We start from the raw sequence: 71,881 nt of genomic DNA, 5'->3' as shown, positions 1-71,881 counted from the left end.
TTGATGTACGCCGGTGGTACCTACGCACAGTTTCAGCGTACGTGAGGCGACATCGCACAGCCGGAAACCGGCCCACTCGTCGCAGCCAACTCGTCCTAGGAAAACTGGTCATAGGGAAACTGGTCAAAGAGGGCATCTCGTTCTAGGTGATCCCGTACTAGGAAGGGGGGTAGCAATGACCTTCTCGTGCTAGGAAAAGTCGTCTCGCGGTTCCATTTTTGGCCGATGTCGAAGGAATGGGGAGAGGAAGTTGGTGGCTTCTAATATTATAATTACCGTAAAAACCCGCGTATAATACGAAGTTTTTTTCCAAATTTTACTATGTAAAATTTGTGCCTCGTATTATATGTGGATCCCAAAGTTTTCAGCCGAAAATTTGCACTTTCGGTTTCAGTGGAGGGTGCGCCATCTTGCGGTGGCGTTCGCTGGCTGCTGCTTCTCTCAGCCGGCGCCATTTTGATTGTTTTGACCACGCGAAGGATCTCGGCACGTTCACCGCAAGTCTATCACGATGTCGGGTGCACCAAAACAGTATTCGGCTGCAATTAAAAGAAAAGTTATTTTATGTGCCGAGACCATCTGGAATTGCGCCGCAAGACGGCAGTTCGGCGTCACCGAAGGCAGCATTCGTGGGTGGAGAAAGCAACTGGGGCTTGACTGGATAAAGTCTGTGTGTTGTCGGCGGCCTGGAGCACTGTTGTGGATTCCCTTCAGTGCTCGTGTTGGACGCCTTTCGCTGCCACCTGGCCGATTCCGTGAAGAAGTTGTTGCGCGAACCTTGCACCCAACTCATTGTCATTCCAGGAGGAATGACATCCCAGCTGCAACCGCTAGACGTTTGTATCAACAAGCCTTTCAAAGACCGCATCAGGTCCTGCTACCAAGAGTGGATAAGGTCAGGAGACCCGTAAGTGACAGCTACCGAATGGCTGACGCGGGTTTCTACAGCGGTGCTTTGTGGCTGGATCGCGGATGCGTGGGCCAGCATACAAGAGGAGTTCGTCAGTTGCTCTTTTAAGAAACACGGCATCTCGAACGCCCTTGACGGCACTGAGGACCACTTTCTGTGGGAAGACATTTCCTACAAGGCGACTTCAGGAGACAGCGGCAGCGAACCTGACGATGACTGAACGGACGTCCGGAGACAGTGCCACCGAAAACTGACAATGACTGAACGGTAACTGCAGTGCAAATAAATGTTTTCTGTGCTCTTTACCTCGCACTATATGCGGATGAAAACTTTTTTTTCTGAATTTGCTGTCCCAGAATTACACCTCGTATTATACGCGGGTCCGTATTATACGCGGGTTTTTACGGTACTCCCAGTTGACCTACCTTTTCAGAGTTCGGGGGGTCCTCTGCTTTTGTTAGTTTGCATGTGGTGGTTTAAATGGTTTTTCTATTTTAATACATGTTCCTCTGTCCCCTTCTTATTTCCCTTCTTGTTGCAAAAAAAATCACATTTTTTTTACTGGGTAACGGGTTTCTTTTCAGGTTTATTTTTTTCTTCTCCTTGCAAAAAATATTCGTCAAACTTTTTCCGTGGAGGGGGTTCAACTTTCTCTTTCTTTTGCGTTTTCTTTTCGTTGTTTTCTTTTTTTCTTTTTGCGTTATCTTTTTAAGCTTTTTGCCTGCTTGTGTATATATCTATAAATAGGGCAAAATGTTGGCTTGTTTGTTTGCAGGTGGTGGTTGAAATTGGCTTTTCGGTTCGATCCACCTGGGGATCTTTAAAGTGCGTGAGCCGAAATATCGAACACACGGACGTTCTCGCTTTTCGCCTCCACCAGAAAAGCTGCCGCCGCAGCCGGTAATCGAACGTGCTTCCTTGGGCTCAACAGCACAACGTCATATGTTCCGTTGTCGCTTTTCACGGTGGTAGTAGTAGTCATCGACGAGTTGGCTGCGACGAGTTCACTTTTGACGAGTTCTCCTAGACCACACGGGAACAGGCCCACTCGTCGCAGCCAACTCGTCCTAGGAAAACTGGTCGTAGGGAAACTGGTCAAAGAGGGCATCTCGTTCTAGGTGATCTCGCACTAGGACTAGTGGTAGCACTGACCTTCTCGTTCTTGGAAATTTCGTCTCGCAGTTCCATTTTTTGCAGACGTCAAGGAGAAGCGGGGAGGAAGTTAGTGACGTCTACCCTAATAATTACTCCCAGTTTGACCTCGTCAGTGTTCATGGGGTCCTCTGCTTTTGTTAGTTTGCAGGCCGTGGTTGAAATGGTCTTTACATTTTAACACAAGTTCCTCTGTCCCTTTCTCTTTTCCCTTCTTGTCCCACACACACACACAAAAAATGCCCACAGTTTTTTACAGGGTAGGGGGCCACCCTTTTTGTCCTGTCTTCAGTTTCGCTGCTTTTGTTATTTTAGTTTTTTGACCCAGAGATCATATTTTTTTACTTTAATTTATCTTCTACGGTTCCTTTTTGATGGATATCGCGGAGGGGGCAGGTAGGGGTACTGACTGACTTCATCCTGACAGTTTGACCCACGTTGAGCTCTCGTAGTTCCCGTGTTGGCCTCTTGATTGTTCCGGTTTCCGGAATTTGTTCCATAAATTCCGGTTTCTTTTTCTCGCTTTCCTTCTCCTTTCAAAAAATATTCTTCACACTTTTGTGTCTGTGTGTGTGTGGGGGGGGGGGGGGGCTGTCAACTTCTAAGTTCAGTAACAAAAAAATAAGTGGGACGAAAGTTGGCCAGCTTGACAGTCATCGTTGGTCAGAAGACATGAAAACAAAAGATCAAAAATAACAAAAACCGAAAATGGTATGCCCAACACAGCGCGGTCACCCAATTACCTAAAAAAAAGGATTAAAATGACAGAACGGGAAAACGGGCGCTGTCGAATTTGTCGTGTTCCTCGACGGCCACAAAGGAAACTTTAAGGTTGGTGAATCGAAGGAGGGGTGTGGAAGAATGTTTACGCATAAGTAGAGAGTTATACGAGTTTCTGTACTCTTTCATTCGAACATGAGAGACGAAAAACGAAAATTGTGACGAGTTGGTCAAGTGTCCAGTCGCCCTAGGTTACAAGTTTCCCTAGTGCGAGATGGCCTATGACGATTTGCCCAATGTGGCGAGTTCACCTATGACGAGTGGGCTGTGACGAGTTCACTTTTGACGAGTTCGACTGGACCTTCCCCAAACATCTACCGCGGACGTACCACTACAGTAGATCTCCTCTAAAAAAATATTACCAAGGAAAACTACCGAAAATCGGGAAGTTCTTATTTACGAGTAGACAAAATTGTAGCTTAAAATTTGTTTTACACCCAGGATATGTTTTGTGAGCAGAAACGTCTTGTGAGCATACGCCACAAGCATGATAATTGCACGACATTCAGCGCTTAAAAAGATTTCCTAGTAGAAACCAAAGATTTCCTAGTAGAATAGATGATTCTACTGGGTCCTTCAAAAGGACCTGGGTCCTTCAAAAGGTATACTAGCTAGGCGCTTCATCTCATAGCTACTGCACTGGTATGACTTTCACGTCTCACTGTATATCCTGTGGTATACACTATGTTGGCCAGACTTTACTGAGTCCCTTCATGCAAAGGAAGTTAATTCAGGACACCCACACGATAGGGTCAGAGAAGAGGCTGTACAGACGGTAATAGGAAGGGTGTACGCTTGGCCGACCACCATGTCGAATACACATACATGCACTCCAGCATATGAAAACCCATGGGTTCTGCGCAGGCTTAATAATCAACGTCAAAGAGAATCTTAAGATGTGCCTGGAACATGAAAGCATCTACGGATTGTTTGTATACACAGGTATAAGCAGCGAGCACGCTGCAAATGTAATTGATAGGCAAACGTCAAGGCTGTCATGAAGCGAGTTTAATGAAAAGAAATGGTGAAAAACATCCCAATTTCAAACTACATTGATGCAATATGGGCAGGAGGGATGTCATATAGACATGCACTATAAACACAGTCATCAGTATGTTTACTGTACGTAAACACTCAAGTGATATGATCAAATGGAACTAGACGCCCCACTGCAATCGCCCAGTTATGTTTCTATGCAAGCGAATAGGTCGGTGGCTGTTAGTCGCACAAACAAGATTCTGTGATGGCATAGAGAAATAGCTGGAAAGTGGCTATGGAGCTCCGATTGCTTTACACATTTTCTGTAATACCAATTATTTGTTTGAAGTTTGCAATAAAATTGGTGTCATTTGTTAGTCTTTTTAATGAACGAAACTTTTCGTGGCCACAAAACAGTGGTCGATAAACAAATGCTCACTTGCTTTGATGGCTTGTAACGATTAACTAGAATTTCCTATGGCCAACCCAATAATCTATGGCTCGTACACTGCAGGGTAGTGCTAGTCTCAAAAAACATTTGACAGGAGGACTGGAGACTAACGCAGCCCACATGCTTCATAGGTGGAAACCAGTAGCCCACCCACACAGTGCCATAAAACAGCCAATGGAGTGAGTCTCTGGTAAGTATTAAGCAGGTTTCAAAGGGTAGGTTTGCATTGAAAGCTTTTTATGCAATACATTCACTGTGCGTGGATTAACTATTTAGGGTGCACAATAGCAATTTTTGTTATTTCGGACAGTTCTCGAAGGGTTGTCTAGATGTTCCTTTACAAAAAAAAGTGAAAGCTGTCAGTTAGGGATCTCAAAAACATTGTTTAGCTTCTCCAGCAATTGTCCAAGCCTGAGGGAACTCGGCTGATAGTTGGTGCCGACTGCCGTCCTCGCTTGCTGGCTCCCTGAGCAAGCACATGAATGCAGTGACTAAAAAAGATGGTGACCAAAGTGAGAAGAGAAGGTGGATCCTGTACAACAGCCCTTGATCATCTAAACAGTAGAAAAGAGCGCTGATAACTCACAGTCCACAGCTGGGGCGTTAAAATACCTTTTGACATACATGTACAGGGCATTTACAAAAGTTTTCTCCAAAAAATCTTATGATTAGACACAGTCCCTCCATGGAAGGGGTTTGTTTCTGACAAGGTGGTTGAAATTTGTTATTAGTAACAACATAAACTCATCATTCGTCCCTTTCATTCAGCCCGCTTACGAGCTTCGTTTTAAAAACCCTGCTGTTTCTATTTCACGTATAAATGAACTGCTTATGCAATATTCTTTTATTTACCTATGTTCGAAGTAAACTGTGTTATACCGTAAAATCTGCTGTGCTGAGTGCATGCAGGTGTAACTTTCTTCAACGGGACATGCAGAACATGAAGCTCAGTGCTGATAAACTTAAAGCAGAGAAAATAAAGCTTCCCATATTGCTTCTTTATTTTTGTAACTATTCTCTCTACCAAATACATTGGTGGTAACTGAACTAAGCTCACCTTTTCCATAGGCCTTTATTATTGTTGTGCTCTGCAATTATACATTCTGAGCTGGAGCATGCCTGCTGAATTCAGGCCCCAACCATGCTTTGCTATTTCACAATTGCAGCTGTCGGAAATGTTGCTGTTTAGGTTATGCTAATGATTTCCAACAGGCCACTTAACTAGTGCCAAAACCATTTTATACCTTTAATTGCTATTTATAGCGAACAGTATTTATAATTTTTCATAGCACATTTTGTTGTAACCTCACTCAATGATTTTGTTACCTCACCAGCCTGGTTGATAAATCTTGGTGTGAACATAAATGCCTTATTGCAATACATTCACATGCCCGTCTTGCAGCAAATCTGCAGTGACAGACACCACACGTTTTGGCTTTCCAGCGTAGCTTTGGTGTCAGCAAAAAGGAATCATTTTCTTGGCTCCTCTGCAGCGCTTTGTAGTCAAGAAAAAAGATCACTTGCTGGTTTGGCTTTCCCGCACGACTTTAGGGTAGTGCAAGAAAGTATCACTCGTTTATACATTTTTTGTTGTTGTTTTAATGCTGTGCATCTTCCAGAAAAACCCTGGCATTTTGTTTTGAAATGGAGCTTCACACCAGAGACTGTGCAGAGAAAGAGAGCCACTCACTCACTTTTTGCATAGCCACGGAAGTTTGGCAGATCACTTGTCATTGACAAGCAAGTATTTGATTTCTGTCTTAAGGCGCGACGCAGGGATAGTTGGTTACTAGTTGGGTGGAAAACACAGCGCTGATAAACGGTACTGCAGTACTAGGAAAGGTGCCGTGATCAACATGGTTTCCATGTGTTGGCAGCTTTTTTTGTCTAGTTTCTTTCCAGTTTTTTTCATGAATATTTGCCAGGTTGCCTTAACAAGGCCTGTTTTTGTGTAGCAAAAATGTCAACAGCGAAGCACTTATCAATGCTCACATGCTGCTCATTGATACCAGAGCAAAAGTACGTTCAGCAGTCATTTTATTGTTAAAGTCACCCATGATTCATACACCTTCCAGCTACTGCAACTTTCTCAAACACCGACAGACATTCGCATTCACGCAGGTGGCCTTGGCTCCAGTTCTTGCACAAGGTATCAAGAAGTACTCTCGGGAGCGGGCACTGTCAAGCTAGACACCAACCATTTCCCCGTAGTTCTACTTGATAAACTATTTTTAAGCCTGTTGGCTTAAATGATTGTTTAAATGCCCGTTTTGTGGAAGAAAAAAAAGCTAATGGGCACACAACACACAACCCGTGAATGTGCTTTCTAGCAGCTGGCTTCTGACAAGACTTGCACCATTGTGAACGAAATGTGGGACATTTTGTTATGCCCTTTAACACTAAGTAAATTCACTTGAGCAATTTTTTAAAACAGTTTACACAGTGCGGAGTTAAAAAGCAATAGAATGTGAAACATCCCCTTACATTTGGAAACTCTTCCTGTTCACTACCACAAAGGCTTGGACAGCAGACGCTTAAGCACGCTTCACCAGTTGCGAATACAAGCATTAGTGTCAAGTTGAATGCCGTAGAGTGCTCGGGATGGGCATATAGTAGTCACAGCCACAGCCACTTGGAATTTGTGGATAGACTGCAAGCCCCTGAGATAAGCCCTTATCATCATTAGCCCATCCTGCTGAGAGTGAATGAAAGTATTGTGGCTGGTTATGTTCAATTCCAACCAAGCCAAAAAACAAGAGTAAAAAAAGAACGAGCCTATCAAAATACATACTCAAAGCAGATGCAGGAGCAAGTTTTGTTGCCTAACCAGGTTAGGGGAGGTAAAATGCACTGGAGCAAAGGAAAGGGAAATAAAAGCCAAGCAGTAATTGTGAACGAAATCCTGTGGTGCTAGCAGACAATCAACTGGCGAGGGTGAAGGGCTATCCTATCCATCCTTTGCCACTTCTTTACATGAGCAGATAAGAACTTTTCATCAAACTTGCTAGCTGGCAGTTCCGCGTACCCTCTGTGGATAATTTCAAGGTAGACAAAACGTTACAAATCTTTCGTGTGCTTTTAATAATGGCTGCTTACAGGTTGTTTAAAATTCGCAGCTCAATTTAAGTCTTGCCTATCATTTCATTTAGACTTTCCAAGTTGAAAGCACAATGGTACTCGAAGCAACAAATTTGAACATCGATTAACAATAACTGAACTGTCACTTGTTTACCTTATACACACCAGACTTCAAAGGATTATTTAGCAAGTGCCAAAGCAAGTGCAAGTGACTATTTAGCAAGTGCAAGTGACTATTTAGTGACTATTTAGCAAGTGCCAAACTTGGCCAACACGGCGATCTTATCGGCTGCACTTCTCCCATGCTTGCACAGTTGGAGCTTGAGCCTCCTTGCACAAGAAGCCAGCCAGTAAGCGAATAATTTCAACGGTATCTTGAGTAGATGTCCTTGGACGGGCAGTTGGGCTCCACCCACGGAAGTGAAGCTGCGCTTCCTGCACGGATTCTGCAGCGCCGCGTGCACAGATCATTTCCGCGGAGTAGTCAGGATACACTTCTCGGCGATAGTAGTACTGGCCCGCGGAAAAAATTGCAGAAGCTACATGCGAGGTCGGATTGCGTTCGATGATGCCATGCGCTACCTGACGTCACTCGATTCATGCACACGCTGACACTGCGTCGCTCGCGTTGTCACGTCATCAAAGACAGCTACCTCGTTAGCCACGGCGTGACGCGATGGCAAATACTGATCCCCACGTTTTATAATTGAGCCACCACTCCAGAATCAGAACACAAGGCTTGGCATGGAAGAAGCGAGGCACAAGTAGACAACAAATGCAGACGCGTAAAACCGGGGGCACACGAACTACAAGACAACGTGGAGCGCACAAAATATTAAACGACAACACGACAGTTCTAGGAGCATGTAAAAAGCGGGGCGAAGCAGCGCGCAGAAAAGGATGCGTTAGGCTTGCCAAGGCGTGCAACAGCAAGTTCACGAAAAATGCCCAATCTAAATATTTACAACACACCTCCCAAAAAGAAAAATGCGCCGCGAGGCAGCCGCTGTACACGGAGATAAGGACGTAACGATGCGTCAGGCCTGCCATTCGATCCACGGGCGGAGAACATCGGGACACGAGACGTGAACACCATGCTGCCGTCGTCAGTAGCACAAAAAAGCGACATGATCAAATGACGTAAATATGACGTATATTTTGTGACGTCACAGGAAGTCACGTGATTAGTTTAGCTTGACGCCACTTCTGCGTGGCAGCAGCCACCGCGAGGGCGGCGCGTCTCGTACCCCGCGCGTGGCACGAGACATAGCCATTCCCGTATGCTTCCGTCATTAGACGCGTGACTAATGACTAACCACCCCGCACAAATAAAAACCCAATAAAATTTTCAAGTTTTCTAAAGGGAGCCGTTTTTTTTATTTTCGAAACAATTCCTTATGGGGCGCTATTTTTGCCCTAAAGGCACTTATTATTATTTTATTTGAGGGGGGAGGGGTGCTTCTGTTCTGTTACCACGGTCTAAAAAATTGTGAGTCTGCTTCACCAGACCCCACATTAATGACCAATTACTGTGTATCATGTGGAATAAATGAAGAAAAATACACGTTGCAGACATACTATTTCCCTCCCAAATTTTAACTGTGCGCCATGACATCTCACTGGACAAAACTCCATGCTTTCATTTTCGTAATGCCACAGCGCACACTGCACGTCTTTGGAAAGAAATTGTGTGTTGCCCCGCGTGATTGGCGTACTTCTCTCGCTTGATCGCAATGATTGATGGTTCGAATGCACTGTAATGAAGCTGACCCACGGATGTTTCTACACTCTATGACCATACCGTGGTTCAGCTTTACCGCAATGTGCTCGACTGTCATATCGATACCGCCAACAACACAAAGTGGGCGAATGACAGCCGCGTGCATTAGATTTGACTCAAAAATGTCATCTCAGCTGTAGCACTGAGCAATGCACTACGCCCCTCTTGCATTGTGTGACGCTACAGTCCAGACCGAACTTTATTGCTAAATCGTATGCTGAACTTCGTCATTCGCCGAAGTTTCTTAGTTTGCCGCATGGATTGGTCAACTGTGCACATTGTAGTGAAGCTGAATTATGATATTTACTTAGAGTGTAAGAGCGCTGTCAAACCTGCAGGCTCCGCCTTCTGCGCTCAGCGGAAGTGGAGTACTCAGAAGAAAAGAAAGCCTGATGACAGGGATAGAGGAGTCGCCCTGCCGACGGAACTTACCAGGACGTTACTCATTGGTAGCGAAAGTGCACATTATATGGTAGCTCGAAGGGAAGTACCGGTGCATTTCAAGTGGAATGCCTCACGCTGAGCGCTTTTCTTTCAAAGGGAAAGTCGCCATGTACGAATAAACGTAGCCTTACAACTACAAAGGGAAGCTGCACACTCTACGGTGTTTAATTCCCTTGCGTTCAAAACTTTCTTGATTAGACGGGCGACGGCACTGGCTACGGGAAACAACCGCTTGCGCAGACGATACTTGTGGCCCCTAAGTCATTTCCCTTGAAATCTGCCACCCGTCTGAACCTTATTTTCCCCTAAACGTCCTGCTGAGTAAACCTGAAAAAGAGGTGGCCCTAATGTGTGGTGCTCCGGTATCGAGCCGCAAACAAGGACGAATTTCCGAAGTTCCCGTGCAGCTTTCTTTCTATGGTTGAAATTTTGGTTGGGGATAATTTTTCTCTTTTGAAGTGCGGTCACTCGACGAATTTTTTTGCTAGGGCATCGTGTACATCTGCAGTTCATAGGCTAGAAGAAAAAAACTGCGGTTGATTCCTCTGTCATAGGAAACGGTAAAACACGGAAGTGAAATGTGCAGCGAAATCTGCGGCTACGGGTAAGCGGCTGCCTTGTGGGTGTGCTTGGTGAGCGACGTCCTGCTGGCGGGTCGCTTCGGCGAAGGTATACTGGCGTCATTTCCGTGACGGATATGACGTCAGTCATATCTTGGTGTATACCGGCATAAAACACGTTCGTGTTAAAATATAAAAACCGAAAACAAACAACCCAAAGTATAACGTACTCTTTACTACTAAAGGTTGCTTCCCCGCACGAAGACCCTGTGTGCAGGGGTGCACCCTTTACAGGCCGCTTTCTTTGTGACGGATATAACGTCATTTAAACATTTGTGTATCCCGGAACAAAACACTTTCATCTTAAAAAGGTAAACGAAGACTTAAAAATACGTTGACGTGAAACGGATTGGTCATCACGCACGAGATGTTGTGCAAAGTGTGCGGTGGACTGAATAGTGTCACACGTGTTTCATGTATTCTGGACGTAAGGCGCTCATCAAATTTCTGGGGTGCATTACGTTTTTACAGCGGCGGCGAATGCGCTTGTGAGCCTAATATATTTTGCCTAATTTTATCAAGACCACAAACCCATAAGTTATTTGAGCATTCCCCAGGGCTTTTCTTTGTCCGCTGCCATGTAGGCAACTTATAATAAAAAAAAATTACACCAGCTTCCCGTGGGGAACTATAAGGAGGATACGAAGCATCATAGGGGTTCCGTGTAGGTTCCATTGTGTTGCCGTTATGTTGTTTCATTTATAGGAGCATGAATGGGAAGTGTGAACCCCCATGTAGAGACAGAGAAATGTAGAGACAGCGAAGAGACCGACACCGGCGTTACCTGATCGAACAGATCCTGGTTCCCGTCTTTCTTTATTGCGTGCTCACGCTCCTACCCCGCTGCCCGTCCTCTTCGTCCTCTTCTCTGGTTGAGCTGCAAGGTGCGTGGCGCTTCCCGCCACAGCTTTCCCACGGGAAATTCAACATCCTCCTCTAAAGCTTTCAGTTCGTCGTTTCCGCTGACGTTCAGCTTCGCGTGCCTTCGTTGTATCAGTAGCTTCTTGACGTAGTTTGAATGAGTCAAGGACATAAGGCGCGTTCGTAGCAGTTGGCTGCCCCATGTCGCCCATCTTATTCATGCTTTACCTCGAGCCACTGTGCCGTATGACCCTTGCATCTAAGGTCATAAATGGCTTAACGATGGGAGACGAGCAGCTCCGCGTCCTCACTTACGCGGACGACGTGGCCTTTATTTGCACTCAAAAATCACAAGTGGGCGAGGTCATCAGGCTGGCGCATCAGTTATGCCGCTTTTCAGGTGCAGAACTTAACCTACTCAAGTCGAGGGGAGCCTGGTTAGTTGAATGGGCCTCCAAACCAAGTTGCCTATTTGGAATGGCCTGGGAAGAGGAGATGTCTAGCTACCTGGGCGTCAACCTCAACCAAAGCACCCCAATTACGAATCGATGGAACCGAACCGAACCGAACCCCAATTACGAACCGAAGGTGACAGCAGCAGAAAGAAAGCTTCATCCATGGAGAAACAGACACATCGCTCTGTTCACTAGGGCTCATGTCTGCAATACGATAGCATACCCCACTGTCCTGTACGGGGCCCGCGTAACCACCATCGACGCAGACTCCCTGAATAAGCTGTACCGCTCCTGGGCGGTATTCCTCTGGCGTTCCACGTACGAATCCATGCGCCGCTCAAACCTCTTCTGGAGTCTGGAAAAGGGTGGCTTGGGTCTCGTCAATGTGGACCTCAAACTGACAGTTCAGCGGTTCCTGTACTTCATCGACCTACGCGATCCGTTTCTTGTGGCAGCCACGCAGTGCTTGGGTGCCAGACATTTGACCTTATGGCTCGCCACGACAGCATCTCTGCTTTGAGACGCGAGCAGTGAAGTTCTACAGAGAAGTCGCTCTAGCTCTAGCCCTGCTTGAGCAGCATTTTTCCTGGGAGTATTTACTCAAAACAAAACCCAGGAAACTCTACTGGGACCTCGTGGAGAACGTCTTACCGCCCCCTCTCTACCGACAACCCCCAACATTTGACGAAGTCTATAAGAGAATAAGAAAACTCCCTGTTCCCACCGGCACAAAGGGCTTCTTCTTCCGCCTTCACATGGGAGTGCTGCCCGCGAAGGCACGTTTGGAGGAGAAATGATTCTTCCTCCACGGCAGCGCGGGGTACCTCATTTGCGGGAAGCGGGAAACGGCGGAACACGTCCTCATTGAGTGCAACACCGCAGCAGTCTTCTGGGACGAGCTGCAGACTGCGTTCGCTAAGCGATGGGACCTGTCGTGGCCAGATCTCCGGCCCCTGAGCACACCCACAGGAAACAAGGCGCTTCGAGACTGCGTGCTCGTCATTGGGCTTCACTCTCTGTGGAGGGCTAGAGTGGACGCAGTGGAGTGCGCTAGGAGCCCAAAGCCTGCCTGGCGGCACTTTACGGTAAAGGTCGAATGGACCGTGAGCGCGCTGGGGGATCCAGACGCCGACTCCGAGCTGCGCGACTCCCTGCAGAGGGGGTGCCAAGCCCTGCAACACTTCAAAGAAAAAAATGACCACATCTTTCCGCGGGGGGAAACCATGGGGTGATGCGACGCATCTGGGCGGTGCTTGTTACGGTTGCGCCGACCATCGCGGTAGCAGACCTGTTAGTCTCCATTCAAATCATCGGTGGTCATCGGATGTCATCGGAGCGGCGGCGGTGGAGCGACTGAGTGGAGCGGTGCAGTTATCGCGTTTATATGTACCGCGCGTTAACGGTGAGGGGAATGAGAGAGTAGCGCATGCGCATGTGTTAACCGAGTGCTAACGCGCGCTGACGCACAGCTGGCATGGCGAGGGGAGCGAGCGCTAACGCAAGATGGCGCTGCGGTGAGAGCAGCGTTGCCGCGCAGCTGGCGTGGCGAGGAGAATAAGGGAGAGGCGTGCGGATGGACTCCGGATGCATGCATGGACGGACAAGGCGAGTTAAAGAGATGCATCGCATCTAAAAGAAATGTGTCGCTGGCAACGGCTGTGACTCGCGGGTGGTCCTACCACTGCGTTTTCGCAACGCCGTTTTTCACCGATCATGCGTCCTTTACATCAACCCAGAGTACACATATACATGTTAACATAGTACTTTTACAACATTTTCTGTTTAGAACTTTTGATTTGACAGTGTTTTGCGCTGTCATAGTTTCCTGTTAGAACCCTTCGTTGTACCTACAGTCTTGTATGCGTTATGTATTTTTTGACTAAGCGAAGATTCGCTGGCGTCGTGACTGAACGTTCCGTCGCGACAGTATTTACGTCTGTCGTCGGCAGTGCCTCGTGCTTGTCAGTGCATCATGTATATATGTACATCTGTGTAAATAAACGTTGTGTTACAAAAAAAAAATGCTCCTGTCTCGGTTTTGTAGCGCAGTGGGAAGAGCGCCACGTACCTCCCGTTGCGGCGAGAGAGTCGTGGGATCGAAACCGGGCGCCGCTAACTGTTTCTTTTTTTTATAGTGTAGGGGGAGAGGTACGGATGGACGGACGACGGACGACGGAGCCGAGAGCAAGAGATGCTTAGCATCTAATATTATTTTGGGCTGCACTTCCTATTCCGGGTTCCAAATTATGCCCAAATTTGTGAACATTTTACTTTAATAATAATGTCGGGCGTGTGTTACGTGGTGTTTTCTGCGTCTGTTGGTGTTTGCGTGCGTTTTTGAGGGCTCGCGTGTTTTACCCATTTTTGCCCCTTTCATTTTCGTATGGCACAGCAAGCCAAGCCCTATGCTAGGTTGAATTCGCTGCATTATTAAAAGGATCTCTTTTCCTCTCCCTCTCTTTCTATCTTCCCATGGTTTCTCGCAATACCGTAACCTCTTCGGTTTCAACGCATGGGCAGTAATACACAAAATTGGCGCTGACATTTTATTTATAATCTAGTCACATTCATTGAATAGTCTGACTCCATTAAAAAATAAACATTCCTCCAATGAGCAAAGTGAGCTTGCTTGCTTGCTATAACAGTTTCTCCAAACGAGGGCAGAGTATGGAAACTACCACATACAGTTCGAACTTGTAAGTGGAGCTGCGATGTGTAATTTGCTCTAAACGATACTCCCTTAGGTTATTCAAGTTCGTGATGTGCATCATGGTATAAAAGAACAGGGCGTCCAAGCATGGTGTAGGAAGTAAAAAAATATAAATGAATAAAGCAGACAGGGAAAATAGCATGTTATTGATGTATGGGTGATACGGCAGTTACATTTGCCGGCGACGTCCGTACTGTCGCTTGCAGTGTCATTTCCATTCATTCAAGTTCTGGAACCCAGTCTCGACCCGTGAGATGTGCGTCGTGTGCGTCGCGGCATTCGGGGGGTCTACAGCGATTTGAAAAACAATGCTGCATGATGAAGAAGCGTGTGGTGAAATGGTCCTGTTGGCTTTTGTCTACGTTCAATAGAAATCGAAGCGAGGGTATGGCCAGGTCCGAAGAAAATTAGGTAAGCTTCTGTGCTGTGGGGCTTACATTCGGGGTGATCTCTGAAGGGCAGGACTGTTGACATTGAAGTAGTCGGGAATGTGACGTCTAAGGTCAAAATTAATTAATTAATTAATTAATTAATCAAACGTACGCATAGAAGGTTTCAACAAGATTGACCCTCGAGAAGGGTGAAGCCCACCGAGCGCGCCTGCTGTGCAGTTGGGGCGTGCTTAATTAAGCGGCGGGCTCTCGGCGCACGGGCTCGGGAGTCTCGGAGAAGAAGCGCACCTGGTGCAAAATGATGGTCGGCCCGTCGGGCGAAGGGGCATAATAGGGCTGAGTTAGAGCCCCGCGACAATGGGATTCCTGACCTTCGTGCTAACTTAAAAAATAAAATGCACATCCAAATAAAAGGAGCACCAGTGTCATCTTCTCGCGGTAAGTGAGATATTGGTGCTAGTTTTGTTGAAATCTGTCGAAGTTGGGAGCTGTTATGGCGTTGAAAGGATCTGCCAAAAAAGAAGGCCAAAGAAGATTGCAGAAGCTTATACAATGTTCTCCTTCTTGGCGTTGGTCTGGCAAAGTCAAAATCAAAGTCAAAATCAAACTTATTTCTGTGTAAAGGTATACAAACATATTAATATACAGACGAGGGTCCCAGAGTCCGCAGACTGTGACGGGACCCCCTATAAAGACGCAAAAAGTGAGTTTGTCGGCAGCAGGCAGTTTATTCGAGTGACAGGCGGACAGACCAAAACTTCGGCGTTTTTTAGCCGAAGAAAGTCTTTAAAATGCCCATGGATCTGCTTCGCCACAGTGCACTTGAAATGCAACCTTTGTTCTTTGAAGAGGCTTCCGCCTTTGCGACTCCCAGCGCACGAACCAAACTATGTAAAAAAATCAAGCCGCTTTCTCAAGAGAAAGATGGTTGAAACGCGAAGCGCTCTCTCATGCACCCTGAGTCAAAGTCAAAGTCTAAAATCAAAGCTGTCTGACCAATACCGAATGGCGCAATCGGACAGATGCAGGCTCATAACACGAGACACGCCGGCTCGATTCTGACCAGGGGAAGCGTCTCTCTCTCTCTCTCTCTCTCTCTCTCTCTCTCTCTCTCTCTCTCTCTCTCTCTCTCTCTGAGGCGCTTGATGTGCCTTTGGGAAAACCCATTGTGTAAGTCGGCTTTCCTACTGTGCGTTTTGGGCGTAACTATCTGGATTTTGTACTTTGACTTTGAACCTTGAAGACATTGGTTTTAGACAATAGAAAGCTTCGAGTTTCAACGATCTTTCACTTCACCCACGATCATCATCATCGTCAGGAAAAGTTTGCTTTCCTGCAGTGCGTTCTGGGGCAACAACGCCATTAGTGAGGCATAGAAAGTTTCGCTTTAACAAAGAGCGTAATTTGGCAGACGAAGTGAGCGAATGCTTGAGAATTGCAACGAACTTGGAATATTTAAGCAAGTTGCATTTCGCTAACAGTACTTTTCTTTCAAGTGATTACAGCGCAAACAAACAAATAAAAAAGAAGTATATTAGAGGAGTACTGACACTAAATTTCTCGCTTTCAGTTTTTATGCTGTAAAGAATACCTACTGGCCCAGTAATTACGAAAATCGAACTGAAAGCCGTCAGCCGCCAACGCAGAATTAATTATAGCCCGTTTATTGCAACCAGTTTCAGATTCGGTCGCCGCGCGGGAAAATGGCCGTTCGAAAGCCAGCCTGCAAGCGGGCCAGTCTGACGTCACGGTCTCACCCGTGACGTCAGGGACGTTCGCCGCATCGTCTGCTACGATCGCACATGGTCCGCACTCGCCCGAGCAGTCGACATGTCGTCTGAATCGTCAGACTCGGATGAGTCACTGCCACCCGACAGACAGAGCAACTTTATTTGGCCAGGTGATTAGGCCGGCGATGTCTTCGCCGCCGTCCGTCGTCCGGCTCGAACCGGCGCAGACCGTGATAGCAACAGCTTGTCGCCACTCTTATAATCAATCTGATCGCGAAAAAGAAGTTCCACATGCGGGAAAGTAGATGTTAGTGTGGTGAAAAATTGTGCTAGGGGTTGTTATCAGCGCTGAATTTAAAAGCGGCGTTCAGATATTTGCCGCGATGGTAAGCCTACGCTGACCGGCAGCGGAGGTTCGGCTAGAGTGTACTACTAGTACACTCTAGTTCGGCGCTCCGACCCAGCACTGCCGGCACCGCGGTGCGGCGAGCGACCGAAAGATGGCGCCACCTGCGCGCTAGAATCAAAACAGACCACGGCAGATGTCTTGGTCACCGATCGCTGAAACGGCAATTATCGCCAAAATAAAGCTCAGTATGCGAAAAGGGGGAGGATAGTGTGGTGAAAAGTTGTGTAAGGGATGGTCATTCGCAGTTGTACAGATACCGGCAGATACCGGCAATGCATCTTGGCGTCGTCGTCGATTTGCTCGGACAGGCTTCCACGAGCAGTACTTCGCATTCCGCGAGCTTGCCATAGCACAACTTGGGCGAGCTCGGCGACGCGCACCGCCGCGTCGCCGCGGTGCGCTTCGACATCGCGCACCGCGCGGTGCCGGCACCGCGCAGTTTTCGGCACCAGTGCAAGGGAACACCATGCGCCGGCCATGAACTGAAGAGCAAAGACGTCGAACACGCAATTACAGGGATGCCAGGTTCTCGGAGAGCAACCCGCCAAATTTTTTGCGCCGCATAGCCCAAAAGTAGCCAAATGTTGACAATGAAATAGCCCAAATAGCCAAAGGAGAAAACTTCACACACAATTCGTTTGAAACGTTTATTCAGATTACTACTGCTAAAGGTTCGACATATTTACAGAGTGAGTGCCAGTTATATAACCAAACATCAGTTTGGAGTACAAACAGCTCCACCAGTGTACATCGCGGTGGTATTGAAACGATCCAAAAAGATGTCGGATGGTGTAAAGTCCTTACAACACTTTCCACCCCTCGTTAGTCCAAATTTAACATGTAGAATGTTCTCTAAAGTTTCTATGGACATTCGGTCCCGCAAGCCTGTTTTTGTTAGAGTGACTTGACTCAACACTCGTTCTATTGCAGCATTGGACACTGGCAGCGTGAGCAGTGAAATGGCTATTTGCGACAGCAACGGAAACATTCGAGCACCAGCGCTGTTTTTGGCATCCAGGACATTTTTCCAAAACACTGTAACATTCTCGTGATACAGTTCATCAAGCCTACAGTGCAGAAAGCAATATTCGGACTCCATTGCAGAAATACTTAACGGCGGAATAAATTTCGCAAAATCCTTGAAAATAACATCAAAAGAGAACTTCCTTATGTTGTAGCAGTGCAAGAGGTTGAGGTCACCTAACAGTTTCATATTTGACGGTAGACGCTTCAAGGTGCTTTTCACACATGCTATCATAAATGCACAGCACCGCTCAAGAATGGTGGTCTTTCTCTCGCCGCTAAGAGAAGACTTTTCCAGGGCGTCACGGAAAACACTTCCCAGCTGGCAGGCTCGAACAGGCATTACATGGCTTTTCCAATCACAATCGATAGACGCATTCCCGCGGAGAACGATCCGGTGAAGCAAACACTCCACAAACGAGCTCAAGTCTTTAAAAAGCTTTGGTGGGTCAGGGTCCTCACTCTGAAACACTTTGTTGAGTTTGTCAAATTCATCAACAATCGGGGTCAAAAACTGCACGTACAGGAAGTTCTGCTCATCATTGTACATTTCTCTCAGCATTTTAACTAAGTAGCAACGCTCAGCTGCTCTTGCGACATCGAAGTGCGTCTTAAGTTCCAGCCACTGGTCGCGAATCACACGAAGGGCCCCAATTGCAATGCTAAGCCAACGCGTCGCACATAGACAGATTCACACATTCAGACAGATTCACACATAGACACTGACGGTGTGCTGATACTTCTTTCACTCGCTTTACTTGTGTAGCAGGCTTCTATAATATCTCTCGCTCTTATCCGAGGCTGTTCTTACGGAACTTTGTTTTTCATGTGTTGGCGTGCATCCACATCATTTACACTGGTCACGAATGTGACCTCCTAAATTGCTGCGTACTGCAAGTCGGTGCACATCGGCACTGTCAATATTTGAAAAAGAGATAAAATTTCTGGATGATTTTTTAAAGCTTGTAACTATGCCCAATCGCCACTACCCACCTATTGAAATTTCATATCTTCGGATTTTTGTCTGTCACGTTCGGAGTACAAAATCGCGTGAACGCTCCAAAAATAAATCAGTCGAAAGTAAACGCCTGTGTGTGTCCCTGTGTGTCTAGTTTTTCGTGCCGTTTTTCCGCGATGTTGGGAATGGTTTCAAGCCCACGAGCGAAATAAACAAGCTCGCACCACATTCCTGCTGTGACTGATTCGTTTTACTTTTCCTTGCGAGCCAGCCCAAAAGTGGTGGGTCGACAAGTCTGAAACAAAGCATTTTTAACACTTTAAGACGTAATACAGAATAGCCCAAAATAGCCAAATAGCCAACGACCAATTTTCCCCGCCAACTACAAAATCAAGTAGCCCAATTTGGCTATTTATAGCCCAACCTGGCATCCCTGCGTGACGCAAAGTGCGCAAAGTTTACAAGTATTGCTCACACAGCTACACCCGTACGTCTCTTGTCCAAACGAATACCACCGACAACACCAGCGCAGGATATCATTTCCGGTTCCGAAAACGACTATATGACGTCAACCTGAACCGGCCAGACACGCCGGCCGATGTTTCGTCACGCCAAAAGCGATTTCGCTAGTGCTGCCGATTTGGGTGAGCTCGCGGCCGGGACAATCAAAATCGGTTTTAGATGTGATTCCGGCCTCGGATCGCTGCAAAAATTTCTTTGAGGCATCTGTACAAACTAATGAAGCCAATTATATCATTTTTTAGGCGTCAAAATTTGGTGTCAGTACTCCTTTAAATCAGCATTGAGAAAATCTCATCTAGGCTCGCCGTTATCCAGGCTTGGCGTTAAAGCTGAGGCGTGCGAAAATTATTTGAACAATCAATGTTGAATGGTTTTCATACGGGTTCGTGTCTGTTGTGAAACGTAACACTCGATCCCGTCATACCGCCCGTGATGACCAGAGCTAGAAACTTGAGTCTTACAAAGCATGGTAAAAAAAACACTATTCTCACCATGGCGCCTGGTCATAAATGGCAAGCAGCATGCACTGATCAGGGAACAAACACAAGGGTATACGACATTGTAGCTGTGAGCAAAACAAACGACGTGTAGAATCTTTCATACTTCGACTGTAGTAAGGCCTTCGACCACGTAAATCATGATCTTCTCCTTCGCAAGCTGTCTGCGTATGGTCTGCCTCCTGGTTTTTGTGATTTGTTCGCTACCTACCTCAAGGGAAGAACGAACCTTGTTCAGTACGCTGGCGCCAAGTCTCGCAGCTTCGCTGCGCCATCCGGAGTTCCTCAGGCTCCATTCTGGGCCCTCGATTGTTTAACTTATTTCTGAATGACATACAGTTAATTAAAAAACACTCATCTTTCTTGTAGTTTGCAGACGACATAAAACTTTATCGTGCACTGGTATCACATTCAGATTGCGCCCAGCTTCAAAGCGACGTACCCGCAATTTCCCTATGCAGGTGTAAAACTATTTACCTAGACTTAAATACTTTGAAGACCGTTGATATTACATACACTCGAAAGAATCCTCCTTTAACCTTTTCGTACCCCCTCGAGTCTCAGGTGATAAAAAGAGTAAGCACAACACGCGATTTGGGTGGTTTGATGGATTCCAATCTTCGGTTCACATCTCATGTTAACTACCTAGCACGATCATCTCTTTGCTCTGTGGGATCGATCTTCCGTGCAACAAAGGACTTTTCAGGAGGATCGTGCCTTCTAGCCCTCTATAAATCCCTTATTATTCTCAAGATGGAGTTCGCATCGGCAGCATGGAGTTGTTTGAGTGCGTCGCCACCTTTGCGGTTGGAGAGGGTACAAACAAGGCTTTCTCACATCTTTTCTCGCCGCTACACCCGCCGCGTGAATTGTGGCCAGACTGATGTCACGGTAATTCCTGTAATAAGACGAAAAAACGAGCGTTGAAAGACGCAAACACAATGCTGCAAGCGCTGCTCCGAGGACATCTCCATCATCGATGGCTGCCTTTATTTCGCAATTTGCATGCGCTCCACTATGTCTTTTCAGTCACCATAAAACCTTCCGACCGCTCGGTCGCTCTCTCCCTTGTCTGAAGGCCTCTCTCGTCCTCAGGGGTTAAATAATCCCAAAACATGGATAAAATAACGAGAAGGATCGATACAGCGTGTGGGTTCGACGGCTAAACTCTTGTTCAATCTTTCGAGTCACCGACGTCGGGTGACGGTCGCAAAGACACAAGCTCGTGGAACAGTCCTTCTTGACACGTGACTGCAATCGCAATGACAGCTGTAGAGTCGGCTGACGTAGTGCACGTATAGCGGATTAACTGGCTGCCGGCCTACCGTGCACCCTGGCTGTTTGTCAGCGCATATTCATTCGTATCAGTGAACAGCAAACAGCGTGGGACTCACACATGTTGTATCGTAAAAGCAATGAATATCCGTGCGTAGCTGGCATTAAGAGATTGCTTTCCTGTCCTGGAAATCAATCCTACTTGCTGCTCCGGGCGCAAATGCTATAACTCGCTGGACAATTCGTTTTTATTGTATATGGGTTGCTTTCTAAAGTACTTGCTGAAACAAAAATATCAAGAACGTCGTCATACCGGTGGATTACAGGGCTAGGTGGGCATTATGTGCTGTAGAGCGTGCAGCCTAAAAAGACGTTATGAAGTAATCTTTAATAGCTACACTGCTTACAAAAAAAACCGTAGGTCTGGTTTGGCATGTTACACCTCAGTGGCTAATCATTTCAATTGAATGGGTGGGGTCGAACATAGACGAAGTCCAGCGAATGGTTTCACTCAACAAGCGTGGTCAGAGCTGCAAAGTTACACAATGCAAGCATTACGTTTTGCATTTCGTTATCTCACAGCGTAGATCAAGAATTTGAGGCGGATCGTATGCAGTGCTCCGCTTTTCTTCGAAATTTCTTACTATGACGCAGCGATTTTTCGTTCAGCTGCATAGCGGGTAAGCAGACCCACGAAAATTTTAATCCAGTATAAACACAGCTTTCACACATATTAAAAATAACAAATAGATCGAATAATAAAGCAATGCGATGCATTTTTTAATGCTGGTTGCATTGTTCCGGTACTCGGCCAAGGCTTTGACGTTGGTTCCACCACCCCCAGTAAAGAGCGCACGATTCGTTCTGTTTCTCGCGTTGAGATGCGCGTGAGGAAAGAAGGCCAGTGTCCTTCGCAAAGACCTCTATGTCCTCGTTCCGTTACTCATGCTTGCGATTCGCTCTAGGTTTCTATTTGAAATGGAGCGCAAGAAGTGACAGGGGACTAACGCTAACTTACAACTGTTGTAAGTTGTAAGCGAGAGCTAGTCATCTAGTAAATAGAACAGGACGCTAAAAAGGCGATAACGAAGGTATACACGAATTACATATGCAGGTATGTTTAGAATAAACCAACTGCAGAAATGAACCATATAGCTCAACAAGTTCTCTTAGTTAGTCCCGTGTGCTCTTTCCTGTGCCCTCTGTCGTTTTTTTTTTGCGCCCAATTTCAAACAAGAACATGTACCAACTCGACCCAGCAGAAAGTATTAATACGCCCCAATTTCCCCACGCTAGGCCTTAACGGGGCCTTTCCTGACCTCACCAGGGAGAGGGGTGTCTTTCACTGTCCCTGATCAACACAGACACCAGTCCGCTCCCGCGGCCACTCAGCAGCGGGACGAAACGTCACTGTATTCGCTGCGTCATCCCGCATCCCATTCCGCTTCTCTTGTAATGAGGCCGGCTATTACACCACGACGATGATGATGGCGATGAACTCTTCAGTGCCCCTTGCATCAAACGCTTTGGTTATCTGGTTTCTGGGTTGCTGTAGTTTTATTTTTTTGGATATTCACACCTTGGCGATTATCGGCCTCCGTAGGTATAAGGATTCGGCGCGAATCGCTTCGCCGCTACTTTGTGCGCGCGTGTTATGCCGGCATGTGTTGCAGATAAGGTTCGTGTGTGTTGCGGTGAAGGCAGCGCATCAAACAGGTGTCGACACGACGGAGCCTCATCGTCGCGTGAGCCCTCGAAGCAATGATTCACTCCGCGGCGGTTACCAGAAACAGCCGGATCCAGATGCCATCGGCGAGCCTCGGACGATGGTTAAAACCCTCCTTTCCCGCCCTCTCACCGACACAGAATGCAGTGGCTCTGCCGAACGTGTCACGGCGCCTGTGGAGGATATTTTGTGTTTGTTTGTACTTTTTTTTGCCGTGCGCAAACACCTTTTCACGGTTGAGGCTCTGGATATAAATTTCGCCCTTTCGGCGACCCGTAAGAGACCGCTTCGAACTCTCATACAGAGCGTTGCTATGCCAGAATCTTGTAAGCTCATCTGCGGGCTGCTGTTCCTGTACCATCGCTACTCTTGTATCTTCATGCATTAAACATTTAAGTTTTGCTCTGGGCTCTGTCGTCGTCCGGAAGCAGCTCTCCTGCTCGCCGTTCGTTCACCACGCTACCACTACATGACGGGGATGACGGAGGTTGGTTCAAGGACGCCTTCGCCAATGCAAGAGGGGTTAGAAAGGTCTGTGGCCCCCTCAGTAATATTTGAGTTAATGAGCGCAGAGTGGTGAATAATATACACGGCCACTACCTCGACCCATCGTCGAACAACAGCTACAGATATATTATTTCTTGGGTGGAAGTGATGCCCCACGCCCACACGTCTTCGACGTCGATCACCCGTTCTGGAGTACCCTCGAAGGGGAAAATTATAATTAGATGGTTATATCGCGGCGACTCCTGGAACCAAACTTTTCTCTCTTTTTTGCATTTGGAATAGATTTTTTAACTTTTTCGCTCCTTATAATGTTCTCTATCCGCTCCTTTTTATTATGTATCCGACCTCTCTTGAAACGAAATCCTGCGTACGCCACTATTATTGAGTTTCATGTGCGCCAGAGTAACTAAAGATCTACACATCTGACCCTAGGCTAACACACACCGAGAAGGCCAACTGGAAATAGATATTGGCGCTAATCTTTCCATTAGAAAAAGCCCCTCCGAACCTCTTAACCTGTGATTTTCTACACTTGATACCTTTCACAGGGGGCGAGGCCCATAACATCAGCCTCTCTTCGACGAATCAACGAATAAATATTTATTTTCTCTCTCTCTCTCTCTCTCTCTCTCTCTCTCTCTCTCTCTCTCTCTCTCTCTCTCTCTCTCTCTTTCCCCACGAAAAAAAGAAACACAAGCATAAAGTACACGAATATAAAGAAGTCATGTTGTGGCGTTTATTTTTGAGAAAATATGTCACAGAAGAATGGTAGGAAGAAAGCCGTGGAGGGTACCAGCCATGTTTCAAGGCAGCTGGAGATCGTCTTTATTCTGGCTATCACGAAAGTGGATCGAGCCCGTTTATAGTAACGGGGGCTAGCGTTGAACCGTCCATTTCCTAGTGCCAGCCACCGTATCCACCGCCGTATCCACCGCCATATCCTCCATATCCACCGCCATATCCTCCTCCGTAACCTCCATATCCTCCTCCGTAGCCGCCGCCATATCCGCCGTAGCCGTGACTGACAGTGAGCACGGGCTTGACGACGTGGGACACTGTGGCAACCGGCTGCTTGACGTACGTCACCACCGGCCTGGACACGTACCCGACTCTGACCACCGGCTTGGATATGTAGGACAGGGACGCGTGGCCGCCGTAGCCACCGGCTGCCACCGCAGTGGCCAGGGCGCACAGAAGGACGACACCCTGCGTGGAAAGAAGGCGCAGAGGCGCGAGCCGTACGTCAGATTAGGATTGAAATGCTGCGCCAACAACTGCAGTTCGCTATGGGTTACCTGTCGCCGCCTGTAAGGGCCTCAAAAACCGAACCACTGATCCAAAAAGGCCCGCAGTCACCATGTGAACATGGTTAGACAGCGAGAAACGAGTACACGACACAGAAAATGATTGTGTATAATGTGTGATTAAGCGTACTGAGCGAATTACCTTAGTGGAACTTGGAAGGGCTGCGGTTTTATCTAGCAAACGCGATGCCTTCCGTTTCACGGTGACTAATTGGAATGCCGCCGGAATCGCTTAGGAGCGGTGGTTTGATTTTATTTGTATTATTCAGCTGATAGTTATCTACAATATCTGCTCAGATAAAACTTCCTACCGTTATGTAGTCGCTGGAGCAGTCTACCGGCATATAATTTTTATCGGGACAGTTCCAATGAAATACGAGGTTCAGGCTTTTTCTGTAACCATACCCCTCCCGTAGAAGCCCATATGTTAACAGCAGCCGGGAATTTCAAATTGTTTATTACTCCACTGGGAATTACTAATTATATCAAGTAAATTAAAGTCTTCTTAGCGGCCAGTTGTCATATAATGTTTTCACAAGGCCTTAAGCTGGTGGGCATTCGGGAGAAAGGGGGCTTTGCCGAAAAAATATTTGTGCGCTGTGAAAACGTCCTCCAAGTGTGCTTTCGTCCAAATCACAGAGCAAGAATATATACAAAGGGAAACGGCCCATTGCGGCGAGCGCGGGCGAGCGACCAGATAATGCCACAATGAAAACTCAGGCGGACTGCAAAGCTTCGTGGCTGCGACGACGAAGGAGAGGGTAGCGGCACCTGATGGACCAAATGATAGCGGTCGCAATTAATTCCGTGGATGCGCAGTGAAATGCCGATCGCGGCGGCCGCGCAGTTTCTTCACCCGCGGCAGATGTCGCTAGCTTAACCTACTACGAGCGCTTCTGACATTATCTCGCCGTGCTAGGAAGCCTCGTTTCCCATTCTTGCTCTTGCTCCGTGGTCCAAATACACCTGAAAGGAGCGATTGTTGCGTCAGGGAGAGCTTCTAGCGAATGGAAGGGGTCTACAATATTCAACTCCTTAATTCGTACTGTGGTATGATCTCACAATGCAAGACGTCATGTTTACTTTCTGTAATTTCACGGGGCAGCAGATTCTTGCGGTCAAATCCTACGCTAGACCTGCATTCCACTCGATCCCTCTTCTTGATTTCCTCACTGCCTCTGATTTTCATACCCAATCTTCCCGTACTTTCCTACTTCGTTTCCTTTTCCTTTCTTAAGCCTGTTCCCCCATGCCACACGGCAAAAACAAGGAGCAAAACACCCTATGCTCTATGGGCCTGGCTATGGTTTGCTCCTTTGATCGTATTGGTCATCAGCTACGTGCAGGGAAACGATATCACTTGAGTAGAACGGACAATTGGGCTAGTTGGTAGCTGTTCATCTTTAGGGTGGAAGCGCTCACAAAACAGGAACGAAAGTAGCGCCGTGTCGTCTTTGTTCTTTCTACTTTCGTCCCTGTCTTGTGAGCGCTTCCACCTTCAAGATATCACTTGAGCCATATTTTTTAAAGTCTTGAGTGCCGGTACAAACTCACGCTTGACCGAACATATACTACTTCACGTTAATTTTGTGAGTCTCTGAAATTTGTCCTTTGCGCCTTTTTAGGAAGTTCAAATAGCGCACGTGCACTCAATATTGAACTTGGTGCAGTTTATAATGTTAGAATGTGTCCCTAAAAAAATAATATGTCCCTTAAAAAGTAGTGGATGCTGAGCATAGATATACATTTACTTTTTTTTTCGCACATACTTTGGATGCTCCTCCTGGGCTCCAGTTTGTACGGTAAGTGTAAATCTTCCCAACATGGCCGCGAGGGGTCGAAATACAATAAGCGATGCGCGAACATTGAGCCTTTTTAAAAATCTTTTTTTATATACGTGTCTCTCGCAGAAACGACACTTTCGACATGTAAAACGTTAAGTTGAGGGAGTCTGCGAATTTGCAGCGAAAAGTTTTAACAAGCAATACGTTTTATAGTAGTTTCATGACACAACAGTAAGCGCGCTGCAATGTTTCTGCCTTTACCAGAATATAGGTTCTACTTAAAGACATAACGCCCCGACCAAAATGACGACCCGACAGTTTCTAGATGAATAACGGGGCCTGCGCCTACTAAAGTAACAATGTTTTCTTTATCAGATATCTCATGAGCTCATTTATTCATGTCTAACCAGTAAATATATTTTTTAAAAATGGTTATACATGACTTCCGCGCACACCCTGTGACTTTAGTCAGTAACCCATCTTCCACATCCTGTATGGGGAACAGACTCAATATTTCAGAGTAAAGTAAAACAGATGGACCGGGGCATATGATAGCAAATAAAACTCAGCCGGAAGACGTCACTTTGGAGTGAACGAGGACGCCATTTCGCTCCAAAGTGGCCTGGCTCAGCCCGCAGTGAATCTTCCAGATTCGAACGCAGTCGAAAACCGTTACACCAGCTGCTTACTCACGTATGTGTTCATGGCTCTCAGCTGGGGAGGCAAGAGCGAAGTTTTCAGGTCTTTCTGGGTAGACGCTGTGGCAAGGTGTGCCGCCTGTGGCCTTATATACGCGAGGGTTCGGCCTCAAAGAATGAGGTGAGAATGGATTTTAGTCGGAACAAGTGACCTGGTGCGAGTCGCAGTTTCGCAACGCACCTTTATTCTCAGTTCCCTTGCCTCCGAAATGCGCAGCTTTGTTTTGTGCACCCGTCATTAGCGGGGAATATAAACGGGGGCGAAAGTCTTGTTGTTACTCAGTCGTGTCCATTTACGACTCTAATAAGCCCCGGCTCGCCATGTTGAGTTTTCATTCCGTGTGCCTTTGCGGAGCCAAGCACTCGTCCAGCGCAACGGGTTACGGAGTTATTAGACACGGATGCAGACCACGTACGGCCGTGAAGAGAGTGAATTTTTTTTGTGTGTTCCGCTTCTAAAGTAAAATAATACTCCTTTAAGCCGCCATCTCTGCGTGTTTCCATGTCGCGCGAAGGAGCACGGAGCACGATATATGCCGCATTACCGTGGTGTACCTAGGTGGTCCAGCTTTCACGTAGAAGCGACGCAGAAGAGGGTTAGGTTCAGGCTGGTTTTTAGAGGCGCTTCTGGTTACCCGTAGAGGGAGCTTGGCTCTCGGGACGCCTGGCACGCTTCAACCGAAATCCTTCCGGAGAGCAGTTTTAGGCGATGGCGAAAAAAATTAGGGACGCTTGCACTCACGCGTGAGACTTGGATGGCTAAGCTGCTGTAGGTGAGGATTGTAGGACACATAGCTAGGTTTCAGTATCATTGTTTATTTGCATAGTTGCGGTGCTAGTCGTCGTCGTCATATGCATCGAAGAGGTCGTCGTCTTCTTCGCGGCGAGAGGTGGATGCAAAGTAATCCTCCGCATTGTAGACTACCAGCTCAACTGGCGAAGCTTGCAATGAGTCGCGCAAGGCTTGAACCAGCTCCACATCACCACGCATTTTCACGTTTGAAATTATTTGCTTACATGTTCCGACACACACACACACACACACACACACACACACACACACACACACACACACACACACACACACACACACACACACACACACACACACACACACACACACACACACACACACACACACACACACGCACACACACACACACGCACACACACACACACACACACACACACGCACGCACACACCCACACACACACACACACGCACGCACATGCACACGCACGCACATGCACACGCAAGCACGCACACGCACACGCACACGCGCACGCGCACGCGCACGCACGCACACACACACACACACACACACGCACACGCACCCGCGCACGCACGCACACACGCACACACCCACACACGCACACACACGCACACACGCACGCGCGCACGCACACACGCACGCGCGCACGCACGCACGCACGCACACAACACACAACACACACACACACACACACACACACACACACACACACACACACACACACACACACACACACACACACACGCGCGCGCGCGCGCGCGCGCGCACGCACGCAAATGACGCGTGTTGACTTCAGGGGTCCTCTTTCTAGTCTGCTTTATACATCGTTCGTTCTCCGAAGCTCGGCGCTGGCCCCTCATAATGCGTAGAGGGAACGTATTTGTGTGCTTGTTTTAACTTAATTGTTTAAAGTAGTTAGGTGCACCAGAGTACCTGTCTCTAACACACTTTCCTAAGTAGCAGGCCCCACTGTATTCATCCGAGCTGCAGTAGTGTTGGGGATCCGCGCTCGTCTCGTATTCCGGAGACACGGGGTTCTGTTCCACCTTTACAAACATTTACCGAATTTCCTTTTTAACCGAATTACATTGCATTGTTTACAGGAGCTTCCAAGGGAAATGGCGCGTCAGTCTAAGCATTCTCTCAGCCGTTTATTTCTGAGCCGTCGGCCATTTTGTACGCCGTCCGTCAGCTATTTTGTGTGCCATCTCATGATCACGACCACGCCGGATTTTCAGCCTACTGAATTAAGTAATGCTTTCGCGATGAAATACAAAAAGCACCACCGTGCAGTTGCTAGTTTTATTGCCAGAGCCACAGCGGCTGCATTTCGACGGAGGCTAAATAAAACACTAAATAACACATCAGTGTCCGATATTTCACCTCACGTGAAAGAAGCTCAAGACGTCTTGTTTATTTCCGGTAGCCCCAATTTTGGCGTATTGAAACGAAAGTGTAGCTTCAGTGTCTGACAACCAAAAGTTTCTATTGGTATCGCGAATGCGGTGATAGTGGACTCTGATATGAAAGAACCGATGCGGCAGGTCTGCAGGCTATTTGTCGAGGTCAAGAACATTGTGAGGAAGGATAATTCCATTGTTCATACGGGAGGAGGGTGCGCAGCGAATCACTTTCTAAATGCAAAAAGGCTATTGCTCGCAACCCATCATCAAGGCGTAGCAGCCCTGTTCGAGTAACAACGTTCAAAAAGCTCTGTATGAAGAACCGCCGTAACGGTGAGAAAATTACTCTTTTTACGATTCTGATAACGGTGCTTCAGTTGATAGAAGGACTGATGCCAGTGATGGCGAAACATTCGGTTACAGTCTTTAGCATAGTACCTTGCGAGGTTAACCAAGAGGGCAATACGCGAGGCATTGCTTTTTTTTACTTTCCGTTTCAGACAGGGAATGGCTTTAGAAGCCCCCAACTGATCTTCAAATTATTCTGAGTGCGGGTGCTGCGTAGACGTCGCAGAATTTAAGGTATTTTTGCTAGTTTGCAAGTTACAGAGCACACATTCAGCCCTCGCTGCTTTCGAAGCGGGAACCATAATCAATCAGACAGAATCGCTTGTTTACAAGAAGGGTTTATTTTTAAGAGTTGTCTTGCCGCGTGCCATACGTGTATGAATCGACGATGACGAGGAGATGAACATGAAATGTTTTGACAGGGGAAGTTCTATGGGCTCTCGTAAGGTTCAAGGAGAGGAGAAAAAATACACCGTGGCTTGTACGCTCATTTCATCTACCATCCCATCACGACAAAAAAAAAAAAAAAGATAGCCATAACATAACCATGAAATTAAAATAAACAGCGCAAGGATGGGACCGCATAATGTGTTTCATTTTTGCGGTTCTGTCTTTACATATTTTCAAGGACATTCAGTCGGAGTATAGATACAATAGGAATAATAAAATTTGCGACATGCAGCACTGAAAAGTCATCACGATAAACATCCACGTAAAAAATGAAAATTTGAAGGAGCCATGAAGAGAAAACAAAAGTTTGTTTTATTCGAAAGATTAGGTGTTTCATAGTACCCCAAGCGCTTTCCCGGAAGCAAATGATGCTTTATTCACTGAGAAATAAGGCAATTTAAGCCAAAAATTTAAATCTCCCGCTAAATTGCACATTTCGTGATGTGAACAATGGCGTCATACGAGCCGGTCCATGAAACAGATACTTAGTATGTCGACTCCATATAGCACCCACACGCGGGAGTCAGACAGGAACCGGAACTCGTGCCGAAACCGAGACGGCGGCCATTTTAGAAATACTAGTAAAACCTAGTGCACCCGCAGCCCTAGTCATGGAATCGCCTGATCCGGACAACAAAACTCTCGCCGAGGAGCTCGGGCTTGCATTTAACAACCTCACATCACTTGAACGCTCAATGCTTCTAAGTGCACGAGCGGCAGCAGTTGTGGGATACACGGATCGACCGGAAAGCGACCATTCCGCGATACCCACAACAGACGAACGCCAAGCCGTTGGCACCGCTGCCTCGTCAGCCCCGTCGCGACGGACGAATACAGACTGGTACGTATGTGCCGTATTTTTATTACGGTTAATAACAGTTCAATTTCAGTAGCAGTATTGCTTATGCCAGTTAGCCGGTGTCGTGTATGGAAAGCCGTTCGCGCGAGCTCTCTGCTCCGACCAGAAAGATACGAGCGTCAATGCGCGGTATGTACGGTATTTTTTTTTTCCAAGCTCAGAGCGCTTTGACGGCGATTTGACGAAGTCGGCGACGAGCGGCGGCATGTCCCAGGAGTGAGCTAACGTAAGGGTCCCTGCCGCAATCACTTCGTCGGAAATGAAGCGAGCACACTCGTACTTCCTTTAGCTCCCTTTCTCCTCCGTTTGCAAAGTTCACAAAACGTAGCGACTTGCTTCGCCGAGGTTCGTCGTTGGGCAGCACATGAAAGGAGATCTCTTCACCGGCGGGGATGTCGCACTCCCTCGAGGATTTGCCCGTACTACATGGGCATTTCAGGACGCAGCAACGAAATTTCATTGTAAAGTAATCGAACAAACTGAAGTTTTCAGTGGTTGTAAACTGGAAACGAGCTCGTAACGATAGCAGCAAGCCAACACCATTCCGAAACTTCTGCGACGACTGGCACTATCTCGTCGCTGCTTGCTGTTCCTTACTCCCCTCGTTTCTATTTTTACCTTTGCTGGTTGGCGATATGACGGCCAACCTCCTGTCAAGGGATTAAGATACCAAGCAAGGTCGCGGCTGTGCGTGCTGGAACGGTTCGTTGGCCCCGAAGAGCCTCGAACCCGAAAATTCGTCTGCGCGACGGCGAGATGTCGAGCTCGGCCGGCGGTAGTTTCGTACGCATTGGCGTACACGTTTGCGTGTTTGTTCGGAACTTCAACCGTTTACTCCACCGTTCTTAGTGTCATAAAAGGAATGTGCAGTAGATGTTTAACGGGCATATAGCTCACTGTGCAAACTGGTAAGACCTGCCTAACTTGCGTTTGCTTTTGCCGGCCTCCGCCAATCGCAGAGCATTCTCGTGTGACATCATAGGTTCTGTTGCGGAAAATGAGCTGGTGGGTCTCATGGTCATTCCCTTTTTTCCTAATTATGTAGCTTATTTGAGCGAAGTTTGCGTTAAAAGTGGTGTCAGTATGGTTCTAACGAGGCAATCTTTCGAATGAACCAAACTTGTGTTTTCTCTTCATGGCTCCTTTGAGCGGAGACTGCAGCTAACGTATCCCGTTATTTCGAAAGCAGCTGTACACACACCTATTTTTTAACACACACACGCTCTCTCACTTTTCCCCACATCCATCCTGCTCTCCACGCCTGTCGCGCCTATTGAGCCGTGAAGGCCGGGCACCCTTGTATGCGTAGTCTCCGACTACGGTGGGGGAGAATGCGGAGGGAGTTTCACAGCGCCGGTCATTCTTCATGAAAAGGGTATGCCCCACACAAGCGCCTAGCCGCAAGCCACAAGGGAAGAGGCAGCAACTCGTGGCAGTCGCATCACCATCGCTGGGACGAAGAAGTCGCGTCTCGTTGGCTCTCTCTCCTCGACTGACTGGACAGCGCGACGTGGTGCTTCGGTGCTAGCCTTCCCGTTGAAGTGTTAAAGCCTGAAAACCTTCTTGTAATATATATATATATATATATATATATATATATATATATATATATATATATATATATATATATATATATATATATATATATATATAGCCATTAGGGTGGTCACCCTCAAGTGTCAGATACACTTGTAGTAAATATAAATACCCCAGAAAGTGAAGGAGAACACAGTCGCCCAGATAGCCGGATTGGTAAGGCATTAGAAATCAAATCGAAAGGCGTGGGTTCGGTCCCCACTATGGGCGCGTGTTTTTATTTCTTTCTTTCTTACGTAAATTAACAAAAATGTTAACTTCGGTTAAACAAAGCCTAATAATTCCCGTATGCCTCCTTTGGCGTTGTAGACTGCCGGCCTTTATTTCCGTATTTCCTTAACGAGCCCCTCATTTCCTAACCATATTATTCAGCGAAAGCCTAGCGAGGGCCTCGGTTCTGGCAGCCTTGATGCCAAGGTAGTATAAGAGGGTTTTCTGCCAGTTGACCGCTCATGACAGGCTGTAGACGTACGAGTCACGCCCCGGGGGTTGAAAAGAAGGTCCCCTTCTCCCCGTGTAGTCTGAGTGGCGCTGGCTACCACCCTCAAGCGTCAGATACACTTGTAGTAAATATAAATACCCCAGAAAGTGAAGGCGAACACAGTCGCCCAGACAGCCGAATCGGTAAGGCATTCGAGATCAAATCGAAAGGCGTGGGTTCGGTCCCCACTCTGGGCACGTGTTTTTCTTTCTTTCTTTCTTACGTAAATTAAAAAAATGTTAACTTCACTAACGGTTAAACAAAGCCTAATCATTCCCCTATGCCTCCTTTGGCGTTCTAGACTGCCGGCCTTTCTTTCCGTATACAGTAAAAGCTCGTTAATTCGACACCCGTTCATTCGGAAATTCTGATAATTCGGACGGCGCTATTGGTCCCGGGCAAAGCGCATGTTAGTCTACGGGACCAAACCTTCGTTATTTCGTCAGAATTCGGTCCCGCACCGCTTAATTCAGACAAATGCTTACGGCTGCCGCTGCACAATGGATGGATGGAAAGGACTTTATTGAGTAAATCCTGCAGTAGGTAAAGCCCGGTTGACGGGCCGAGCTCAACGTGGCCGTGCGTTGCATCCTCTTGGGCAGAAGTGTGGTAAATTAGAAGCACTGGAACCACTGGAGTGAAACAGAAACCTGAGAGGCATCGCCATCGTCATCAACCACGATTCTGACGAAGAGTCATGCGAGGAGGTGCAGCCGCGGCCTCATCGCACCTCCCGCGAAGCCTCAGAGGCGCTTTTGATATTGGAAGTTTGCCTGAGCAGTTCCGACAGTTTGTGTGCTGCTGTTGGCCACTTGGAAGAGTTAAGAAAATTTCTAATGTCAACCGCGATGTGCGCGAAAAAGCAGACGACTATTACAAAATACTTCAGCAAATAAAGGTATGCTTCTCCAATGTGATTTTAATGTTGTTTTTCCTATTCATTCATTAATTCGGCATTCGGATAATTCGGAGATTTTTCCCGGTCCCGTGAGAACCGAATTAACGAGCTTTTACTGTATATATATATATATATATATATATATATATATATATATATATATATATATATATATATATATATATATATATATATATATATATATATATATATATATATATATATGTGTGTAAGGTTAGTAGAAATAGAGACACACGAGAAAGACTCTGAAGAAAGGAAGTCCTCTTCCTGAAACCTCAGTAAACTTATTTCTATTTTATACGTCTTTCTCGTGTGTCTCTATCTATGCTAACCTTATTTTTTCGCGCTCTGTGTGAGTTTTTATCTTTCAGACTATATATATATATATGTATATATATATAGGAATAGTCCCCCCTCTCCCCAGCGGGAAAATTAAAACTTTAAACTTTCCGCCTATGCTTGTATGCTCTCCGTTAGGGAACAGGCGAGCGGTGCAGAATGACTGCTCCCACAGTGAATGTATGCCTTTCTCATCCGCCAAGACCCTACTCAGCATTGCAAGGGCTGATGCACGCATCGCGCAGCCTAGAGTACCAGGTGAGCTGTGCGCAAGCCGGGTGCGTGACATGACCTGACCTTCTTTTTAACCCTTAACCCCCCCTGGCCATGACTCCAGCTCTGACTGTTAATTTGTCACGGCCACTCGACCAAACGTTGACTTGACCAGCGGGTAACCCTCTCATTTCACCTGCGGCGACAAGGCTACCGGAACCAAGGCCGTCTCTGTGCATGCAGCTCATCAAAATTGGGAATGAGAGGCTCGTTGAATGTATTTGAGATGAAAGCCAATAATCACAAATGCCAAAAAGAAAGGACTTAGGGGAAGGGGGTTCGTCATTTTGTCGGGTAGAAATAGGTATTTTGAGATTGTTGAAAAAAAGGAAGTGTGGAACATGCGCCGCAAGTAGACTCCGAACCCACAACCTTTGCATTATGCGTCCGATTGTATACCGAAATATGCGTGCGATTCTATACCGATACACCGATATCCTTAACGTCGACACCTGTAAACAAAACGGATTGCTGGGATGACATTATTTTCAGGGGCAATATAAGCCGTCTTATATCAGAATACGGAGACACTAAAGCCTGTCTTTTTAAAAAAATTCCCCCGCATTTCCCCGAGGGGGAGAATGTGAAAGTGCGAATGCACGGTTGTCGGCCCGCTTGCGGCGCTTGCGCTCGGCCCCCGCAGCCCACCGCCTCGCCGCCTTCTCTTCCATCTCTTCCATCGGGTTTGTAGTATCACGTGTACACCACGCAGTTATCAAGACGCTATAACGCCGCTGAGTCGCCAACGCACGCCGCTGACGACGTAGTTAGAATGCGTTAAAGATATAAGGTGCGTCACTAACACTGATATCACCGTCGTGTCCGTGGCTTGGTCGGTAGAGCGTCGCGCTGCGGCCGCAAAGTCCTCGGATCGAAACCTGGCGCCGGATGCTGTTTCTTTTTTAAATATAGAGGAGCACTGCGGACGCCGACGCCGCCGACGCCGCCGACGCCGCCGCCGGCGGTGGATGGTTTGGGGTCGCTTATAAAGTGCATTCGCACTTAAAAAAGTCTGTTATGCGTTCTTCCAAACGCTGTACACCCGCCGCTGAGGGCATTGTTGCCGCCGCTGCGAGAACTTGGGATCCTACCCATGTACAGCTTCGCTGTAAACTAACTTCGGGGCAGGAAGCAAAGACCGGGCCATCTCCATTAACATGAAACGTGGGGAGGGGCGAAGCATGCAGTGTGAAGTGTATTCAATAAGTCTCTCTCTCTTGCCACAGGGGGCGCGCTGATATATGCGGCATCCCAATTACGAAGACGGAGGAGAAGTGAAATTCGAAGTGGAGAACTGGAAATTTTAAAGTTTAAGCGAGTACGAAGCGAAATAAAAGCAAGCAAGCAAGTGAGAACGAAAAACCAGTGTCCCGGTGTGTTCTTTTAGTACGAGTTTTTGCCCACGGAGATGAAACGTTCTGGCGCGAGGCGTTGGAAAACGAGTGTCCCGGTGTGTTCTCCTAGTAAGCATTTCGTTCTATGGGGCGAGGCGTTGGAACACGTGTGTACCGGTGTTTTAGTACGGTGACCGCATGAGAATACGACGACGAACGACGACGACGACATAAGACGTCGACAGCCCTAGCGCTTAATGGGGAATTCGCCCCTAAAACAAGTATCAATCTGCGGCAACAACGGCATGCTTTTATTTTTGAGGATGTGCTACGGTTCGATGTAGTCTTCATGTCCGAGAACAAAAATGCCGGAGGCTCCACGTGTCTTTGAAGTGCGAGGCGTTGGAAATCGAACGTCCTGGTGTGCGGGCTATTAGCACGCGGTCACCTTTCGAGTCGCCGGCCGTACAAAACAAGATTTGCGATGCGTTCCAAAGCGCCAGGCGCTTGTGTGCGTGCGTGTGCGTTGGTTTGTCTTCGAAGCGCGAGGCGTTCTAACCACAAGGTGTTCGTGTGTGTGCGTTTGTTTATTGTTCGCTTATCTGTTTGCCCTTTTGTTCGTTTGTTTCTTTCTTTCGTTGTTCGTTTGTTCGTTTGTTTGTTTGTTTGCTCGTTTGTTCGTTTGTTCGTTTGTTCGTTCGTTTGTTTGTTTGTTTGTTTGTTTGTTTGTTTGTTTGCTTGTTTGTTTGTTTGTTTGTTCGTTTGTTGGCTTGCTTGCTTGCTTTAAGTGGTATTTTTCATATTTCGCGGGTTTTCTTTATCAGTCAGAATAAATGAGTACGCAATTAGTTCGTCGCTGAAAATACCGCAGTTAGATTCCCCTCGTGGGTACCTACAAGTGCCTCATTGACACTTCAGGGATTAGTACAGTACTTCTCGAGTTAGATAATTAATTGCAATTAATTAGTTAAGTATCATTAACGAAAAAATTACTGCACGCTTCTCCACAGTACTGCAAACATTACGCACTAGCTTTCCTTCGAGTAACGCCATTGCTCTTTTTTTAAATCTTGGTGCATGATAGCTGGGACACCCTGTATATGTGGAATACAATTACTAAAACGAAAGCATTATGTGCTCCATGAGTCAACAAACCCGGCGTTGTGAGCAGCGAACATTCTACGTGCCCCGACAATGTACGTGCATTCAACTAAAAAAGAAAAAAAAATACAGAAATTAAGGGAGTTCTGTAATGCGTAAATATTCCTATGGCACTAATCTTCATTTAACTTTTTTTTTTTCGCCTCTCCATTTAAACTATTATACAGGTTGAATGTGTGAACTTAGCCAATTATGCATTCTTGGGCAAATTCAGGGCGTTACACAGTTGGTACTTTTCACAATTTTCCATTCATGTTTCGGTTTATTATTTTGGAGCTTTTTTACTTTAGCTTCACCGTGGTAGAGCCATGTACATGTACCGTAAGAAGTAACTGGAGCACGGGAGCTGTGGCCGAACCGCATCGGAGCGCCGTGTAGCTGCACCGGCGGTAAACGAAAGGACGAGAACACACATGCGGGCCTGGCGACGGCGATAGCCCACCTATACATCTCAAACCACTTCTTTTAACCTGCTTCGAATATTCTTCGCAGCATACTGGTCTCGGCAATGGCTCTGATAGGGGGGACATCTGACATCATCTTAGCACACTTCCAGCGCACGCGAGCTGCCGGAGAAGCGGCGCTCTCGCGGGGATCTGCGGTGACAGTTTTTTTTCTTCAAATATTTTTAGCTGTGTATGCTATTAGCGCCATCGCCGAGACCACTGTGCTACGAAGAATTCTTGAATACAGGTTAAAAGAAGTGTTTTGAGATGTATAGGTGGGCTATCGCCGTCGCCATGCGCGCATGCGTGTTCACGTCCTTTGGTTTGCCGCCGGCGCAGCTACACCGCGCTCCTATGCGGTGCGGCCACAGCTCCTGTGCTCCAATTACTTCTGACGGCACCTGCACAATAAGGGAACCAGCGTTGGAGATTTGACTGACTGGTAGCGCCGCCATAGTGGGAGCGCCATGTTATTTTTCGCAGCAGAAGTGTACATGCGTACAAGCAGCAGATGCTCTAAACAAAAATGGCTGCGAACGCCAGCCGCGATGTCCGTGGTCACGACGTTCCCTGAAGAAAGACTCGTAAAGTAAGGTATAGTTGTATGTACCAGTGCCACAATAAGGAAGGATTCGACGCGAACATTGCGTTTTACTTCTGCCCGTCGAAACCGTACGAGGTCGAGTGTCGACAGCGCTGGATTCTGGCGCTCTGCTGGACAAGGTAAGCAATCAGACTTCTAGTTGCAGCGTATCTTGATGTTGCGAACGTTTGCGTGGCTAAGCATGCGGAACAATGAGTGTAGGAATGTTTATTAAACACCACACGGCCCACAATGGCACCCCACATCGAACACCAGGATATGCAGCGCGTATTTCGTGGGCAACGCAAGGAGTAACAACAGGCACCATCCGGCATACGTTCCATCGGTTTTCCCGTCGGCGTACCACCGCGAATCCTCGGGATGCTTCATCGTCGGTGGAGCGATGCGAGAGGTAGGCCCTTGCTCCAACAGCGGCGCGATGGTCAAAGAGCGGAACGACACGTCTTTTTCGGATGAGGCTTTTAATGGAATGTGCTAGAACGGGGAGAGCCGGCGCAGCAACGAGAGCATGCGAAAGCACGTGAGGAGCAAAATGAAACATGATGATCAGCCTCGTCAGCTACAAGGGGTGAAGATGAGGAAGTCACAATAGTCTTCCCCGCCGGCAGATGATGCTAGGTGGCCGCTTGACTTCAGTGCCCCAGGGAAAACGTAGAGAGCAGCACCTGACGACTCCCCCCCTTCCACCGATCGACTTTTCTATTGTTCCAAAGACCACTGTTGCCTTGCACACCGTGTTTCGCCGAGTAGAACTACACTGTCTTTCTTCAATAAGTGTCCTTTTTGCTTGGTTGGATGTGAGCTCCCTGTGCATCAGTCCTCCGCCATCCACAGAGCGCTTTCTCCGCCATCGCTGTTTCCACCGCCTAACCTGTTGCTTCTTACAACTTGTCGACGGTGGATTGCAAGCCAGACTAGATCTGTGAAGGTAGGAGCGATAACCATTTTGCTGCATTTTCGTTGTGGTTTCCTCTATGGACGTCTTGCAGTCTTGACTTCTGTTGCGTTCCGTGTCTGCAGCACGTCAATTTTCACTTGACGCCTCACTTTGGGCTCGGAATGGGGTCTCCTGGCTCGTGCCTTGTTTTTGCGTTGGCGTCTTTTCAACTCGGTCAGCTTTGCAGACGTTGGCTCACGAAGGTGTCCTGTGCCCTTGACGCCTCTTCCCTGGAGGGCAGGATGATATGAGGCTTGAGCGAAAAGATTCCCGACTCCCTGTTGCAACTACGTCCTACTACTTTTGAGGTTCCAGAAGGCGAGCAAAAGGATTTTTTCCCTGAAGCCAGTCCTTGTTCTGAGGCGTGGGATACAACAGGGTCATTGCTGGCCAATTTACATGTGTTCATTGAAGCTTTTCCGAAAATCTCATTATTGTGCATCTCGATCGCTTCTTCAGTAATGGACTCAGATCCAAAGAGAGGATCATCTTGAGAGTCTTGCGGCAGTCGGGCTGTCGGTAGGTAGCGGTGTTCGAGAGCCTGCAGCAGCACGACAGAGCCTGCTAGCTTGGAGACTATGTGGACCGGTGTAGAAGCCACGCTCTCCGTGTCATTGTCAGGGTTGTCTGAGCCGCATACTGATTTTGCGTGCCTTGTCGCGCACTGACCACATTTAAGCTGCCTTCTGCATTCTTCCGTCAAGTGGCCCTGTTTGAGACAACTGAAGCATCGTCCAGTTTTGGTGAGCACCTCCTTCTTGCCCTGAAGGCTCAGTTCTTCGTCTTTACAGGCTCCGGCAGAGAGCGTTCCAGAGTGGCAAAACAAGCACTGCTGCGGCCTGCTCGTTGAGCCCTGCAGAGCAGCTGCCGTGGGAATGTCACACGGGAGGTAGGGTTTTCGGGCTTCTTTCTCTGGGCTGCAATGAATTTTATATTCCGCGCGTTCAGAAATAGCCTCTCGACACATAAGCTGGTGGCCGAAGAATTCCAAGAGCAATCGAAGCTCGTGGTCGGGCGGGCCCGTTTGACCGGTCGAGTCGCCGTGTGGGTATGACGAAGCGCCAGCTGAAGAAAATGACGTTTTGCGTACCTCATAAAACCGCAGAACCCTGTCCGTCGGCAGGACATTTAGCACGATTTCACGCAGCATGTTGCAATATCTTGTCGAGCTCGTGCCAAGTACCTTGAGGCTTCGAATATGAACCCGGACCCGATCATAAAGTTGCCTCAGTTGTCGGAAGTCGGATGACGACGACACCGGCTTTAAGTCCAGGAGGCCTTGAAGATGATCTTGCAAGATGATGGGGTCATCTCCGAAGCCCTTCTTAAATATCTTAATGCCGTTCTGTGGCACTCTTCGGTCGCTCGCAGTCCCGATGTGGCCGATGCAGCCGCTCCGGTCACGAGGCTGCTCAAGCAATTGAACTTGCTCATCTTCGCTGTGGGTATCTGCCAAAAACTGCGTCCAGAATTGCTGCCCCGATCTGGGGTTCCCCGTCAAAATGCAGGACTTCCAGTTGGGAAAGTACGCACTTGCCGGTTGGTAGTGGGTGGACGGTCGCTGGGCGTGGCGCCGAAGACCGGCTTTATTGCAGCTTGAAACGTAGATTCGCGGTCGTGCTGACAACCTTGTCGCGGTATTGTCCAGCGTCTAACGTCTAGATGTCCACTAGGACATCTGGCATATCCTCAAAGATCGCCTCGACCCCTTTCGCTATCTGGCCATAGAATGCGCCAGTTCGCTCGAGCAGTACACTCACCGCACCTGCCGTCGCCTCTCGACTTCCCCCTATGAGGTCTTCAGCTTCCGCTAAAAGGTCATCCAGTTGCGCCCGTAGACGCTGCGCCGTCGTCGAAGCTGTCGTTCCATTCGGTCGCACGTGGTTGAGAAGTCTCGCCAAGATAACAGGCGCCGCGTCTTCCCCTCGGCTTTCGCGGCTCCGTGCGTCGATGGGCTTGGCGTCGTCTAAAAGTCCCATGTTATGGGAACCATGTGTTGGACCTCTGGTTCCTCCAACTGCAGGGCGATAGTCAAAGAGCAAAGCGACACGTCTTGTTCGGATGAAGCTTTTAATGAAATGTGCTAGAACGGGGAGAGCCCGCGCAGCCACGAGAGCATGCGACAGCTCGTGAGGAGCCGAATGAAACTGATGATGATCAGCATCGTCTGCTACAAGGGGGGAAGACAGGGAAGTTAAAACAAATGTGATCGACTGCTTAGTATCCTTTTCTAAACCCAGCCTGTCCCCTGGGTTGTTGGGAATATAGGCTGTCGCTTATGCGATTAACTATTACCTTAATTGGTAAACAGACTGTATATAACCGAGAGTAGGCTGATGGGTCTTTAATTCTTAAGCGGTTTGACATCTCCCTTCTTTTGAATCAGAATTATATTAGCGTTTTCCAGGCTATGGGCAAATTCAATGTCTTTAGGCATTCTGAAAATAGTTTAGCAAACCTCCCTAACGCGATATTATCTTCCCCCTTCATGTGATTCACGGTTATGCTGTATTCACCTGTAGCTTGTCGTCTTTCATGTCCTGGAGGGCCTTTCTAATTTCTTTTTAGTTTGTTGTTGTTTATTGAAATTTTGACAAGCAGAAATTACCAATGTGCTAAGCAAAAGGCCACTGTAAGGCCCCTAGCACCTGACAGCTAAGCATGTTGTTGGGCTAGTTGGTTCATGTTCATACTTAAAACTGCGCATTCGGACGGGACAAGCAAAAGAAGACTGCACCCGTCCTCTGTCTTCTTTTGCTTGTCCCGTTCGAATGCGCAGTTTTAAGTATGAACCTGACAGCTCAAGCGACAGGAACGGAAGCAGCTGTACAGGCCTAAATAAATACAAATATGAAAACGCACTTTTAGCGTAATAAACATGAATAATGCATACTACAGAGACATAACTTAAGAGAGATACACGAGTTGCTTTCGTAACAAAATTAAAATAAAAGGACCGTGCAACCACTTGGCTTTTGCAAAGGAAACAAAAATACCGTGAACACATACACGAAACAACCTAAAATTACGAGAACGCCTTAGACATCACGCAGAAAATATATTTTCATTTTCCGCTAAAAAGTGGCTACCGAAGAAGTGTGCTCAATCATGTCACACAATACAGGGTGACTGTTCAGGAGATTAGTAATTTCCCATTTAAGTGCTTGAGTGCCATAATTCCTTCTAGTTCGTATCTTTATAAAGTTCTTATAAACGTTTCGAGTTTATAAAGTTCTTTATAAAGTTAACAGGGGGACCTCCGCAGCTAGGCTTGTAGAATCGGTAGTGTCCCCTGGCCTAACGTTGCTAGAATAACAGCCTGGCTAGATTAGTTCCGCTACCTTTATTGTCACTGGAACGTGATTTGGCAACCCTGGTTCAGTATTCAGCTGAGACCTTCCACATCAGCAGAGGCCTTCACCGTGCAGCGGACATAAGCTGGTGAAAAGACGAGGGAAAGTAACTGCACAAGTTCTTACTTTGTACACCACTAATTTATAGAAACGTTAAGTAAAGTTCGAAGAACGTTTTTGTTGCTTTGCATAATATTTATTTTAAAAATGAGGGCCGGTAAGTGAATACAAAATCTACGCACGACTTATCTCATGTACCGAATTACATATCACGTACCTTCGTTTAGAGGGTCCCTTAACTGGGGTGGTAAGCTGGAAGTTAGTTGCGTAGCACCTTGACTACAGCTGTAAAGGAGATACATAGAGCAAATAAGCAAGACGATCGGTGACTCACAGCTGGACTATTATGTTTAAATGACTTTTTTTCGCATTTCGTCTCAACAAAAATAAAGTGTAAGGAACAAATACGTCCACAATGAAAGATTTATTTTTCCCCATTACACTGATAATACACTCGTGGCGCATTAGCTGAAGAACGGCTCTTCTTTGCTTGTTTTCTTTGTGTGTTGCGCGAAGAGTGATTCCTTCGTTTCTTTCAAAGTGGTTCCTTCTAAATAAATACTTTGGAGTCCCGTTACAGAAACTTCAAGTGTATCCGTTAATTAACCTTTAAAATTGAATGTGTGAACCGTACTATTGTTAACAAAGTAGTTTAATACCTTAAAGTACTACAAATTTTCGGTGAGGCAGCACATACCGCAACATTATAAAGGCATACGGCCTCCTACTTTAGACCTTCATTTCGCATTATAATCAGATTTATATGCCTCACTATGCTCCCAAACCGATCGTTGTATTACGAACAAAGCCGTTTTTTTGCCGCACTGCGGCATGAAAAACTTGATATGTTGCTGGGTTCGCTGGTTGCAGGGAACGAGGTTGAACATTACAACTATAACTGTTTCAACAGCAGAGCTGTTTAGGCCGACACAACTCCGTCCGGCGCAGGAAGAAAACCCCGAGCGCATGTGAGCGCGTGCCTCGAGGCGACCGCCCGGAGTCGTTGTTGCTGTTGTTGTTGTTGTTCCTTTTCGAGTGGCACATACCCGCGTGGGGGATTGGCCAAGAAACGGGGTGGCTTTTTGGGGCTAAATCGCCCACCTCATGGCCCTATATAATCAGCCTGTAGGAATTGGGGAAACGGTTACCGAATTATATAATAAGTCTAAAGAATGAATCAGTGAATGATGTCATTTTTGGGAGAAAAGGCTAAAAAATTTTGACCGAGTTAGCAGGACATGCGTCTGGTCTCAGATATGTACGCGTGAATGGCCGCAATAATCCCTCTATGACAAAACCCCAGGGATGTGGCCCCGAACGAAAGAAGCACCGGCATCGACAGAGGAAGGCCAATACGTTGAATTGGTGCGGCTAGATACCGTTTCCGAATGAAAGAAAAACCGCGGCAGTACAGGAAAAAGTGTTCGATTGTTTCAACTTCACCGCAAGCAGCACAAAGACCGGAGGAGGTGAGACCAGCACGATGCAAATAAAAATTAAGCTGCGGTATTCTGCATCTGATACTGGTTAAACTGACCTCACACTGGCGGGACTCGCAAAATCTCGCATTCCAAGTGTGAGCAAGATGGGCATAGTCATCCAAGCCTGTGATAGTACCTTCCTGTGTCATCCCTAGTCGTAGAAATCTGCGGAACCTTGCGCGCGCCAGGAGAAATGGGGTAGGGCTGAGGTCCACCGTAGGGCCATCTAAAGCTGAACCGGCCAAAGAGTCAGCATTTCATTGAGCCATAGGCCCCTGTGCCCTGGGACCCAGATGAGCCGGATGTCGCGTAAATGGGGAGGCACAAGGCGGCTGAAGGTATGGATAAGTAATGAATTTTTTGGAGATGTTAGCGCGGTACAAACCGACAGGGAATCAGAAATAATAGCAACATTTAAATATTGTGGAGGTAATTTTTTTAAAGGCCATAACTATTGCAAAAAACTCAGCTTCGAATATAGGAGTAAAATAAGGTAAACGATAAGAAAGTGACCAATTAAGTTGTGGGCTGAAAATTCCCACGCCCGCCCTCTCCGCACGTTGCGATGCATCCGTTGCCACTACCACATGTGAGCGCAAGTTCCCCAGATGCTCATCCAGCAAACCGATTAGTATCCGTGTGGATAGCAGTTTGGCGTTATGGAGGAATACGTTATCGAGGGACAGAGGAGCAGGTACGACTTCAGGTAACATCGGAAGAATTTCCGGAAGACTGATGTTGAGCGGTGAAAGCAAGCTTTGGGCTACAGGCTTTCGCGTGGGCTTCCGCCGCATGAGGAGCTTCCTCCTTCGTCGTCGTCGTCGTGTAGCGACCGGCGCGCCATGGGTCCGCCGCGCCGAAGACAATGTCGACAAATCTGTCAAGCCACCCCTTCACAATCCACACGTGGAGACGGCCAGGAGCTCTACCGAGGCGAGGATGCGCTACAAGAGTAATTGTCGTACGCGGATACGCCGTCGGAAGACGACGACGAAAGGGATGGCGACGACGGCTACTGAATGAAACACTGTACCCACTTTAATGGTTTTTGCTTTACAGTGCCGTACAAAACGGCTTTGCCCTGCTGGGGTACGGTTGCTCCCACTCTCGTGGGATCCGCTGTCAGTGTGGAGAGAACCTAGGTCGACCACCAGCTCTGCCGTTTATTCAGACTTGCACCGCTAGTGCGTGCTGCGTCAATTTTATTTATTTAATTTACATTTTCATACGCTTAACACATGCCGCTAAGCAAATTCTTGCCGCCTGCGTGAGACCCTGGGATCCTAGCCATATACAGCTTCGCTGTAAAAACTACGAAATTCTGCGTATGAGTCCCTTTTGCTATTGTTGTTCGAGGAGAGAATTTTTTTCACGAATAATAACTTTCTAAAGCTTTAGACTGGTAGCAGCTTTAGCTCTCGAGTTTATGTGCATGCGAAGCTACAGGAAAGACCACTGGACCAAATTCAGAAACATGTATGCCCTGAAAACGAATGCTGCTATATCATCATCATCATCATCACCAGCCTATCTACGCCCACTGCAGGGCAAAGGCCTCTCCCATTATTCTCCAATTACCTCGGTCCTGTGCCAACTGTGACCAATTTATCCCCGCAAACTTCTTGATCTCATCTGCCCATCTAACTTTCTGCCGCCCCCTGCAACGCTTGCCTTCTCTAGGGATCCACTCTGTTACCCTTAATGACCAGCAGTTATCTTGCCTTCGCATTACATGCCCTGCCCCCGTCCATTTCTTCTTCTTAATTTCTACTAATATGTCTTTAACACCAGTTTGCTCCCTGACCCACTCCGCTCTCTTCTTGTCCCTTAATGTTACACCTATCATTTTCCGCTCCATTGCCCGCTGAGTCGTTCTCAATTTAAGTTGAACCCTCTTAGTGAGCCTCCAAGTTTCTGCCCCGTAGGTGAGTACCGGTAAGATGCAGCTGTCATACACTTTCTTCTTCAGCGACAATGGTAGGCTGCTATTCATTATCTGAGAATGTCTGCCATATGCACCCCACCCCATTCTGATCCTTCTAATTATCTCTGCCTCATGGTTGGGATCTGGGGTCACAACTTGGCCTAAGTAGATATATTCTCTTACCACTTCCACTGCCTCACCACCTATCTCAAACCGCTGTGCTGCTATATGGCCGGACCAAACCGCTCTGCTGCTATACGGCCGGACCTAAATACTCGCGAAATGCTGACGCCCACGTCCAGATACATGTCATCTTTAGGGGGGTATTTGATTAGTTTGAAGAACAAAAGTATCCAGAAATATTGCCACGAATGCAAGAATAGAATGCCGGACCCACTTCATCTCAACAAGTTAAGCCATGACGCCGTCCAATCGTTCCAGGCGGTGCTATACTCAATTGTACAACTCAGAACACTGACATTATTGGATATGTAAATATAAAAAAAATCGCTTTGCATCGATTCCTCCATATGTGTGAGATCCGCCAATTGTTTTTCTTTTTCTCACGAAGCACTAGGGCTTCCCCCGACGACTTCCATTCCCACATTTCTACAGATGGGAATTCATAACATTTGGGACGAACTTCGAGAGGCCACTCATCTCAACCAGATTAAACAGCTCAAGCTCATACACACTGTCTGTCACCTCCTCCGTAGCCCCGGCTACCAACTTTCTGACATCCAACCTCCCCCCCCCTTAACGCAACCTCGTGGAACAACGCAGTTGCATCTCCGTCACCCCTATCTCCAATAATATGCACCCCGTTCATAACCAGGATCGCCGGAAAGCACGCATCCAAATTCTTCGCAAGATGCGTAGAGTCAAGCCCCGAGACATCCGCTACATATGACACTAAAATATGACACATGACACTAAAACAGCCTTCGTTATTACAACCGTAGGCCACAAAAGAATTCAATTGACTTCCGCAACAGTAACTGGCAACGACTCCACAACTGCAGAACAAATAGCAATTGATAGCCCTCGCAGCCACTGCATCTCGAGATATTATCATCGTAGTCACAGATTCACGAGCTGCTTGTCGCCATTCCGCCGCCGCTAACATTGCTTTCTTAGCCCTCAGCATCCTATAGTCTATCCGCTACCCCCCTTACCTCTAGATTTTCTGGACCCCGGTGCATGCGTCTCTAGAGGGGAATGAGGCGGCTCATGCTTCCGCCCGAGCGCATATTTACCGGGCGTCCCCCTCAAATACTCCAACGTCACCGTCGGAACAGTACCATATACGTCCGAAGTATCTTTAAAAAATCTTGCGGGTACGTCCGACGTATCTATAAGAAATCTTGCGGATACGTCCGACGTATCTTTAAGAAATTTTGCGGGTACGTCCGATGTATTTTTAAGAAATGCTGCGGGTACGTCCGACGTACCTTTAGACACAGCACCTTTAGACACAGCGTTACAAAAAAGGTTCTTTCTAGCAATGCATATGTGTAAAAAGACGAAGACGACTTTAGGGAAACTCGATATATAAATTGGGTTCCGTAGTGAACTTTGTGCAGTGAGCTTTCCATAATAGTGAGCTTTGTGGAATAAGCTCCGTATTTCTACCTTGTTTCTTAACAGCAGAGCTGTTTAGGCCGACACAAATCCATTCGGCGTCGACTGAAAAGCCCGAGCGCAAGTGAGCGCGTGCCTCGCGGCGACCGCCCGGCGTCGTCCAGGCTTTCGCATGGGCTTACGCCCCATGAGGAGCTCCCGCCTCTGTCGTCTTCGTCGCGTAGCGACCGGCGTGCCACACGGGTCCCCCGCACCGAAGACGATTACGACGAGTCTGTCAAGCCATACGTTCACAACCCACACGTGCAGACGGCCACCGGACCAGGTGACCAAGAAATGGAGGTCTACCATGCGAGGACGCACTACAAGAGGATTTCCCCTTCGCGGCTGTGCCGTCGGAAGACGACAATGAAATCGATGACGACGATGGCTACTGAATAAAACACTGTACATACTTAAATGGTCTTTGCTTTACAGTGCCGTCCAAAACAGCTTTGCACTGCTGGGGTCTGGCTGCTCCCTTCCTCCTGGGATCCTCTGTCAGTGTGGGGAGAAGCTAGGTCGACCCCCAGCTCTGATGTTTCTCCAGCCTTGCTCGACTAGTGCACACGGCGCCATTTTTTGTTTTATTAGTTTCTCTCTGTTTTTCCTCTTCAGTTGTAGCTCATCTGCAAGAAAGCTCGACATTTTGCCTTTCTCGTGGCGTTTCGGAAAAAAACCAGTTACGTACCTTTACTTCATTTGTCCCTGTGTGTCTGTGTTGAGCTACAGCGGTGAGGCGCTTTCAGCCCATTTTGCTGGGCCTCACAAGTAACACTCAGACGACTGGTTTGGAAGCAGACGTATATACAGATTTTATTATTAATAAACATATTAAACCTAGGGGTTGAGCTCGATGAGGTTATGTACAGATGAGGTTCAGTTTCTCCTGCAAAACAAAAAAAGAAGACAGGAATCAGAAAAATGAGACAAAATGAACACACACTTCTGTTTCTGGCGCGTTAAATGTGGCTTCTAATCGCAATCTCAACCTGAGAAAACAAAATCTTCTGTCCGTTGTAGTTTTACTTCAATCTACCATAGGCGTTTTATTCATTTCATTTTGCTATTTAGCCGCACATGGCGTTTCTTGAGATTTCTATAACTTCTTAACGAATGGGAATGACGTTATCTACTATTACTACGCTGACTTGTGTCAACATCACTATTAGTCCTCGCTCTGGAGATAGAAAGGCATCATTATTCATCTTACCGCAACCGTTGAGTATGACCAGGATGACGTCGCCAGCACGCACACCATTCACCAGAAACCGTGGTAGCCACCGTAGTGACCGTGCCCATATCCGCCGTAGCCATGACCATAACCGCCCCCGTATCCACCGTGGCCGAAACCATGTCCGTAGCCGCCCCCGTATCCACCGTGGCCGAAGCCGTGTCCGTAGCCGCCGTGCCCAAGGCCAATGCCGATACCGTGACCTCCGAAGCCAATGCTGATGCCCTTGCCAAGTCCGTGTCCGTACCCGTGACCATGTCCGTATCCGTGTCCGTGTCCGTGTCCGTAGCCAAAATGCGGGTGACCGACCTTGACCTGGTGGGCGACCTTGTACGTGAGCACTGGCCGAATGCCAATGCCGACAGTCTTGACTGGCACCTTGACAAACTTGACCACTTTCTTGGGCACGTAACCTGCAGTCGTAAATTATGGGTGTTACATCGCCCCGCAAAAGCTACCAGCGTCGCTGTACACACGTGAGCTGCATTGCTCCATTCTCAAGTTAGCGCGAAATTCGAAATCCCTTCCTGGTACTGGTCTTGCAGTTATCAGTTGATAACCCCCGGAATGCCAGAGTTTATAAAAATGAAGGTTAACTGTGTCCACTATTTATACCACCACCCTCAACTAATTATGGCAGGGCACACATACGAGCTTATACATGTGCCGTGCACCTCTCAGAATGCTGAAGGTCAATGTTTCATATTTCGCGCACTGGGAAAGTTTAACAATGAGGAGTCGAGAGACACGTGGTATTTTGATTGATTGTAGGGTTTAACGTGCCGACGCGACGCAGGCGATGAGGCGCGCCGTAGTGGAGGGCTCCGGATTAATTTTGACCACCTGGGGATCTTTAACGTGCGCCGAAATGTCGCACGCACAAGCATTTTTGCTTTTCGCCTCCATCAGAAAAGCGGTCGCCGCGGCCGGGAATCGAACCCGCGTCCTCGTGCTCAGCAGCACAATGCCTTAGCCACTGAGCCACCGCGGCGGGTGGCACATGATATTTTACGTCAGGACAACATGACACGCATGTCCCGCCTGGACGATCCAGTGCTAGAGCAATATTTTCGCTGCTCACTGCTCGCCTCGAGAAAGCCCTTTCGATGTTGCACAGTACAGTTTCTAGTACGTATTTTGTTGCGAATCATTGGCGAGTAAAAGCCGCAAATATGGGGAAATATAAGCTCCCTTAATTAATATAAAATTAAAACGCACTACATTTAGTATTGGAAGCGAAGCACTTGCCTACTGGAACTAACCAAACATCTGCCCGAGGCTGGTTAATATTATGTGTACGTGAGACAACTTAGCTTACTCCTTGTTTGAACCCGCAGGTACATGTTCTGTTCACACGAATGTAAAGATGTGCTAGTTTCGATTCACTAAATCCAATACGCTTCGCCATGGGCCGCGTTTTCATTTGCGAAGTTGATGTATTGTGACATTTTACGCGTCCATTCTCTGGCGTTACACTTTTGACCTAATCTTATTCATTTATTCCACTTTCTGAGCCACCGAAATGCGCAAGATCTTCTAAAGCCCAGGCGGGGAAAAGCGGTCCCTTTTTAAATGCCCTCCGGGTTTATCGAGGCGTGCTCGACCAATACTCACCAATGGACACGTACGGCTTCTTCACGTATCCCACTTTGACAATGGGCACCCCGTGGCCCCCGTAGCCTCCCCCGCCGCCCCCGTAGCCGCCACCATGACCGGCGTTGACAGCGCTTAGCGCGTGTAACGCGTTGATGTCGTAGCCACCGTGCACCTCAGTGGTCATGGTCGCAGCTAGCGCGGCCAAGACGAACACCTGCGAAATAGAAGCGACCACGTCAGGCACCGTCACGCACCATGGCTTTGGATGGTGAGCAAGTGACGCTTTTCGCAAGAAAACGTTCAGTCGGAAATGTTGTAGCCTTGACCTGGACTCTCCGCTTCCCATAAAAACTTTGCTACAAGGCAAGTGCACGTTCATCTGAGGGCAGGCTTTCCCTGAACAATACTTTCTTAAGGGAGACCTTCAAACCTTGGATGCAAATCACACCATCTTTGTCATCAGCATGCTGTTCCCGCACGGAACCTCGATTTGTTTTCAAGTGATTTTGTAAAATGATTGTGCTGCCATTTATGCAGATCATAAACACAGAAATATGCGTGACGTGTAGGCCGTGGGGCAACCTGTCCACATCTTGGCTTCAAAAGTAATAAAAAGGATTTGTCAGCGGCCAAAACATTGTATGACAATTAGCCCGATGGATTCATTCCGGAAATTGACCTCGAATACCTGGCTGACACTCCTTGGTTAGATAAATTTGTTGTTCGCATCAGTGAAACTGATTGTGCATGTGAGGACGAGTTGATTTAAAGTTGTGCTTGAGTTGTTTATAATAAAGCAATTGGAGTAAGAAGGACTTCATTATTGTAGCGTCGAGAATAGACGCCATTTGTCTCTCAGGAAAATCAGCGCTAGGACAGATATCCTTTTTTTGTGTGTCGTCTGTTCTGACGGCATACGAAGAAAGGTAGTTTGCCCTGTCATTGAGTTCTCCTCAAGACGATTTTTCGAGTAGCTCAGCTCCTCATTCTGCTCCGCCATTGACTATCGTAATTAGTGCTAGATTGTACGTATTGAGCGTAAACGACTTTGAATATTTGCTCACATATATATTTATATATTTTCTCTGTAGTGGGCAGCGGGAGGAGCGTTGACCAAGCGCTGTTTAAATGGCGTAATTATTGTTGCTCTTTGCATGACAACCCCGTTTCAGTCTGCCAAAAACAGAACGCTTGCTGTAATACTGAACATAAAATTAATCAGCTCAATACTGTACTAAAAACCTAATTAATGCGGCATTTTTTTGTTACCGAATAATACGAGCTAAGTGTTATCACTTTTAGAGTTTTTGCCGTAACTGCGCCCCTCCCCCTACCCCCTACCCTATAAAAATATGTTGGTGAAATAAAACAACGCCAGTTAAGTACCTCATAAATTATTCGGTTAACATGGACAATTAATGATGAACTTGTAACGTAATTAGAATTGGGATTGTAAGCACGTAGTTTTCTGCGCTATACAATGAAAATGCAGTCTTTTGACCCCGTCATACTGCAGATAGTTTCAGGGATATTTGCGAATGGTTCGCATTTTGCAAAGTCAGTGAGAATTTCGATTGCGCCCTACCATACTGCTCCCTGAGTCATTAAAATACCTGTACACACCCAACAGCGTTCTTACGTTGACTGCATTGCTCTGTGTGGCCCTTAATTCCTCCTATAGGGCTTCAGCTTCAGTTTTGACCATTCAACCGTGGCAATAAAACAAAATAACAAAAGAATGAGCATCACTGGTTTAGTTAATTAACTGACGTGTAATTTGAATATTTGAGCGTTTTTGTCACGGTGCCTCATCAAACGCTTCAGATTAGAAAAAAAGTTATGTTCTGGCATCCGGAAGGGATTATTACAGCTATGATTCCCTCATAGTGCCTAGTCAGTCAATACGTAAGCACCTAGGCTTAATTGAGTTGCAAGTATAGTTGCGTGCAGCGACTGCTAAGCTCTCCCGAGGAACGAAGAACTTGCCAGTCACAGTCCATCAAGAAACCTCACTTCTTTAGCTTGCTTTAGGATACGAGAGTTACTCAGCCCACGATGAGCGTATTAGCGCCCTAAAAAAAATGCCTGACCGCTGGTCGTCCTTTTTCTAACACCGATTCGAACAGCCCGGAAAAAAAGAAAGGACCAAAGACTAGGAAAACGAAGAAACACAAACGGGCGCTGTGTTCCTAGTCTTTCGCCTCGTTTATTTTTTTCGCGCTGTTCGAATCTGCTTCAAGAGAATGAACCAACTACTTCGCCTCAGTGGGCCGTCTTTATGGCGTTAGGGGAAAGTCGACTTCCAGGGAAACTACTGCGCACCTAATCCCAGTTTAGAATTCTTCTTTTCCTCGAGCTTTCGCGTTTGCCCGAATGACCTAGTCTATCGCCGGGCAAGATCTCATCTGCCGAACCCCGTTTCGCTTTTCAGTGCGCCTGAACACGTATTTAGACGCCTATTCCACCGAAATTTGTGCCTAAATAATAATTTTTAGTCCGAAGTTGAACTGCTACACGACGCCAAGCCGCCGGAGGAGACCATCATCAGAGCCGTGGGCGAGGCAGCTGCTGAGGAAGGCAGAGCCGGAGCCGTGACTTTGAATCGGACCCTTGGGCAGCGGCGCGCGCAGCACGGAGCTATGGACGAGCCGAGGAGGCAGCACGAGGCGAGGTGTCGCCGGCGGTACGCGGTCACTTACGATCGTCTTCATGGCTACAATCCCTGAGGTGCTGGGCTGGAAACCACTGAGTGCGTTGCTCGTTTCGGCTCACAGTGCCTGTCTGGTGGCCTTGCAGGGTTTTATACCAGAGGTGGCGAGAACGAAGCGGCGGAGGAGGAGCTTATCGGCCAGCACGTCGCGATCTCTGGGGCGAGAAGGAAGGCGGCGCCCCTGAATGAGCGCGTCCATTTCGAAGCTTGATAAAAATAGTCGGTCAAGTCCACCGGGCGGCCGCAGAAGCCCATGGCGTTTCCGTGAGTGGAAGGTGTGCTTGATCTACATTGGAGCGGGAAATCTGTAAACTTGCTCCTTTTCGGCGAGAGAGGAATACCCAACGAGCGGCGGATGCGCGAGGAGGAGGAGGAGCAGGCCCCGGCGCCTATTTCGGTCGCCAGACAACACGCTGCCCCCGTTTGAGGACCAGCGGCAGAAACAAAAAAGAAGAGACAGAAGAGAGGCTCGGGACAAGTTGGTCCCCTTGTCGCAGCTCTCTCCGATCCGTGCTCGCTCTCGTGCACGCGCCGGCCGATTGCCCGCGCAGCTGCGGCTTGATCGTGCCGACAATTCAGGAAGCGCGATGCGCTCAATTGGACAGGGGCGGCGCCTCCGCCGACAGCCGTCAGGGCCCAGCGAAGCCTTGACATTGACACTGGGATCCGCCGGTTCCGCTTTCCCCTTCTCCAGCAGCTTCGCTAGAGGCGCGCGCTGGGTGCTGATTGAGCATTCTCAAACGGGCCCCTCGTGACGAGCGCTCGGCGCTCGGCCGCCCCTGACAGCTGTCTTCGCCTCGCGGGGGCCCCCCTCGTCGCCTGTCTGCGAGCCGCCGCCGCGCTTTCGCCCTGTCCCGCCCGTCATCTGCCCAGCAGCATTTCATTTGCGCCGGGCTAATACGGACAGCCTGTTTGATCAAGCGCCCGTCGCTGCTCTTTACGCGGGAGGCTCTAGACACCGTGAGAATTGTTTTTGTTCTTCGTTCTCCTCTTGCATGCGTACTTGTTAGTATTAAGGCGGGGTGTTTTACTCTCCAATGCAGGGGGGGTACTTTGGACAAGCGAGGAAGCGTTGGGGCCCTCTTTCGTGAAATTATAATTGAATCGACCATACGATTTCTCCTCTTGGCTTCATGCAGTTAGAAGTACGAAGAGTGGAACAGCACCAAAAGAAACGTTGCCGCCCGTCATTCGTCCCATGTATTCGACATTGATAATTTCATAGCCGTTATTTTCTAATGGTGCAGACTGATACTTGAGTGGTGTTTCTTCAGTTGACCAAATGAGATTATTTGAGGTTGTGATTACGAGATGCGACGAAACGCCGTGATTTTCGGTTGAGAGGCAAGCTTAATTTGTTTAAAATTTACAATCAATCATTAGGCGCACCATTGCATCTTCTCACTGATGGTAAAGACGTATTGATCTAAGCGCAGCAAAAGTTATCTAAAAAGTCCCGGAAAATTGCAAACGTTTTGCATTTGCTCCGTTCACTGTCTGCTGCTCCCTGTGAAGATAAAAAAAAAAAAAGGATATGTGCGAAATTACAGAAACGTGTGGTGATTCCAGCACGAGAACAGCTTTCGTGCTGCTCCCCTTGACGGCGTCTTTCGACCCTTCCCAATATTCTGTGAAGACTAGTTTGGTTGACCACCGAATTTGCAGGGGTGGCCCCGTTGCGTTTACAGTTGTGTTGACCTAAAATATACTGCCAAGACAATGTTCCAAGACAATGTTCTGAGACAATGTTCAAGTTGCCTTGAAGTGTCCGCATCCCGCCGGGAATTTTTTGCGTTGCGTTGCACGAAGTGTTCTGTCATGAATTTTTGGAGCCTAGGCGTACCGTTGCGAAGCTTATAGAATTGTTGCGGGCCCTCGGCACGCTGGCGCCCTGTTAAGTGGGCATGCTTGCGGGGCCCGCTAGCAAGTGGAAGGGCTTGTGTGGGCGCGCTCAATATAAAATTGGACCCATTTCGTCGTTATAGAGGTATCCAGCCTACGTCAGCTCGAACGATTTAAAATATTGCGTTGGGCTTATCGAGGGCTGCATACCTGCACTTTCGACGAAATCGCGGGTTTGGCTATCGACATTAGTGGCCCCGATCACTCCATGTTGCACCTGTGGTGCAGTCTTTGGAGCGGTGTACTAGGGGCGCGAACGCTAACTAAGCCAAGGTCGTACTGAATGGGTAAACACAGGCAGGTCAATACTGATTGCAATTATCGCAATATTCCAATCATTTCTGATTGGCCAAGCTTCTCTTTCACGAACAATGGGTGCATATAGTTTCAATGCATGTGGTCGCGCGGTCAATGTGAACCTTTTTTTGTGCTGTGGGTAGAAACGAGCTCTGAAACTGTTTTGGGTGGTGTGTGGAAACGAGCTCTAGGATTGGACATTACGAAAAAGCGTTCGACTACTATTTTTTTCCCCTTTTGGAAAAGCATATGACGCTGTGTACCATGTTTGTTATTTTACGTTTGGTAAATCTTGCTTGCAAGGAGTGTAAGTAAACGAGCAAAAACAATTGTGTTGCGTCATTCAGGTAGCCCTCGTGACCCGTAACTAAGCAGTCACTTTACTGATATTGCTATTATCGTCACAGTAGAGCAAACGTCATTATGAGGAATACAAATTACTTTCATGACGGAAAGAACTGCGGGGAGCAAGGTGGTTCTGTAGGCCTGTGGGCGCATTTGGTTGGTTTTATGCCGATGCAGCAGGCTTAAACTATTAAAGCCCAAATTCCCTCAAGAACCTTCTTTCTTACGCTTTCATCCGTACGTAACAATGTTTCTCCACATAACGCAAAAAGGCCTGCAAATTTTATGCTTTCAGTCTTTTCAGGCGATAATTTTGTGTTTCCAGTATTTTCATGCGCCAGTTCGACGGTATTTCATTTAGCCGCGACATATGATGCTGTTTTCTTCGCTAAAAGTATGCGATGTTTCTTTGACTGCACTGTGACGTTACAATGTCACAGTGGAGACCACGTTAACCGTTTTTCAATGCAAACAATAGGTATGAGATATGCGATAGTTTCGAAAAACAGAATATTACTGTTTCGTCTTTGAGGCAGGGTAACAGAATTTTAATTAAAGGTTTCCCATTTTGCAATACAGATTAGACCTTTGCTTGAAACAAACAGAATATGGTCCGTTCCGCATTGCGTGGTACCACATCCATTGTGAAAGGGAGAGAAAATGGCAAACCAGTAGCGGATCCATACTGCCCTCTAGGCCTGTGGGGAGGGGGTGGGGGGGGGGGGGGGGGGAGATCGAAATGAGGGTGACGCACACTTTGGAGCATGACAATGAGGGCGGCGGGGCTGTACCACGCACGATAGGCTTGTTAGCAGGATTGTTTGGAACCCTCAGGGTACGATCTGCCACTGATAACGGCGTGACTCATTACTGACCATTCGTAACCCTCCTTTTCTGCTCGTTTAGTTTTCCGTAAGTTCTACCAGGTTTATGGTGACGTGTTCCGGGTTGTATTTTGGTGGTATTTGGGATTGTTTGCGTAGTAGTCCTGGACATAGTGGGATTATTGATTCTGTCTGCGGAATACCTTTAGATGGAATAGCCACCTTAAGTTAACCCAATCTTTCCAGCATTTTTTTGCAGGTAATGAACAATGACAATAGATTTAAGAATACTCGCATGGGGCTATTGTTGGCATGTGCAAACTATGCGTGAGCGCAGTAATCCTTCATAAAAACTGTTAGGCGTTCCCTATAACATCACCAAAATTTACCACATCCTGTTCAGAGAGACCATTTATCAGCCTTGATAGAGACACGTTAAAAAAATTGGCGCAGCTTGCACTAGTGCAGCAAGACTGGAGAAATAGCAGAGCTAGCGGCCCCCTCTCCCTTCGTCGGAGACCCGGCTGCTGCATCGCTTGGATTTCCGAACTTCCGAAAGTTCTCCATGACCTGCAGGCCCGGATCGTTTGGACCGCAGGCTTTCACATCTATCCCAAAGTGGACCGCGGTAGCACGCTCTAGAACCCGCGGCAACCGGCTTCGCGAACTCGGCGCCTGTGCTTCCCAGTTCAGGCGCGAGCGCACGTAAACTGGCGAGGAGAACCGCACGCGAGAGATCACGCCCCGAAAGCTGGGAAGAGCGTTCTCGAAGGTGGAGCGGGCCGACGCCGTGCGCTCCTCTCGAGGCGCACGCTCACGGGCGCTCGGTATTTTTCTGTGTATTTTTTTTTGTAACGCTCGACGGCGGAACTAAAAGCTTAAACAGCTCTGCTGTTAATATGCGCAAATGGCGAGTATTTCAGCTAAATGAGATTTGCGGTTGAAAATGTGTCGTTTTTTAACAGGGGAGCTGTTTAAGGTTGAGTTCCATCTGTGCCTGGCGTGGCTCAAAACTCGGCGCAGCAAAGTGGAGAGGGTACAAGTGCTAGACCAAAAAGTGTGAGGGGAAGCGACGAGGAGGCATGGAGCCTGCGAGCAGTTGTTGTGATTGCGCGCCTCAAGAAAAAAAACTCTGGTCGGAGTCAAACCTGGGTCCCTCGCGTTGTGAAACAGGCGTCTATCTGAATGCGCTATCATGGCATTCGGGGGATTTTCTTTGGGTTTGTAGCGCGGGCGTTGGCTTTGGACTTTGGCTCAGTTGAAGTGGGCTTTGGCTTCGTACTTTGTCAGTTTGGATTTTGGACTATAGGAGGGTGGATTGTGGCCTTTGATTTGACTCAGTTTGTGCGCAGAAAACCACTAGCTCCGCTGTTTCCTCAGTCTTCGCATCTCAATTGCGAAGGCGGCCGAATTTTTTTAATGCAGCAAGCGCCCGCGAATGATTCAGGACCTGCATTCAGAAGACATAGCCGAAAGCATGAATGTAAATATGAATAAACTTAAAGTAATGTTTACAAGACGAAGTGAAGCAGGTAACAAGCCATTTTGCTTTAGAGAAACATGATTATCTCGATCAGGTTGTAAGTTCTGATCCAAGCCACGGGAAAAGTATCCGGCGGAAAACGCTTCCTGGGTCTTCGAGGACACGGTTCTTGTTTATGGACATCCTTAATGCCGATTCACACTGGCGACGTGGAACGCGCTTTCCATACTTTTCAAGAGGCGTGTGTGCTGGTTCGCACTCGCCGTGCCGGCACTGAATCTCACGCGGAAAATACTTCCCATTTGCAATCGGTGCCTCCAACGCGAAGCAAAGGCTCTGAACTTCGCCCTACTAAGGCTATTCTGCTTAGACTGCAATTAACACTGCTATTTGTTAAGAGAGCGAAACGTCTGTGTTAGAGAAGCACTCTAAACTGGTCAACCTTTCTGACGAAAAAGAATCGCATACAACCAACGCGTACTTCCGGTGCGAACTTACAAGAAAGGTGATTTTCTTACTAGTCACGTTAAAAGGAAACTTGAGTCAGCCCAAGGAGGAGCTGCAGAATGGCAGGTATAGAAAGCGAACATCATGGATTAGGGAACATCCTAACTGGCATTGACAACGAAAGGTGGCCTTGGGGCCGACGTGCACTGTGGACTGTATGCCGGAGTGACAGAATGGTTACAGAGAAACGGGATTAGAAGAAGTAGGCGAACAGATCAAACTTCGAAGAGAGGTGAGACGAGGAAATTCAGGCGAAAATAATGGACACGGATGTCGCAGGGCAGGGGTAAATGGAAGTAGATAAGTAAATGAAGTGAGGGGGGGGGGGAGCGGAGGGGAGGGGAGCGGGGTTGTTCTACAGTGGGCGTCAACAGGCGGATGATATTGAGCCCCTTCTCCAGTCTTTCAAGTGACGCTTTTCATTCGCTCTTTACATTTTCTGCGCCACCCGCGCGATCCCAAAACAATGTTCACAATTTCATAATCTAGTTAACAAGAATTATAACCGCTATTAGGCTACGTCTACTCCCACTGTTTCTGCCTCCCTTCCCTATCGTTGCGTATCGAGGAAAATTAGCGGCGATCCAAACTGCTTACCTTGCGATGTCCGGCCTGGTGTGGCGTTAAATTACAAAGTGTGTTACCCTGTGGTGAATGGGGCAAAAAATGGCATATACTAATAAGGGCAGACAAGCGCGACAAATTGAAATACTTAGCACCGCTTAGCGCCAGTAGTTGGGTTTTAAGCGTTAAACGGTCGTCAAGTAGAACCAGCCAACAAATTCTGCCTTTTTAGTCATCATTATGCTTTGCAAATGATGTCAAAGTTTTCGTAGGCACGCACTCTACTTTTTTTTTGCTCCCTTTTCGCCGTCACAATGTACCTGAACGACCAATCGCGGTGTAGAAGAAAACGTTAACGAATAAGGACGCCGCACACACGAGTGGAATCAAACACCTGATCTGCGCTGTGACATCACGCGACCCATGACGTCATATTCTCCTGCGTGATGTCACAGTTCAGACCGCAATTTTCCAGTGAAACCGCACGCTGGACCTACTCCGCTCGTTTGATCGTAATGATGATTACCTTTTTATTTTGATGAAGCCCACCCATGGATATTTTGAACGGTGCTGTTGCGAGTGTGGGGTGAAAATTTTATTGGTCACGGCTGGCAGGAAGGCAGTCTTAAAAGGTACCAAATTGATTCCTTTAGAGAAGCGCGTGAATAAATTGATAACTAAATGACATGATAATCAAGGTGTTTTAAATCCTATTTTAAACGAGCACTCTAAGAACTCCCCGTAGGTCGGCTTCACCGCAACGGAACAGATTGTTCAATCCAAGTGACCAAGTGGGATGAAGAGACCAAGAGCCACAGCGCAATGTAGAACGCCATGCGTGCCTTGCGTGTTGTCCCTGCGCAGTTCCCATTTTTGAGTGAATGGAATGCTGGGCCTAGTCATTCAGAGAATTTGCTTAATTGGTCACTTCCACCGTTTATTCTGGAGCGCTGTGGTGAAGACGACCAACGGAGACTTTTTAGAGGGGAAAAGAAATGATTGCGCCGAGCTCATGCGTTGCAAGCGCATGCATTGCCCTTCTCTCCTTTTCTTCCAATTTCCAATGTGGAGGGAGATGCAACTGGCCGTCTCCCCCTCTCCTTTTAGCACTGCCATCAGGGCGACCATGGCAGTATCGCATAACTACGAAACATATGTAGTCGAGATTCCAGAAGCAATCACGCAAGCGGGCCAATTGGGCATGAATATCTGACACGAGACCAGTCGCCGACCATCCCTGAGCCGCTTTAACGAGGGAACAGTTTTGTGAATATGATTTCCAGTTTCCCACATCGAATGCGCACTTTTACCTGTCGAGTGTTGCTTTGTTTAATTGAAGAATGCTGAACCAAGGGCTACATGGGGTTGATGAACTTCCATCGATAATTTGTTTCTCAGTAGTCGGCAGCTCTGAATCTATAGAACAAGTCATCTGCCAAATGCAAAGTTTTTGCTCATTTCGCTCCCCCGATTTCACCGCTATTTGCGTGCGTGCGTGCGTCTGTGTGCGGGCGCGTGTGCGTGCGTGTGTGCGTGTGTGTGGGTGTTTTTTATAACACAGAAAATGAACGATGATTTGTTAGAGGCTGCTCAAAAGTGTGTGCTCTAGATTCAAAATCAGTCAAAAGCAGTTTTAATTTTTCAATACGTGAAATATTTAAAGGCTATTTACAATAACCTTCCCCACGTTTCAACCACATGTCAAAACCGTGGTACACCCTTCATTTCAGTAATTTTGTTGACGTGTATTTTGTATTTCTCTCTTAATGTTTCACGAAAGATACACTAGAAGGTCAAGTTTACTTAACCATAACAGCGAGCCGGCCTAGTTGGAATTTATTCATCTTATAGCGCATACAAACGGGGAGAAGAAGAAAAAAAAAAAAACACGGACAAGCGCTTGCCCGTGCTTTTTCCCCTTCTTGTCCCAGTTTGTGTGCGTGCACTATAAGATGAATCAGGTTTACTCCTTTGCTTTGTTCACAAAATATTCAAATTTGAAACGCGCGGTTTAAAAATCGAGTGAGTGAGTGAAACACTTTATTAAAGACGAGAGGCCATAAGGCCCTGCGGGGAAGTGAGGATGGGAAGGGGGAGGAGAAAGCGAAAGGTCACAATTCACACAATGCACACAGTTCTAGTCTTGGGGTACAATTCACAGAAGGCACAGTTCACTAAGACATGAGTGGCAATGTCGCTGTTGACATCGGACGTGGATAAGTCACAGTTCACTAAGTCATGAGTGGCAATGTCGCTGTTGACATCGGACGTGGATAAGTAAGGTCAGTCCGAGAGAGTCTGTGAGACCGCTACACCAATTTGTAAAGACCGCTTTCAAGGGCATACTGCGTTATTATTTCTAAAGTAGCGGGGTCGTCACGGACACGACTAACGTGCTCCAGTTCAGTCACAGGTGCAGGACCTACTGTTAGCAGAGTCAAATTAAGTGGAAGAGAGTTGGTCGAGAATTCTTTGTTTTTACCTAAAATTGGTATGCACGTGTACTGTTTCGAAAATTGTAACGAAGTTCAAATAACCCGCAGGTTTTGGAGGGTATGAACTCTAGCTAAGATATATTTCCATCCACTAAGCGAGCGTACTCCGGGCTTTGGAAACTGGCACGAACTTAAGAAAGCTTGCGTTCACAAGTTGTAAGAAATTTTTACGTCCTTATATCCCCGCCCCCCCCCCCCCCCCCCATCCCCCCCCTTTTTTTTTGCAGCTCATGGTGCACCTCTCTTTCATGCCCGAATTGAATTTTCTCTCTTTGTTAGTCTTCGTATTTCTAGCTCGTTTTTCTCAACAGAAGAGTATGTAACATTTGACCTTGAATTTGGTTTAATAAATTCGATGTTATCAAATGTATCAGGAAGTCTGGGGTCGCTTCAAAGGCGCTCAATAAATAACAGGGAAGTGAATTGAAGATGAGAAGGTCAAGGCCAGAAAGTGAAAGCCACAGGAGCCAAAACATGCCCAACCAACGCCGCTCACAGATCAGGATGTTGCCGGCGTGGGCCGTTATGAAGTTGCTCCAATTCTGACAGCCTTGCCGGATCGGCTCAACTGTTGTGCTTTGGCGAAAGTGCGACGAATGGGTGGTCGCCGCGCACCCTATTGATTCTCTCTTTCTCAGCAAGCGGCGTCGCGTACGTCGAACTTTACTCGGTCGAGGAAAGGAAGGTTCGATTCGCCGGGGGCGCGCTGCTATCGTCGCTAAAGGGAATAGTATATCGGGCAGTCGACCGGGTAAAAATAACGTCGCAGGCTCGTCCGAGGCGCCTCTCGCGTTGAATCACGCTGGGGACACGCGCAACGCCGGAGGCAAGCGAAAGGAAAAGCCGCGAAGACGAGGGGCTCCCGCGGAATATAATATCTAGCCAGGCATAAACGTCACTTTGTCGAGCGAGCGCCCTTATCACGCCCGAGGAGGCCTCCGCACCACGTGCGATCCCTTTAAAAGGCTTGCCTTCGATTTCCTCCATGGCATAGACCTTCGCGGATCGCCAGAAGGCTCGTACGCCGAAAAAGAGCAAGAACACGATAGCGGGCGCTGGTTCTCTTTTGCTCATAAGTAGGGGAGCGGACGGAGCGCGGCGATAGATTATCCGCGCCTTCCTGGATCGACCCACATGTGGCCGCCGCGCTTCCTCGGCCGCGAGCCTTTGTTCCACGCTGCGCGCTCTCCATTTCGCCTGTGTTTTCGGCCGCCGCTTCCCCGGCAGTAGGTGACCGCGCATGCGAAAGCGCCGGCTCGCCTCGGAAAGGCGCGGTCGCTGGGCGCCGGTTTCCCTCCGACGTCGGTCGGAGGAAGCGAGCTCCTGTTCTCCAGACGTGGAAAAGTTTGTTTGTTTTTGCAAGCTGCTTTCTTTCGTGTGTTCGATTGTTCTGCGGGAGATTCTCTTACCGTTTCACTTCAACGTTGGGTTTCTTCAACGTCGACAGTTCTGTTTCAGTATCCAGTACCATTTTTTTTTTTTTTTCGCAGGTATCTTCCCTTTCGTATTGGCCGGAGCCTTCAGAGAAGCGCAACGGTGACGCATCCGACACATTGAACACAGGTTGGCTGCTTCAGGCGCACTTCGGTTGTCATGACGGATTTGAGAGTGTTTCGAGTTTACCTTGGCTACCCCGCCCCACAGTTTTTTAATGATCCTTTCTTTTCTTTCCTGAGCCAGCACTTGTGTGCACAGTAAAGAGATGGGCTAGGAAATGTGTCTTGTGTGACATATCCTGCTCGGCTAGTCCAGTGTGCCGACATCTTTTCTTCTCCCATTGGTACTTAGACGCGGCTCGATTCTTGCTTGGCATATATGTCCGTGCTCCAGGAATACATTACTGGAAAGGGTACAGAACGTTTAAACTTTCGTTGCCTGAAAATATTTATTTCACATCGTTTCCAGGGTACTTAACCAGCGAAAATGGGAAACTGGCAGCGCAAAACTTACTCGAAGCTCTCATCACAAAATGTTTAATTAGATCAAGGCATTTCCGTTCTGTCTTACGAGCTTAGTTCTGATTCCCTAGCTCAGAGAACTGTATGAAACCTCCCTTGGATGGCGTTCTCTTGCGGCGTTTTTTCCCTCTGCAATTTTTTTTGTATGTCTCTTCTTTTTTGCACGCGGGGAATGAGGGGAGGGGTAAGACGCGGCGGGACTTCGTACAAGGTTGTTGTTGTTTCAACAATGACAACAACGCCGTAATGGTGGCGTATGCCACCAATTTCCCTATCAGGGTGGGGCACACCAGTCCTGCCGTGTGTACGTGTGGGCACACAAGACTCTTCGCACGTTATCCCGAGCAGTCTTGTGTTTATTAACTTTGTAAGCGAGATCGACGAGGTCATATCGCGTTCTTGTCACCGCGGAGAAGATACTTGACCAGCTGGCCACCACTCCGCTCCAAGCAAAGCAGGTGCGAGCATTCTGATGCAAGTCTTTCTCAAGGACGCCGTCCTGGATATAAATATATATAGGATTCTTACTCGGCGTGTGGTTCCTGCCCGGTCGCCGCGAGCTACGATGAGTTGAGCGGGCTGATGAGGAAGGTGCTTTTATAGCGAACACTGACAGCCCAGCGTCATACCTGTGCGACGTTATGTCTTAACAAATACAGTTCTGCTAGATTTTTTTTTCCACTGTTAGGTCAAGGGGCCCCAGAAACGCGTATTTTTTCAACATCTGAAGCACTTGTAGATAATTAAAGCTAAGCGCGTTCATTTCTTGGATTGGGTGGCCACGAAATGTTTGAGCCAAATATTACTGCCCTACACCGAACTAGCTCAGCATATTTTTCTCTCTATCCCGGCGTTCTTAAGCGTCCGGGCGCTCCTTGTGTGCTTGTGTAATGTCACGCAAGCAATATAACAGCAATTGACTTTCTCTCAGCTGCAGCCATAAACACATTCGATGGTTACTTTATAGGGAATTGCAACAACAAAAAAAACAGTCAGTGAAGACAAAAAGAGGTATCCGCTGCGGCAAAATTACGGAGAGCCGTTCTGTGCTGGCTGTAGTTTTTGTAATGCTCGCCGTCCGATGGAGAAAGAGAAAACAATTTATCAGAACCGCTGCCGCTGCGGTCCTCTGTGGAATAGGTAAGGTGCGTCGCACTTTCAATCCTCTGCAGCACCAGCACATATTGTTTGTAGTCCCCTAACCACCCGCTTACGTCAGCAATAACAAAATTGCCATTCTTTTGACGTACATTTCCTGCCACGAAAAAAAAAAAAAAAAACGCGGCTGCTGGTAACACATCAGTTCCGCGCCGTCAGGTGCGCTCCTAGGCACCCAAGGGTGAATAGCGATAGCTCCACGTGATGCGAGCAGCAGTAGCGGAGCGTCCCCGAACACCTCTCCAACTAGGGCACAGCAGCGCTGCCTTCCCTGTGCAGGTAGCATTTCGGTAGCATTTCGGAGAAGTGAGGTTGACCGCCGAACACATGTTTCCCAGCAGCCCTTGGTTTTTCTTTCTTTTCCGTACGTTTTTCTCTCTACGGCTCGTTTTGGATACTTCCTCCTTGAGTTCACAATGAGACCGCGAGGCTCAGGGGGCCGAAATCTTTCTTTCAAAGCGTTTGCCGCTAGCCTCAGTATCGTCACGCCGCCACTGGCTTATATTGCGGATAGACGCGACTTCGACTGGACCCGCCGCAGTGGCTCAGTGGCTAAGGCGTTGCGCTGCTGAGCACGAGGACGCGGGTTCGATTCCCGAACGCGGCGGCAGCTTTTCTGATGGACACGAAAAACAAAAACGCCCGTGTGTACGAGATTTCGGCGTGCGTTAAAGATCAACACGGGTGGTCAACCTTAACCCGCAGCACTCCACTACGGCGCGCCTCATCGCCTGCGTTGCGTCAGCGCGTTAAACCCTACAATCAATCAATCAATCAATCAATCAATCAATCAATCAATCAATCAATCAATCAATCAATCAATCAATCAATCAATCAATCAATCAATCAATCAATCAATCAATCAGAGTCTTCAACTGGTGACAGAGTCCAGCATGAGCACACATTTATTGCGAGGTTCCACAACGCGTCTTGCTGGCGGGGAAAAAACAGTTGTGCATTTGGAAATGCGCATGTATGACATTCGAGTGCAAAGAATGGATTCGGTTGATTTGATTGATTGTGGTGTTTAACGCACCGACACTTCACAGGCGATGAGGCATGCTGTAGTAGAGGGCTCCGACCCGCCGCGGTGGCTCAGTGGCTAAGGCGTTGCGCTGCTGAGCACGAGGTCGCGGGTTCGATTCCCGGCCGCGGCGGCCGCTTTTCTGATGGAGGCGAAAAGCAAAAACGCTCGTGTGTTCGAGATTTGGGCGCACGTTAAAGATCCCCAGGTGGTCAAAATTAATCCGGAGCCCTCCACTACGGCGCGCCTCATCGCCTGCGTTGCGTCGGCGCGTTAAACCCCACAATCAATCATCAATCAAGTAGAGGGCTCCGGATTAATTTTGAGTGCTTGGGGATCTTTAACGTGCGCCGGAATCTCGTACACACGGGCGTCTTTGCTTTTCGCCTCTATCAGAAAAGCGGCCGCTGTTGCCGGGAATCGAACCCGCGTCCTTGGGCACAAAGACTGGATTCGGCCAGCGCAGCATAGAAGCTGTTTAGAACTACAGTAAACCCGCGTTGTAACAAAATCGCCTAATTTGAATTCTTGCTTTGCATGAACGTTTTACGGTACCAACAACAGTGCATGGAAAGGAAGCCATCCCTGTTTTTAAAGAAGGCATGGTCATCGCACGCACTGCACTGGAATATTAGTTCCCAGTAAAATATGTCTCTCTGATAGAGCCTTTTGCAGAAACCGATACGGTGCCATTGCTGTCATCCGTGCAAAAAGCGCGCAGCTGGTGTCATCACGGCGAAATGGCATGCGAGATCGGCGGTGGGATTAATATACCGCAAGTACACACTGCATTGACCTCGAATGAACATTTCATAGACGGGCGTGTTCGACCACGTTCGCTAACTCGTAATGTACTGAGCCACATTTATGAGTCGTTCGTTTTAAAGCGAAGCCTTCTATGTCTCACTGATGGCGTCCGTGCGCACCTCAAAACGTACTGCAGGAAAGCCAACTTTCTCTGACGACGATGAGGATCGTGGATGAAGAGAAGAAAACAACGCTTACCGGGGTCGGAATTGGTTCCCTCGCGTTATGAAGTTGACGTCTATCCTATTCTGCCCTTACGACACGGTCGAAGCAGTTTGGATTTGGAGAGAGGTGCATGGACGTGAGAAATTAGAAAAACCATGCAGCCCTCTGCCTAACGACGACGATGGTTGAACTCGAAGCTTTCTCCGTACGAAATCAAATGGCCAGGGGTCAAATTCAAAGCCAAATCAAAAGTCCAAACAGCGCGCGAGTCAAAGTCCAGACTTAGACGACAACCAAGGAATCCCTTACGCGAAAGCTTCGCGTTCAACCGTCGTCGTCGTTAGACGGAGGGGTGTATGATTTTTTTGTTACTGCCTTTGCGGTATGCGACTTCGACTGTAAGTAAAATGGATGCACGCTGTCAGTTTTAAAAAATAGGCGCGCCTTACAAGCTAGTTTCTTTTTTGCTTTAGTTGTAGTTTTCAAAAATCTAGTTCCGCACTTTGTTTTTGTTTTGGCGTTCCGGGGCTTGGAGCCCTGTTTTATTCCCCCAAAAGAACTCGGAGCCGTCGGCTGTGCGCCTTACAGGATCGCAGACAGATCAGCCGTGTACGGTCATTGCCCTAGCAGCAAGGCCGCGCACAAGCTCGCCGCCGTCTGCGAGAGCGACGTCCAGGAGGAAGTGTTACCACGGCTTCCACCGGCATATCTCCAGGACCGGCCAGCGGGTGGATTTGGCGCACCCGCGTACAGAGGAGGCATGCAGATGCACGCGGGATGTTTATCTCCGGATCGGCGTATCCTTGTGGCGCTCCTCTGCCGTTCAGCGCTTTCGCCGAAGTTCCTCCCACGGGAGCCGTAGCAATGTTTTGGTCCTTCCAAAACGTCTATGGATGGGAAAAAAATGAAGAGCTCTTTTTCAGTTTCCAGTGACATTACTGGCGTTGCAAACAATTAAGTCTACAAGCGGACAGACACAAACAAGCCAATAAACTAATAAATAAGTTTCGCACAAAGGTCAGCATATATAGCGTTATATAAATCTTGGCAAAGCATCCAGAACAGAACAGCCCGATCATACGACGGCAATTAAACCTCCCATGTCAGCATAAAGCAAGGAGTACGAACCCACGTGCAATCAGTCACAAAACTACCGCGATGGTCGGAAACGGTGCACATGTTTGATCACGGCGTTGCAGGTCAAGGTTTAAGCGCTCCCTTGTACAAATCGACCCTTGCCTGGTGCTGCTTGCGTGACCCAAAGTCATGTGGTCTGGCGAGAAATGAACGCGCTTCTTTCTCGTCTACGAGTGAAAACGCGACACCTAAATTATGTCCGGCACCTGAGTAGTTGTTCTGCCTGCTTTCGTTAACCAACGTGAACACTTTAGATTTCAAAATAAGTGTACATTTACCCCGAGCGAAGCCAGAAAACTCGCGGTATTTGGTATATTCAATGCGTCATATTATGTATTTCAACTCAGCAAGTAGAAAAGTTACCCAGGTTTTTTTTTTTTTTGCGTGCGCCTGCGCGTACGTGCGTGTGCGTGTGCGTGTGTGTGCTGCAGAGAGAGAGAGAGAAAGAGAGTGAGTGCCTCTGAGTGAGTGCGTGCGTGCATGCGACCGTGCGCTCATAGCTTGAGACCTCATTGGGTTCTCCTATAAAATATGAATAGGGTCCGTTATTTTCCGACTTTATCATTTTGTAAATCCGGGAAAAAAATCGCGTAATTTTCAATGTTGCTCACCAACTGGAAATCCGAAGTTTGGGCTTGTCTTTCGAGCGAAAAACAAAAACGGTCGTGTCGCTCGTATTCATGCGTATGGTAGGTATACTTTTATTTTTTTTCTTCACACTTTTGCGCTCACCTGAGGTCTAAAGGAATTTCGACCATGAAGTTTATGTCGTTGGCTTGTCAACTTGAAAAACGCCAATGACGAATATTACAACCTTCTGATCATGCGGAGGTAAGGAAAGGAACAGGACAAGCGGCGCATTCTTACGGTATTTGCAATTTATAACTCCACACAGTACGCCCGTAGGGTTTATGCCAGAAGGTCCTTTCCAGTTGTTTCTTGCTGCTGAATGGCTGGTGCATCGCAGAAAATATATCGGATGGCTCATTCCCTGTTCGGTTCCCGGCCGCGGCGGCCGCTTTTCTGATGGAAGCGAAAAGCAAAAACGCCCGTGTGTGCGAGATTTCGGCGCACGTTAAAGATCCCCAGGTCGTCAAAATTAATCCGGAGCCCTCCACTACGGCGCGCCTCATCGCCTGCGTTGCGTCGGCGCGTTAAACCCCAACAATCAATCAACAATCAATCATTCCCTGTTCTCCTGCGCATCGTTTAACATTGCCACCTCCCTTAGAAAACCTTACGAAGCCCTCTTGCATTGAGTACGGCTGAATGTGTTCTTCACGAGGCATGTCGTCTTTCCATTTCAGCACAATCGTTCAGGCATCCATCATGTCATGTCCATAGATTCAATATTCACTGTACTCATTGCATCTCCGTGTAGGTTGCATGACGTGGGGCTTAAACTAAGGGCTGATGATATCGAACCCAAAGCTCTAGGGCTGCAAAAGTTTTTTTTTTTTGTACTGGCAGAGCACAGGGCTAGACTGTTGTTTAAACAATGTTAGTGCTAAACCTGGAACGCCTTTGGGACGGTGTGGGAATAATTCCACGTTTTTACTTCTTTTTTCTTTTTTTTCTCGCGCTGGGGTTGCAAGCTGAGCGCATTAGCTTAGTTACCGTCATCTTTTCCCCACCAAGCATATTATCTCTCTCTTTATCTTGAACAAAAATTTGTTTTCGGACCTTCGCGAACCTTCTACTTTGCGCTGCGTGTTTAACAAAACGGGAGAGAGGGATGGGGTGGAATGAAGTACGGCAGATAGTGCAAAAAATGCGCCATTGGGGAGCACGCACTTGACTTTGGTTCCAGCACGTGTTTCTCTATCTCGCCGAGGAGAAGAACGGGGCGGCCAAAAGGGGCGCAGCAACCCCAACACGTGATCCGACAATGCCTTGTTTTTCCAGTTATCGAGAAAACTTTCCTCGTCTCTCGTGCTTCGGCCGCTCTCATCATTTGGGGGCCAGCTCAGCCGAAATGCCGCGCACGCACTCTAGCCAGCGCGGACCACCGCTGGCTCTGCTGCTGCAGGTACCCCTTTCACTCAGCTTTTTCCTCGGCGGGGGAGAGCGATTTGTTTGCGTTACTTTAGCCCATCAGCTGTAACGGAACGTCCGCGTGGCGGCGCCGAGAGCGGGCCCCGAGTCCGGCGCGCAGAGCGCGCCTGAGCCAGTTTGTTGTCCTCGCCTTTGGTCCAGGAATTCGTGGTGCCGACGAAGCGGGGGGATGCCGCTCTCCGGCACTGTCATTACGATTCGCCCAGTGACGCGCGGCAGTGGCGGGAGACGCGCGTCGACGCATTTCGCTAATCTGCCGCTCCAGATACGCTTATAGGAAAGCGGCCAGGCGGCCGGCGGCGAATTCGGGCCTGCAATTAAGCGGCCCCAGGAAAAGTGTAGGCTCGAGGAAGTCTCGCGCCTCACGGTCGCCGCTAGTCCGCCTGGGCGTTGGCCGCCGGCTACTAGCGTCGCTCGAGGAGGAGAGGCCGCGCTCTGGGCGCACGTGAGCGCGTCGCCGCGGGCCGCCTCGGCCGTCCTGCTTCCCGCATTGAGGACACGCCTCGGCCATGGCGGCCACGCGCGCTGGCCCCGGGCTCTGGAGGAGTTCTCAAGGGCGCGCCCAACGCGCGCATCCGTTGCGCTTACGCAGCGCGTCGACCACGCGCTTCATAAGAGACTCGCGGCACTACGCACCTGGATTGTGGGATGCGAACATCCAGAACGAATGTACCCTGAAGGGGGGAGAGCACAAAAAGAAAGCACATGTTAGAATTTGTCTTTTGCCGGCTTATATTCGCATTGCAATATTGCCATAACAAGGCAACTCTTTCATAACAAGGCAACTCTTGGCAACTAGATTCTTGTAGAGGTAGTGATAGTGCGACCCTCGCTATTGATGGGTTTAAAAGCAGATCGCACGCAAGAAGGGTATCATAAGGCAATTTCATTTATGAAGATATTCTATTTATTAAGTAAGGATAGAGAGGCCTATACCAAAGGGCTCTTATAGCGAATGTATGGTAAACAATAATATAGAAAAATTCAGAACAGGTCTTTCCAGGGCCGCTCAGTAAATAAATGCGAACTCAAGCCTCTGGTTCAGCTACGCCATAATGCACTCGATTGACCGATTCATGCACACAGAAGCTATGTTTCTACGGATGACGATGTCACTCATACAACTTGACTAAACATGTTCGGTCTGCGCCACTGGCGCGCGCAGGGGCCCCCACCCTCCCTCTAAATTTTCATTCCTAGGGGAGGGAGGAGGAAATGAACAAGACCACTAACTCTATCATCAAATAATGACTACTTATCATCATTTTTGCGACGCAAGATACGCACCAACCATACGCGACTTCGGCGTATGGTTTCTCCCCGACGATCAGCCATTTTGCCCATTTCAACGCAAAAAAATAATTGAACCAAACAATCGGCAATTATGTAGAGTACGGCATATCCCGAGCTTTTAAAGCAAAGCTTTTTACCTCTACCCCCCAAGGGTTCTTTCGCGACCGTTGGTGTCACCAGAAAACTCCAGCGAACAAATAAAAGAATTTACTGGCATCGCCGGGAATCGAACCTGGAACTAACAAACTAACAAAGCGAGAGCCCATTGTCTTAACGATTTAGCCAGGGGGATGAAACTCTGCCGTTTTTCTGTCCCGTGACTGCAGCGATCCTAAAGTTTGGGGGCTGTACTACATGCGAGCATAAATGAACGTTGTTGTTGCATCTTATATCTAATACTAGGTTAATTATTAATTATGAAGTTTTTAATATGCAAGTAAACTTGAAAGTTGCAGTTCGAGATTGCGAAAATACGAGCGCCACCAGCAGTGGAAAACAGGAACCGCGCCTTTCGGCTTCGCACCGCTGAAAAGGGGCGTTTCTTGTCGCGCCCATAGGTATGCTACGATCCACGGTGTTCCGAGGGCCGTTTTTACCACCGTAAAGTCTGTTTCATCGAAACAGACGCATGAATGGATTCGCGCCTCTATCACAGATCGTGCTGTACTGAGTGGTGTCAAAATTCTTCACGCCAGGCCGGCATAAACTTCTTTTGGATCCTGGCGGACGAAAGGTACGGTCTGCATGCTGCTTGTTTTGCTTTTCTACGCTTGCACGAGATAGCAGGATGCGGTTGCAGCAGTAGCTGTATGATTTAAGTGAGCATGCACGTGCACTATCTATTTATTACATCCTGATTGTCTCCTTTGACTCTTGTCTGAAGCATGACATGCGCGGAAGAGCATCTGGTAATTAATCCAAT

General features: G+C 47.9%; 2 protein-coding genes across 3 annotated transcripts; both read right to left on the bottom strand.

The window, feature by feature from the left end:
- Nucleotides 1–24,155: 24,155 nt before the first annotated feature.
- On the bottom strand, nt 24,156–40,946 carry LOC144160564 (uncharacterized). The gene is made up of 2 exons (XM_077691826.1): nt 40,728–40,946; nt 24,156–24,464 (listed from the first exon to the last, which is right to left on the bottom strand). The coding sequence occupies exons 1-2, from the start codon at nt 40,944–40,946 to the stop codon at nt 24,156–24,158; spliced, it is 528 nt and encodes a 175-aa protein (XP_077547952.1).
- A 7,248-nt stretch (nt 40,947–48,194) lies between these two features.
- LOC144155101 (uncharacterized) lies at nt 48,195–53,081 on the bottom strand. Of its 2 annotated transcripts, XM_077686353.1 has the most exons (4): nt 52,935–53,080; nt 50,254–50,449; nt 48,619–49,052; nt 48,195–48,294 (listed from the first exon to the last, which is right to left on the bottom strand). In XM_077686353.1, exons 1-3 carry the CDS (start codon nt 52,944–52,946, stop codon nt 48,667–48,669), a joined length of 594 nt encoding a protein of 197 aa, XP_077542479.1. In that variant the 5' UTR covers nt 52,947–53,080; the 3' UTR covers nt 48,195–48,294; nt 48,619–48,666. The 2 variants fall into 2 exon arrangements, with proteins under 2 accessions (XP_077542479.1, XP_077542480.1); XM_077686354.1 differs by lacking the exon at nt 48,195–48,294 and having other exon boundaries at nt 48,618–49,052; nt 52,935–53,081.
- Nucleotides 53,082–71,881: the final 18,800 nt, after the last annotated feature.

The sequence above is a fragment of the Haemaphysalis longicornis genome, unplaced genomic scaffold, assembly GCF_048455015.1.
Source record: "Haemaphysalis longicornis isolate Haplotype H1 unplaced genomic scaffold, Haemaphysalis longicornis Haplotype H1 scaffold_1, whole genome shotgun sequence".
NCBI classification, from domain to species: domain Eukaryota; kingdom Metazoa; phylum Arthropoda; class Arachnida; order Ixodida; family Ixodidae; genus Haemaphysalis; species Haemaphysalis longicornis.
This window is presented reverse-complemented; position numbering and strand designations above follow the sequence as displayed.

Coding starts and splice junctions, on each gene's coding strand:
- LOC144160564 (XM_077691826.1), bottom strand. CDS start 40,946: ATGGGACTTTTAGACGACGCCAAGCCCATCGACGCACGGAGCCGCGAA. Junction 24,465..40,727: donor GAGAGGCGACGGCAGGTGCG/GTGAGTGTACTG, acceptor CTTTCCACGCAG/GGTGTCGTCCTTCTGTGCGC.
- LOC144155101 (XM_077686354.1), bottom strand. Junction 49,053..50,253: donor GAAGCCGTACGTGTCCATTG/GTGAGTATTGGT, acceptor TTACGACTGCAG/GTTACGTGCCCAAGAAAGTG.